This window comes from Oncorhynchus tshawytscha, unplaced genomic scaffold (assembly GCF_018296145.1).
Source record: "Oncorhynchus tshawytscha isolate Ot180627B unplaced genomic scaffold, Otsh_v2.0 Un_contig_3338_pilon_pilon, whole genome shotgun sequence".
Taxonomy (NCBI): Eukaryota; Metazoa; Chordata; class Actinopteri; order Salmoniformes; family Salmonidae; genus Oncorhynchus; species Oncorhynchus tshawytscha.
Window position 1 is genome coordinate 1418 of NW_024609575.1, and position 72089 is coordinate 73506.

General features: G+C 45.3%; 2 protein-coding genes and 1 pseudogene across 2 annotated transcripts; all 3 read right to left on the minus strand.

Moving 5' to 3' along the window:
- Positions 1 to 2715: 2715 nt before the first annotated feature.
- LOC112216908 lies at positions 2716 to 35708 on the minus strand (annotated as a pseudogene).
- An 8980-nt stretch (positions 35709 to 44688) lies between these two features.
- On the minus strand, positions 44689 to 47260 carry LOC121845188 (zinc finger protein 239-like). The gene is made up of 2 exons (XM_042316000.1): positions 47100 to 47260; positions 44689 to 46194 (listed from the first exon to the last, which is right to left on the minus strand). Exon 2 carries the CDS (start codon positions 46091 to 46093, stop codon positions 45113 to 45115), a length of 981 nt encoding a protein of 326 aa, XP_042171934.1. The 5' UTR covers positions 46094 to 46194; positions 47100 to 47260; the 3' UTR covers positions 44689 to 45112.
- An 8006-nt stretch (positions 47261 to 55266) lies between these two features.
- LOC112217283 (zinc finger protein 239-like) lies at positions 55267 to 57778 on the minus strand. The gene is made up of 2 exons (XM_042315999.1): positions 57564 to 57778; positions 55267 to 56658 (listed from the first exon to the last, which is right to left on the minus strand). The coding sequence occupies exon 2, from the start codon at positions 56552 to 56554 to the stop codon at positions 55457 to 55459; it is 1098 nt and encodes a 365-aa protein (XP_042171933.1). The 5' UTR covers positions 56555 to 56658; positions 57564 to 57778; the 3' UTR covers positions 55267 to 55456.
- Positions 57779 to 72089: the final 14311 nt, after the last annotated feature.

Genomic DNA, 72089 nt, shown 5'->3' on the forward strand with positions numbered 1-72089 from the left:
ATGTATGTATGTATGTATGTATGTATGTATGTATGTATGCATGTATACACACACACACACACACACACACACACATACATTAGTCATCTCAGGGATCTGTCTTAAAAACGTCACACAGTGGAAATGTCAAGAGGTTCTCTCATCATTAAACAGTCTAAACTAAATAGACACAAAATGTCTAAATACTTCCGAATAATATCCCAGGTGTTCATGCAGGTGGAGTTGACCTTTAAGAGCACACAACTGGCCCCCTTTAACACGTGTGTACAAGCCTCTCATTTCCAAGTCAATTAAACAGAGACCTGGGGAGGTAACTCTCCTTAAAAATCACTCTCTGGAACGTGTGAGGCTGTGACGGTCATGGTAGGGCTGTGAAGGTGATAGTAGGGCTGTGAAGGTCAAGGTAGGGCTGTGAAGGTGATAGTAGGGCTGTGAATGTGATAGTAGGGCTGTGAAGGTGATAGTAGGGCTGTGAAGGTGATAGTAGGGCTGTGAAGGTGATAGTAGGGCTGTGAAGGTGATAGTAGGGCTGTGAAGGTCATGGTTGGGCTGTGACGGTGATAGTAGAGCTGTGAAGGTCATGGTTGGGCTGTGAAGGTGATGGTAGGGCTGTGAAGGCTGTGACGGTCATGGTAGGGCTGTGACGGTCATGGTTGGGCTGTGAATGTGATAGTTGGGCTGTGAAGGTGATAGTAGGGCTGTGAAGGTGATAGTAGGGCTGTGAAGGTGATAGTAGGGCTGTGAAGGTGATAGTAGGGCTGTGAAGGTGATAGTAGGGCTGTGAAGGTCATGGTTGGGCTGTGACGGTGATAGTAGAGCTGTGAAGGTCATGGTTGGGCTGTGAAGGTGATGGTTGGGCTGTGAAGGTGATAGTAGGGCTGTGAAGGTGATAGTAGAGCTGTGAAGGTCATGGTTGGGCTGTGAAGGTCATGGTTGGGCTGTGAAGGTGATGGTTGGGCTGTGAAGGTGATGGTTGGGCTGTGAAGGTGATGGTAGGGCTGTGGAGGTCGTGGTAGGGCTGTGGAGGTCGTGGTAGGGCTGTGGCGTTCATGGCATTTTGGATGACGGTAATTGGCCAGCCAAATGACCGCGGTCACCGTAACAACCGTTGGAAGATGGGACAGTCGGGGATTCGTGCGGTTGAATCCGTTTCCGCGGTAACAGATTCTTAACGACTCCTTGCTGAGATGTAGAATGTTCATCCTGTGTTGTTAACGGCTGTGGATCATGTGATGAGGGCGTGTCAAATCAGTCGGCCACAACGTCGATCATAACAACGAAGGACAGACGCAGAGAACGAGGGAAGAAGAGAAAGAGAGAGAATAACCAAATTGGTGTGAAATGACCCTTTAATTCAGACTGACGGAACTTTGGTTGTTTTCTCGCCAGTCATTTGTCACGGAACAAACAACTGAGACCAATCACACGCCCATCAACACACACACACCCATCAACACACACGCTATCACACACACACACACACACACACACACACACACACACACACACACACACACACACACACATCAACACCCACCCATCAACACACACACACCCACCCATCATCACACACCCACCCATCATCACACACACCCACATCATCACACCCACCCATCATCACACACACACCCACCCATCATCACACACACACCCACCCATCATCACACACACCCACCCATCATCACACACACACCCACCCATCATCACACACACACCCATCATCTCACACACACACCCATCATCACACACACACACCCATCATCACACACACACACCCATCATCACACACACACACACCCATCATCACACACACACCCATCATCACACATGGTTGTGTGTTGCCCAAACTAAACTAAGTCTCTGCCCCGCTGGCTACTGACTGTCTATTAAGACTTAATGAAATGTACTGTCTATCTATATATCTCTATCTATCTATCTTAATAACAAATCCCTCAGGTCAACTGATAACACACACACACACACACAGATAACAGTCCCATTGAGCATTTTATTCTTTTCATACATGTTTTATTTATTTATATAAACAAAATGGGTTTTGGTCAATTTATCGGTTGTGATAATAGGATTCTACCACGTCTCTCACACACACACACACACACACACACACACACACACACACACACGTCTACCCGGATTAAAGAACGTGCTGGCTAATATGAAAGAGACTATGATGAGAAACATTAAGCAGCCTAAAGCAGGTTGTCTCTCTTATCCAAGACCTCCACCAACAGTCGCTGTATCACAGAGCCATCAGTTCCATGTAGGCTGTCTGAGCTTCCTTAAAGGGGGACATCAGGATACTGGTAGGGGCCCTTAATCTACTTCCCCAGAGTCACATGAACTCCTGGATACCATGTAGATGGTCTGAGCTTCCTTAAAGGGGGACATCAGGATACTGGTAGGGGCCCTTAATCTACTTCCCCAGAGTCACATGAACTCCTGGATACCATGTAGATGGTCTGAGCCTCCTTAAAGGGGATGTCAGGATACTGGTAGGGGCCCTTAATCTACTTCCCCAGAGTCACATGAACTCCTGGATACCATGTAGATGGTCTGAGCCTCCTTAAAGGGGATGTCAGGATACTGGTAGGGGCCCTTAATCTACTTCCCCAGAGTCACATGAACTCCTGGATACCATGTAGATGGTCTCCACGGGCAGTTTGAAGGCAGTTGCTATCTAGCAAAAATGCTAACTAGCGTTAGCGCAATGATAAAGTCTACTGTAGTTAGCGTCAGCTCGCTAAACTACCTCTTGACTTCCTTCAGAACGGCCACAGAGACAGTAGTTTCCACCAGTTCATCTGACACACAAACACACACTACCTTGGTGAGCAGCAACACTCTCTTCTGTAGTCGTCTGACCAGTGATTCCTGGGTCTCCCTCTTCTTCTGTTCTTCCAGAGCTTTAGAACGTAGCGACAACAGCTCCCCTGGAGGTCAGCCTTAGAACGCTCCACTGACCTACAGCTGGGGGAGAGAGAGCTTTAGAATGTAGACAACAGCTCCGCCTGGAGGCCAGCCTGGGGGAGAAGGACAAGGGGGACTCTAAACCCCCCTCTTTCTCTTCAGTCCCTCTTAATGGGTGCGTTCCATTAATTATACATTGTCCCTAAGTGTGCACCTGTTCACTGCTTCCCACTAATCTTAAAGCATTGGATTGGGAGGAATGAACAAGAGGAAGCTTCCACCAGGCTTCACTAAACCTCATTTCCTTTCAAATCAGTGAAGGGAAGTGAACACAGAGGAAGGAGAGATATCCTCCCTGTTCTCTCTACTTTCCTCAGTCCTTCTCGTTCCGGCTTCCTCCTCCTCCCTCTCCACCCTCCCCCTGCACTCCATCTCTCCTCGTTATCTAGTGCTTCTAAACAGTGTTATATTTCATAATTAGCTCCGTATGGATCAAGAGAGGGTAGCTCGTTAGCTAACGACGAGCACAAACACACACAGAAACACACACCTCTATGCTGGGGATTAGTGTAGCGGTACTAACGAAGTCAAGATGAGTCTAATTAGCTGTCTGACTATTTAGATCAAACCCACACTACTGGGGGAGAGAAAGAAGGAGAGCTGGGGAAGGAGGGGAGAGAAAGAAGGAGAGCTGGGGAGAGAAAGAAGGAGAGCTGGGGAAGGAGGGGGAGAGAAAGAAGGAGAGCTGGGGAAGGAGGGGGAGAGAAAGAAGGAGAGCTGGGGAAGGAGGGGGGGAGAGAAAGAAGGAGAGCTGGGGAAGGAGGGGGAGAGAAAGAAGGAGAGCTGGGGAAGGAGGGGGAGAGAAAGAAGGAGAGCTGGGGAAGGAGGGGGAGAGAAAGAAGGAGAGCTGGGGAAAGGGTGGGAGGGGGAGAGAGAAGGAGAGCTGGGGAAGGGGTAGGAGGGGGAGAGAAAGAAGGAGAGGGGGAAAGGGGGAGAGAAAGAAGGACAGCTGGGGAGGGGGAAGGAGGGGGAGAGAAAGAAGGAGAGCTGGGGGGCACGCTAACTAAACAGAGCATCTGATACCTACAGTTCTATAGCACGCTAACAGAGCATCATACCTATAGTCCTATAGCACGCTAACTAAACAGAGCATCTGATATCTACAGTTCTATAGCACGCTAACAGAGCATCTGATACCTATAGTCCTATAGCACGCTAACAGAGCATCTGATACCTGTAGTTCTATAGCACGCTAACTAAACAGAGCATCTGATACCTACAGTTCTATAGCAAGCTAACAGAGCATCTGATACCTATAGTCCTATAGCACGCTAACTAAACAGAGCATCTGATACCTATAGTCCTATAGCACGCTAACAGAGCATCTGATACCTATAGTCCTATAGCACGCTAACAGAGCATCTGATACCTATAGTCCTATAGCACGCTAACAGAGCATCTGATACCTATAGTTCTATAGCACGCTAACAGAGCATCTGATACCTATAGTTCTATAGCACGCTAACTAAACAGAGCATCTGATACCTATAGTTCTATAGCACGCTAACTAAACAGAGCATCTGATACCTATAGTTCTATAGCACGCTAACAGAGCATCTGATACCTAGAGTTCTATAGCACGCTAACAGAGCATCTGATACCTACAGTTCTATAGCACACTAACTAAACAGAGCATCTGATACCTACAGTTCTATAGCACGCTAACTAAACAGAGCATCTGATACCTATAGTTCTATAGCATGCTAACTAAACAGAGCATCTGATACCTATAGTTCTATAGCACGCTAACTAAACAGAGCATCTGATACCTATAGTTCTATAGCACGCTAACAGAGCATCTGATACCTATAGTTCTATAGCACGCTAACAGAGCATCATACCTATAGTCCTATAGCACGCTAACTAAACAGAGCATCTGATACCTACAGTTCTATAGCACGCTAACAGAGCATCTGATACCTATAGTTCTATAGCATGCTAACTAAACAGAGCATCTGATACCGCACGCTAACTAAACAGAGCATCTGATACCTATAGTTCTATAGCATGCTAACTAAACAGAGCATCTGATACCTACAGTTCTATAGCACGCTAACTAAACAGAGCATCTGATACCTATAGTTCTATAGCACGCTAACTAAACAGAGCATCTGATACCTATAGTTCTATAGCACGCTAACAGAGCATCTGATACCTATAGTTCTATAGCACGCTAACAGAGCATCTGATACCTATAGCTCTATAGCACGCTAACAGAGCATCTGATACCTATAGCTCTATAGCACGCTAACAGAGCATCTGATACCTATAGTTCTATAGCACGCTAACAGAGCATCTGATACCTACAGTTCTATAGCACGCTAACTAAACAGAGCATCTGATACCTATAGTTCTATAGCACCCTAACAGAGCATCTGATACCTACAGTTCTATAGCATGCTAACTAAACAGAGCATCTGATACCTATAGTTCTATAGCACGCTAACAGAGCATCTGATACCTATAGTTCTATAGCACGCTAACAGAGCATCTGATACCTATAGTTCTATAGCACGCTAACAGAGCATCTGATACCTATAGTTCTATAGCACGCTAACAGAGCATCTGATACCTATAGTTCTATAGCACGCTAACAGAGCATCTGATACCTACAGTTCTATAGCACGCTAACTAAACAGAGCATCTGATACCTACAGTTCTATAGCACGCTAACAGAGCATCTGATACCTATAGTTCTATAGCATGCTAACTAAACAGAGCATCTGATACCTATAGTTCTATAGCACGCTAACAGAGCATCTGATACCTACAGTTCTATAGCACGCTAACTAAACAGAGCATCTGATACCTATAGTTCTATAGCACGCTAACTAAACAGAGCATCTGATACCTACAGTTCTATAGCACGCTAACTAAACAGAGCATCTGATACCTATAGTTCTATAGCACGCTAACAGAGCATCTGATACCTATAGTTCTATGGCACGCTAACTAAACAGAGCATCTGATACCTATAGTTCTATAGCACGCTAACAGAGCATCTGATACCTATAGCTCTATAGCACGCTAACAGAGCACCTGATACCTATAGCTCTATAGCACGCTAACAGAGCATCTGATACCTATAGTTCTATAGCACGCTAACAGAGCATCTGATACCTATAGTTCTATAGCACGCTAACAGAGCATCTGATACCTATAGTTCTATAGCACGCTAACAGAGCATCTGATACCTATAGTTCTATAGCACGCTAACAGAGCATCTGATACCTATAGTTCTATAGCACGCTAACAGAGCATCTGATACCTATAGTTCTATAGCACGCTAACAGAGCATCTGATACCTATAGTTCTATAGCACGCTAATAGAGCATCTGATACCTATAGTTCTATAGCACGCTAACAGAGCATCTGATACCTATAGTTCTATAGCACGCTAACAGAGCATCTGATACCTATAGTCCTATAGCACGCTAACAGAGCATCTGATACCTATAGTTCTATAGCACGCTAACTAAACAGAGCATCTGATACCTATAGTTCTATAGCACGCTAACTAAACAGAGCATCTGATACCTATAGTTCTATAGCACGCTAACAGAGCATCTGATACCTATAGTTCTATAGCACGCTAACTAAACAGAGCATCTGATACCTATAGTTCTATAGCACGCTAACTAAACAGAGCATCTGATACCTATAGTTCTATAGCACGCTAACAGAGCATCTGATACCTATAGTTCTATAGCACGCTAACTAAACAGAGCATCTGATACCTATAGTTCTATAGCACGCTAACTAAACAGAGCATTTGATACCTACAGTTCTATAGCACGCTAACAGAGCATCTGATACCTACAGTTCTATAGCACGCTAACAGAGCATCTGATACCTACAGTTCTATAGCACGCTAACAGAGCATCTGATACCTATAGTTCTATAGCACGCTAACAGAGCATCTGATACCTACAGTTCTATAGCACGCTAACAGAGCATCTGATACCTACAGTTCTATAGCACGCTAACAGAGCATCTGATACCTACAGTTCTATAGCACGCTAACAGAGCATCTGATACCTACAGTTCTATAGCACGCTAACAGAGCATCTGATACCTATAGTTCTATAGCACGCTAACAGAGCATCTGATACCTATAGTCCTATAGCACGCTAACTAAACAGAGCATCTGATACCTATAGTTCTATAGCACGCTAACAGAGCATCTGATACCTATAGTCCTATAGCACGCTAACTAAACAGAGCATCTGATACCTATAGTTCTATAGCACGCTAACAGAGCATCTGATACCTATAGTTCTATAGCACGCTAACTAAACAGAACAAATATATAACTTAAAACGTTAAAGTGACATCCCTATTAGTGAGCATTTGTCCTTTGCCAAGATAATCAATCCAGGTGTGGCATATGAAGAAGCTGATGCAGCATCATGATGTGTGTGTTACCTGCTGGTGAGAGTGTAGTTGTGTTGTTTGACAGCGATCTCTCGTTGTTGGATCTGAATCACCTCTCTGGACAGATCCTCTGGTGTCCTGCAGGGGACACAACACGCAGTTAACACACTGTACAGAGGAGAGAGGAGGACAGAGAGGAGGACAGAGAGGAGGACAGAGGACAGAGAGGAGGACAGATCCTCTGGTGTGCTGTAGGGGACACAACACACAGTTAACACACTGCATGTTTATCCATAGAGCTCAGAGAGACAGACGTCATGGATTAGACATTCTGATAAACCACGTCAACCTCCTACCCTGCTGAGAGAGAGCAACCTCCTACCCTGCTGAGACAGAGAGCAGGAAAGAGAGGAGGACAGGGGGAACAGAGCAGGAGTGGAGGAGAGAGGACAGGGGGAAGAGAGATCAGAGGAGGAGGAGAGAGGGAAGAGAGAGGAGGAGAGAGGGGAGAGAGGAGGACAGAGAGAAGAGAGGAGGAGAGATGAGGACAGAGAAGAGAGGAGGAGAGATGAGGACAGAGGGAAGAGAGAGCAGGAGAGGAGGAGAGAGTGAAGAGAGGAGGAGAGAGTGAAGAGAGGAGGAGAGAGTGAAGAGAGGAGGAGAGAGGGAAGAGAGGAGGACAGAGGGAAGAGAGATGAGGAATAATTAGTGTGAGAGAACAGACAGATGGGTAGGTTCTAAAGAGATCACACAGCTTGTCAAAGTGCTCCAGTCTCCAGTCCTAAAGCTTAACTGATGGAGCTCGAATACAGCAGCTCAATTAACCAACACCGTCGGTTACTAAAGAAGCACCCTATTCCCTATATAGAACACTACTGTTGACCAGAGCCCTATTCCCTATATAGAACACTACTATAGACCAGAGCCCTATATAGAACACTACTATAGACCAGAGCCCTATTCCCTATATAGAACACTACTATAGACCAGAGCCCTATATAGAACACTACTATAGACCAGAGCCCTATTCCTTATATAGAACACTACTATAGACCAGAGCCCTATTCCCTATATAGAACACTACTATAGACCAGAGCCCTATTCCCTATATAGAACACTACTATAGACCAGAGCCCTATATAGAACACTACTATAGACCAGAGCCCTATTCCCTATATAGAACACTACTATAGACCAGAGCCCTATTCCCTATATAGAACACTACTATAGACCAGAGCCCTATTCCTTATATAGAACACTACTATAGACCAGAGCCCTATTCCTTATATAGAACACTACTATAGACCAGAGCCCTATTCCCTATATAGAACACTACTTTTGACCAGAGCCCTATTCCCTATATAGAACACTACTATAGACCAGAGCCCTATTCCCTATATAGAATACTACTATAGACCAGAGCCCTATTCCCTATATAGAATACTACTATAGACCAGAGCCCTATTCCCTATATAGAACACTACTATAGACCAGAGCCCTATTCCTTATATAGAACACTACTATAGACCAGAGCCCTATTCCCTATATAGAACACTACTTTTGACCAGAGCCCTATTCCCTATATAGAACACTACTTTTGACCAGGGTCCATAGGGAATCAGGTGCCATTTGCGAAAATTGCTGAATCTAAACTCTCCGGAAGATTCTATTCTTTCAAGTCCTTAAAGACAAACTATTAAAATGATTTCCACCAGCTTCCCTTCTCAAATTACACAGTCTGGAGCAGTGATTACTACCCTGTTAATCACCGTGACAGTTTATTAAATGGTTACTACCCTGTTAAACACTGTGACAGTTTATTACTGGTTACTACCCTGTGTATTACTGGTTACTACCCTGTGTATTAATGGTTACTACCCTGTGTATTAATGGTTACTACCCTGTGTATTAATGGTTACTACCCTGTGTATTAATGGTTACTACCCTGTGTATTAATGGTTACTACCCTGTTAAACACTGACAGTTTATTAATGGTTACTACCCTGTTAAACACTGTGACAGTTTATTAATGGTTACTACCCTGTTAAACACTGTGACAGTTTATTACTGGTTACTACCCTGTGTATTAGTGGTTACTACCCTGTGTATTAGTGGTTACTACCCTGTGTATTAGTGGTTACTACCCTGTTAAACACTGTGACAGTTTATTACTGGTTACTACCCTGTTAAACACTGTGACAGTTTATTACTGGTTACTACCCTGTGTATTACTGGTTACTACCCTGTGTATTAGTGGTTACTACCCTGTTAAACACTGTGACAGTTTATTACTGGTTACTACCCTGTTAAACACTGTGACAGTTTATTAATGGTTACTACCCTGTTAAACACTGTGACAGTTTATTACTGGTTACTACCCTGTGTATTAGTGGTTACTACCCTGTGTATTAGTGGTTACTACCCTGTGTATTAGTGGTTACTACCCTGTTAAACACTGACAGTTTATTAATGGTTACTACCCTGTTAAACACTGACAGTTTATTACTGGTTACTACCCTGTGTATTAGTGGTTACTACCCTGTGTATTAGTGGTTACTACCCTGTGTATTAGTGGTTACTACCCTGTTAAACACTGTGACAGTTTATTACTGGTTACTACCCTGTGTATTAGTGATTACTACCCTGTGTATTAATGGTTACTACCCTGTGTATTAATGGTTACTACCCTGTGTATTAATGGTTACTACCCTGTTATACACCGTGACAGTTTATTAATGGTTACTACCCTGTGTATTAATGGTTACTACCCTGTGTATTAATGGTTACTACCCTGTGTATTAATGGTTACTACCCTGTGTATTAATGGTTACTACCCTGTGTATTAATGGTTACTACCCTGTGTATTAATGGTTACTACCCTGTGTATTAATGGTTACTACCCTGTGTATTAATGGTTACTACCCTGTGTATTACTGGTTACTACCCTGTGTATTACTGGTTACTACCCTGTGTATTAATGGTTACTACCCTGTGTATTAATGGTTACTACCCTGTTAAACACTGACAGTTTATTAGTGGTTACTACCCTGTGTATTACTGGTTACTACCCTGTTAAACACTGTGACAGTTTATTAATGGTTACTACCCTGTTAAACACTGTGACAGTTTATTAATGGTTACTACCCTGTGTATTAGTGGTTACTACCCTGTGTATTAATGGTTACTACCCTGTGTATTACTGGTTACTACCCTGTTAAACACTGACAGTTTATTAATGGTTACTACCCTGTTAAACACTGTGACAGTTTATTAATGGTTACTACCCTGTGTATTAGTGGTTACTACCCTGTTAAACACTGTGACAGTTTATTAATGGTTACTACCCTGTGTATTACTGGTTACTACCCTGTGTATTACTGGTTACTACCCTGTTAAACACTGTGACAGTTTATTACTGGTTACTACCCTGTGTATTACTGGTTACTACCCTGTGTATTACTGGTTACTACCCTGTTAAACACTGACAGTTTATTACTGGTTACTACCCTGTGTATTACTGGTTACTACCCTGTGTATTACTGGTTACTACCCTGTTAAACACTGACAGTTTATTACTGGTTACTACCCTGTGTATTAATGGTTACTACCCTGTGTATTAGTGGTTACTACCCTGTTAAACACTGTGACAGTTTATTAATGGTTACTACCCTGTGTATTACTGGTTACTACCCTGTGTATTAGTGGTTACTACCCTGTTAAACACTGACAGTTTATTAATGGTTACTACCCTGTTAAACACTGTGACAGTTTATTAATGGTTACTACCCTGTTAAACACTGTGACAGTTTATTAATGGTTACTACCCTGTGTATTAATGGTTACTACCCTGTGTATTAATGGTTACTACCCTGTGTATTAATGGTTACTACCCTGTGTATTAATGGTTACTACCCTGTTAAACACTGACAGTTTATTAATGGTTACTACCCTGTGTATTACTGGTTACTACCCTGTTAAACACTGTGACAGTTTATTAATGGTTACTACCCTGTTAAACACTGTGACAGTTTATTACTGGTTACTACCCTGTGTATTAGTGGTTACTACCCTGTTAAACACTGTGACAGTTTATTACTGGTTACTACCCTGTGTATTACTGGTTACTACCCTGTGTATTAGTGGTTACTACCCTGTTAAACACTGTGACAGTTTATTACTGGTTACTACCCTGTGTATTAGTGGTTACTACCCTGTTATACACCGTGACAGTTTATTACTGGTTACTACCCTGTGTATTAGTGGTTACTACCCTGTTATACACCGTGACAGTTTATTACTGGTTACTACCCTGTGTATTAATGGTTACTACCCTGTGTATTAGTGGTTACTACCCTGTTAAACACCGTGACAGTTTATTAATGGTTGCTATGCTATGGTTGCTATGCTAATGCTATGCTAATGCTATGTGAGAGTATCGTATGGGGGGGGGGTAATGCTATGTGGGGGGGTAATGCTATGTGAGATTATCGTATGGGAGAGAGAGGGGGGTAATGCTATGTGAGAGTATCGTATGGGAGAGAGAGGGGGTAATGCTATGTGAGAGAGAGAGGGGGGGTAATGCTATGTGAGAGTATCGTATGGGAGAGAGGGGGTAATGCTATGTATCAGTATCGTATGGGAGAGAGGGGGTAATGCTATGTGAGGGGGGTAAATGCTATGTGAGATTATCGTATGGGGAGAGGGGGGTAATGCTATGTGAGAGAGAGGGGGTAATGCTATGTGAGATTATTGTATGGGAGAGAGGGGGGTAATGCTATGTGAGAGTATCGTATGGGAGAGAGAGGGGGTAATGCTATGTGAGAGTATCGTATGGGAGAGAGAGGGGGTAATGCTATGTGAGAGAGAGAGGGGGGTAATGCTATGTGAGAGTATCGTATGGGAGAGAGGGGGTAATGCTATGTACCAGTATCGTATGGGAGAGAGGGGGGTAATGCTATGTGGGGGGGGTAAATGCTATGTGAGATTATCGTATGGGAGAGAGGGGGTAATGCTATGTGAGAGTATCGTATGGGAGAGAGGGGGTAATGCTATGTGAGATTATCGTATGGGAGAGAGGGGGTAATGCTATGTGAGATTATCGTATGGGAGAGAGGGGGTAATGCTATGTGAGGGGGTAATGCTATGTGAGATTATCGTATGGGAGAGAGGGGGTAATGCTATGTGAGAGTATCGTATGGGAGAGGGGGGGTAATGCTATGTGAGGGGGTAATGCTATGTGAGATTATCGTATGGGAGAGGGGGTAATGCTATGTGAGATTATCGTATGGGAGAGTGGGGGTAATGCTATGTGAGATTATCGTATGGGAGAGAGGGGGTAATGCTATGTGAGGGGGTAATGTTATGTGAGATTATCGTATGGGAGAGAGGGGGGTAATGCTATGTGAGAGTATCGTATGGGAGAGAGGGGGGTAATGCTATGTGAGAGTATCGTATGGGAGAGAGGGGGGTAATGCTATGTGAGGGGGAGTAATGCTATGTGAGATTATCGTATGGGAGAGAGGGGGTAATGCTATGTGAGATTATCGTATGGGAGAGAGGGGGTAATGCTATGTGAGATTATCGTATGGGAGAGAGGGGGGTAATGCTATGTGAGATTATCGTATGGGAGAGAGGGGGTAATGCTATGTGAGATTATCGTATGGGAGAGAGGGGGGTAATGCTATGTATCAGTATCGTATGGGAGAGAGGGGGTAATGCTATGTGAGAGTATCGTATGGGAGAGGGGGTAATGCTATGTGAGAGTATCGTATGGGAGGGGGGTAATGCTATGTGAGATTATCGTATGGGGAGAGAGGGGTAATGCTATGTGAGAGTATCGTATGGGGAGAGAGGGGGGTAATGCTATGTGAGAGTATCGTATGGGAGAGAGGGGGTAATGCTATGTGAGATTATCGTATGGGAGAGAGGGGGTAATGCTATGTGAGGGGGGTAAATGCTATGTGAGATTATCGTATGGGAGAGAGGGGGGTAATGCTATGTGAGAGTATCGTATGGGAGAGAGTGGGGGTAATGCTATGTGAGAGTATCGTATGGGAGAGGGGGGTAATGCTATGTATCAGTATCGTATGGGAGAGAGGGGGGTAATGCTATGTGAGAGTATCGTATGGGAGAGAGGGGGGGGGTAATGTAGCAAGTTTTAAGTTCCTCGGCATACACATCACAGACAAACTGAATTGGTCCACTCACACAGACAGCATCGTGAAGAAGGCGCAGCAGCGCCTCTTCAACCTCAGGAGGCTGAAGAAATTCGGCTTGTCACCAAAAGCACTCACAAACTTCTACAGATGCACAATCGAGAGCATCCTGGCGGGCTGTATCACCGCCTGGTATGGCAACTGCACCGCCCTCAACCGTAAGGCTCTCCAGAGGGTAGTGAGGTCTGCACAACGCATCACCGGGGGCAAACTACCTGCCCTCCAGGACACCTACACCACCCGATGCTACAGGAAGGCCATAAAGATCATCAAGGACATCAACCACCCGAGCCACTGCCTGTTCACCCCGCTGCCATCCAGAAGGCGAGGTCAGTACAGGTGCATCAAAGCTGGGACCGAGAGACTGAAAAACAGCTTCTATCTCAAGGCCATCAGACTGTTAAACAGCCACCACTAACATTGAGTGGCTACTGCCAACACACTGTCAATGACACTGACTCTACTCCAGCCACTTTAATCATGGGAATTGATGGGAAATGATGTAAATATATCACTAGCCACTTTAAACAATGCTACTTTATATAATGTTACTTACCCTACATTGTTCATCTCATATGCATACGTTGATACTGTACTCTATATCATCGACTGCATCCTTATGTAATACATGTATCACTAGCCACTTTAACTATGCCACTTGGTTTACATACTTATCTCATATGTATATACTGTACTCGATATCATCTACTGTATCTTGCCTATGCTGCTCTGTACCATCACTCATTCATATATCCTTATGTACATATTCTTTATCCCCTTACACTGTGTATGACAGTAGTTTTTTTTTGAATTGTTAGTTAGATTACTTGCTCGTTATTACTGCATTGTTGGAACTAGAAGCACAAGCATTTCGCTACACTCGCATTAACATCTGCTAACCATGTGTATGTGACCAATAAAATTTGATTTGATTTGATTTGAGAGTATCGTATGGGAGAGAGGGGGGTAATGCTATGTATCAGTATCGTATGGGAGAGAGGGGGGTAATGCTATGTGAGAGTATCGTATGGGAGAGAGAACGAGAAAACTTGCACCATTTAACATTCAATTCACACAGTTTATTAGGTACAGCCATGTTTCTGAAACACTGGATCCGGTGCAGCAGGCACTGAGGACCATACCACGCTCAACGTCTCTCAGGTCACTCGTTTTCCCATCCTAACGTTCAATCAAACAGTAACTGAATGCCTCGATGCCTGTCTGCCTGCTTTATATAGACTCCCTGTCTGTAGGAACCATCTATTTTGGTGAACAAGGTGATGTATCTAATAATCTGGCCACTCAGTGTACATCAAACACTGGGGTAGTCATGAGAGAAAAATATAGTGTGTGTGTCTGTGTGTGTGTGTTAGATGCAGTGCAGTGTTTGTAATGTGTCTGATGTGCTTCGCTGCTCATGTGGAAACATGCAATCATTCTGTCATTACAGGCTTTCAGCACAGAACACACACACACACACACACACACAAAGCAAACAAATAAAACGTCACTCTTCACAGAGAGAATGAGGCACCAGTATTTTTCATGACTCAAGAGCTCCACCCAGTGGTGAAATATTATACTACAGACATTCCACCCAGTGGTGAAATATTATACTACAGACATTCCACCCAGTGGTGAAATATTATACTACAGACATTCCACCCAGTGGTGAAATATTATACTAGAGACATTCCACCCAGTGGTGAAATATTATACTACAGACATTCCACCCAGTGGTGAAATATTATACTACAGACATTCCACCCAGTGGTGAAACATTCCACCCAGTGGTGAAATATTATACTACAGACAGAGACATTCCACCCAGTGGTGAAATATTATACTACAGACATTCCACCCAGTGGTGAAATATTATACTACAGACATTCCACCCAGTGGTGAAATATTATACTACAGACATTCCACCCAGTGGTGAAATATTATACTAGAGACATTCCACCCAGTGGTGAAATATTATACTAGAGACATTCCACCCAGTGGTGAAATATTATACTAGAGACATTCCACCCAGTGGTGAAATATTATATACAGACAGAGACATTCCACCCAGTGGTGAAATATTATACTAGACATTCCACCCAGTGGTGAAATATTATACTAGAGACATTCCACCCAGTGGTGAAATATTATACTAGAGACATTCCACCCAGTGGTGAAATATTATACTACAGACATTCCACCCAGTGGTGAAATATTATACTACAGACAGAGACATTCCACCCACCAGAGACATTCCACCCAGTGGAAATATTATACTGGTGAAATATTATACTACAGAGACATTCCACCCAGTGGTGAAATATTATACTACAGACAGAGACATTCCACCCAGTGGTGAAATATTATACTAGAGACATTCCACCCAGTGGTGAAATATTATACTACAGACAGAGACATTCCACCCAGTGGTGAAATATTATACTAGACAGAGACATTCCACCAGTGGTGACCCAGTGGTGAAATATTATACATTCCACCCAGTGGTGACAGAGACATTCCACCCAGTGGTGAAATATTATACTACAGACAGAGACATTCCACCCAGTGGTGAAATATTATACTACAGAGACATTCCACCCAGTGGTGAAATATTATACTACAGACATTCCACCCAGTGGTGAAATATTATTCCAGACATTCCACCCAGTGGTGAAATATTATACTACAGACAGAGACATTCCACCCAGTGGTGAAATATTATACTACAGACAGAGACATTCCACCCAGTGGTGAAATATTATACTACAGACAGAGACATTCCACCCAGTGGTGAAATATTATACTACAGACAGAGACATTCCACCCAGTGGTGAAATATTATACTCAGACATTCCACCCAGTGGTGAAATATTATACTACAGACAGAGACATTCCACCCAGACAGAGACATTCCACCCAGTGGTGAAATATTATACTACAGACAGAGACATTCCACCCAGTGGTGAAATATTATACTACAGACAGAGACATTCCACCCAGTGGTGAAATATTATACTACAGACAGAGACATTCCACCCAGTGGTGAAATATTATACTACAGACAGAGACATTCCACCCAGTGGTGAAATATTATACTACAGACATTCCACCCAGTGGTGAAATATTATACTACAGACATTCCACCCAGTGGTGAAATATTATACTACAGACATTCCACCCAGTGGTGACAGACATTCCACCCAGTGGTGAAATATTATACTAGAGACATTCCACCCAGTGGTGAAATATTATACTAGAGACATTCCACCCAGTGGTGAAATATTATACTAGAGACATTCCACCCAGTGGTGAAATATTATACTACAGACAGAGACATTCCACCCAGTGGTGAAATATTATACTACAGACAGAGACATTCCACCCAGTGGTGAAATATTATACTAGAGACATTCCACCCAGTGGTGAAATATTATACTACAGACATTCCACCCAGTGGTGAAATATTATACTACAGACATTCCACCCAGTGGTGAAATATTATACTACAGACATTCCACCCAGTGGTGAAATATTATACTACAGACATTCCACCCAGTGGTGAAATATTATACTACAGACAGAGACATTCCACCCAGTGGTGAAATATTATACTACAGACATTCCACCCAGTGGTGAAATATTATACTACAGACATTCCACCCAGTGGTGAAATATTATACTAGAGACATTCCACCCAGTGGTGAAATATTATACTAGAGACATTCCACCCAGTGGTGAAATATTATACTACAGACAGAGACATTCCACCCAGTGGTGAAATATTATACTACAGACAGAGACATTCCACCCAGTGGTGAAATATTATACTACAGACAGAGACATTCCACCCAGTGGTGAAATATTATACTACAGACATTCCACCCAGTGGTGAAATATTATACTACAGACATTCCACCCAGTGGTGAAATATTATACTACAGACATTCCACCCAGTGGTGAAATATTATACTACAGACATTCCACCCAGTGGTGAAATATTATACTAGAGACATTCCACCCAGTGGTGAAATATTATACTAGAGACATTCCACCCAGTGGTGAAATATTATACTACAGACAGAGACATTCCACCCAGTGGTGAAATATTATACTACAGACAGAGACATTCCACCCAGTGGTGAAATATTATACTAGAGACATTCCACCCAGTGGTGAAATATTATACTACAGACATTCCACCCAGTGGTGAAATATTATACTACAGACATTCCACCCAGTGGTGAAATATTATACTAGAGACAGAGACATTCCACCCAGTGGTGAAATATTATACTAGAGACATTCCACCCAGTGGTGAAATATTATACTACAGACAGAGACATTCCACCCAGTGGTGAAATATTATACTACAGACAGAGACATTCCACCCAGTGGTGAAATATTATACTAGAGACAGAGACATTCCACCCAGTGGTGAAATATTATACTACAGAGACATTCCACCCAGTGGTGAAATATTATACTACAGACAGAGACATTCCACCCAGTGGTGAAATATTATACTAGAGACATTCCACCCAGTGGTGAAAATTATTACAGACATACCCTACAAGAGACATTCCACCCAGTGGTGAAATATTATACTACAGACATTCCACCCAGTGGTGAAATATTATACTACAGACATTCTACCCAGTGGTGAAATATTATACTACAGACAGAGACATTCCACCCAGTGGTGAAATATTATACTACAGACAGAGACATTCCACCCAGTGGTGAAATATTATACTAGAGACATTCCACCCAGTGGTGAAATATTATACTACAGACATTCTACCCAGTGGTGAAATATTATACTAGAGACATTCCACCCAGTGGTGAAATATTATACTACAGACATTCCACCCAGTGGTGAAATATTATACTACAGACAGAGACATTCCACCCAGTGGTGAAATATTATACTAGAGACATTCCACCCAGTGGTGAAATATTATACTACAGACATTCCACCCAGTGGTGAAATATTATACTACAGACATTCCACCCAGTGGTGAAATATTATACTACAGACATTCCACCCAGTGGTGAAATATTATACTACAGACATTCCACCCAGTGGTGAAATATTATACTACAGACATTCCACCCAGTGGTGAAATATTATACTACAGACATTCCACCCAGTGGTGAAATATTATACTAGAGACATTCCACCCAGTGGTGAAATATTATACTAGAGACATTCCACCCAGTGGTGAAATATTATACTAGAGACATTCCACCCAGTGGTGAAATATTATACTACAGACATTCTACCCAGTGGTGAAATATTATACAAGAGACATTCCACCCAGTGGTGAAATATTATACTACAGACATTCCACCCAGTGGTGAAATATTATACTACAGACATTCTACCCAGTGGTGAAATATTATACTACAGACAGAGACATTCCACCCAGTGGTGAAATATTATACTACAGACATTCTACCCAGTGGTGAAATATTATACTAGAGACATTCCACCCAGTGGTGAAATATTATACTACAGACAGAGACATTCCACCCAGTGGTGAAATATTATACTAGAGACATTCCACCCAGTGGTGAAATATTATACTACAGACATTCCACCCAGTGGTGAAATATTATACTACAGACATTCCACCCAGTGGTGAAATATTATACTACAGACATTCCACCCAGTGGTGAAATATTATACTACAGACATTCCACCCAGTGGTGAAATATTATACTACAGACATTCCACCCAGTGGTGAAATATTATACTACAGACATTCCACCCAGTGGTGAAATATTATACTACAGACATTCCACCCAGTGGTGAAATATTATACTACAGACATTCCACCCAGTGGTGAAATATTATACTACAGACATTCCACCCAGTGGTGAAATATTATACTACAGACATTCCACCCAGTGGTGAAATATTATACTACAGACATTCCACCCAGTGGTGAAATATTATACTACAGACATTCCACCCAGTGGTGAAATATTATACTACAGACATTCCACCCAGTGGTGAAATATTATACTACAGACATTCCACCCAGTGGTGAAATATTATACTACAGACATTCCACCCAGTGGTGAAATATTATACTACAGACAGAGACATTCCACCCAGTGGTGAAATATTATACTACAGACAGAGACATTCCACCCAGTGGTGAAATATTATACTACAGACATTCCAACTGACCGTATGTTGAGTCCAGTAGACTGTCCCAGGTTCTCCCAGGCCTGCAGTTTCTGAGACAGTTTCTGAAGGAGGAGAGGAAGGAACCAGATGACACACCAGGGTGTAGGGATTCAAGGTTTCACATTTACAAATTCAACTACTATGCAGATTGTTTCCAACCCTGAGATTTGTTTGTCGCTAACCAGGGTAGCCTGGTGGTTAGAGGCAGGGTAGCCTGGTGGTTAGAGGCAGGGTAGCCTGGTGGTTAGAGGCAGGGTAGCCTGGTGGTTAGAGGCAGGGTTAGCCTAGTGGTTAGAGGCAGGGTAGCCTAGTGGTTAGAGGCAGGGTAGCCTGGTGCTTAGAGGCAGGGTAGCCTGGTGGTTAGAGGCAGGGTAGCCTGGTGCTTAGAGGCAGGGTAGCCTGGTGCTTAGAGGCAGGGTAGCCTGGTGCTTAGAGGCAGGGTAGCCTGGTGCTTAGAGGCAGGGTAGCCTGGTGGTTAGAGGCAGGGTAGCCTGGTGGTTAGAGGCAGGGTAGCCTGGTGGTTAGAGGCAGGGTAGCCTGGTGGTTAGAGGCAGGGTAGCCTGGTGGTTAGAGGCAGGGTAGCCTGGTGGTTAGAGGCAGGGTAGCCTGGTGGTTAGAGGCAGGGTAGCCTGGTGCTTAGAGGCAGGGTAGCCTGGTGGTTAGAGGCAGGGTAGCCTGGTGGTTAGAGGCAGGGTAGCCTGGTGGTTAGAGCATTGGACTAGTAACCGGAAGGTTGCGAGTTCAAATCCCCGAGCTGACAAGGTACAAATCTGTCGTTCTGCCCCTGAACAGGCAGTTAACCCACTGTTCCTAGGCCAGTTAACCCACTGTTCCTAGGCAGTAATTGAAAATAAGAATTTGTTCTTAACTGACTTGCCTAGTTAAATAAAAAAGGTACAAAAAATATATATTATTATTTATTTTTAAAGTTACGTTTCCATTTCAGTTGTGTATCAGAACAACCATTAGTTAGAACAGACGGCACACTGCAGCCCAGTTTAACATTTAGAAAACACAAACAGGTCACACACCTCCTTCTCCAGCTCCACGTTCACCATCTCCTCTTTCATCTTCTCCATCCGTTCTACCTTACGTCTCAAACCCTCCGTTTCCTCCTTCAGCAGGATCACGTTCTCCCTCGTCTCCCTGGGATACAGAATGAGTGGAGACAGTGAGAGAGAGAGAGAGAGGTTTAAGTGACATTAATGATAGTTGTCTTCTTTTACAACCTACAAATAATCTCTTAGCTGTCCTGCTCCATGTGTTCTAGTAGTGTTACCTGAGGTAAACATTCTCCTCCCTTAGCTGTCGGAGCTCCTTGTCCATATCCGGGACCCTAGCGACCTCTGACCTCATGTTCTTCACTATGACAACATCCTGTTCCTGCAGAGCCAACTTCCTCTCCAACTCCTGGGAGGGGTGGGGGGGGGGGAGAGACACACACAGACACACACCTTTGAGTTGTATTCTCCGCTCATGAAAGAGAGATTTAATGACCATCTGAAAGGTGAACATGGTGGAGTTTGAGGTTGTGTGTTAGACTGAAGGGTTAATAGCATCTCTTCATTTGATGGCAGGTCATTTAAACCCAGAAACAATAAATGGTGATTACATTGAGAGTTTATAAAGCCTACAGAGGACAGAGTTTAAACCCAGAAACAATAAATGGTGATTCCATTGAGAGTTTATAAAGCCTACAGAGGACAGAGTTTAAACCCAGAAACAATAAATGGTGATTACATTGCATAACAAATTACCACTTAACTTCCCAGATGACACTTTGGAGAGAACACACACGGATGCCAAGATAAGCAGAAGCAAAAGAAATGGACCTGCACCTGTTCAACAGCTCAAAACCTCTACAGGCATATAAAGCACCACAGAATAAACAAGATTGATACTTCAGTCCTTCTCCTAGTACCAACTCTAGTCCCAATCTCAACCCCAGTCCTTATCCTAACCTAGCTCCCCAACTCTAGTCCCAATCTCAACCCCAGTCCTAATCCTAATCTAGCTCCAACTCTAGTCCCAATCTCAACCCCAGTCCTAATCCTAATCTAGCTCCAACTCTAGTCCCAATCTCAACCCCAGTCCTAATCCTGACCTAACTCCACCTCTAGTCCCAATCTCAATCCCAGTCCTAATCCAGCTCCAACTCTAGTCCCAATCTCAACCCCAGTCCTAACGCTAACCTAGCTCGAACTCTAGTCCCAATCTCAACCCCAGTCTTAATCCTAACCTAGCTCCAACTCCAGTCCCAATCCCAGTCCTAATCTAGCTCCGCAACTCTAGTCCCAATCTCAACCCCAGTCCTAACCTAGCTCCAACTCTAGTCCCAATCTCAACCCCAGTCCTAACCTAGCTCCAACTCTAGTCCCAATCTCAATCCCTGTCCTAATCCTAACCTAGCTCCCCAACTCTAGTCCCAATATCAACCCCAGTCTTAATCCTAACCTAGCTCCAACTCCAGTCCCAATCCCAGTCCTAATCTAGCTCCCCAACTCTAGTCCCAATCTCAACCCTAGTCCTAAATTGAATTCAGGTACAATCAGTTTCAATCTTCATACATCAGTCCCAACCTCCTAGTTTTCTAAACCTAGTCCCAATCTGAACTGTATTAATACCAATCTTAATCTAGACATCATTAATTTTAGTCCTACTTTGAACAACAATAATCCTAGCCTCACCTTAATCTTGAGTTCGTGGTCGGAGCAGGTGGATGATGCTAACTGGAGGGCCTGGCACCGCTGAGACACTTCCTGGTACTTCCTGTAAAGAGGACCAGTCAGGGGGGGAGGAAATCCAGGCAGGACCAATCAGAAGAAAGGAAATCCAGGAAGTAGTGTGTGTTACCTGTGTTGTAGCTCCACTTGTTCCTGTAGTCCCTGGTTCTCCAGTGTCTGGTTAGAGATGGTGTTGTCCCGCGTCTGGACCTGCTGCTTCAGGTCCCGGATCTCATCCTTTAAACCGCTCACCGTCTAGAGGGACAAATAACACATAGTGTAGTCATCAACCTCATCCTCAATCTCATCCTTTAAACCGCTCGCCGTCTACAGAGACAAATAACACATAGTGAAGTCATCAACCTCATCCTCAACCTCATCCTCAACCTCATCCTCAACCTCATCCTCATCCTCATCCTCAACCTCATCCTCAACCTCATCCTCATCCTCAACCTCATCCTCAACCTCAACCTCATCCTCAACCTCATCCTCATCCTCAACCTCATCCTCATCCTCAACCTCATCCTCAACCTCATCCTCAACCTCAACCTCAACCTCATCCTCAACCTCATCCTCAACCTCATCCTCAACCTCAACCTCATCCTCAACCTCATCCTCAACCTCATCCTCAACCTCATCCTCAACCTCATCCTTTAAACCGCTCGCCGTCTAACACATAGTGAAGTCATCAACCTCATCCACAATCTCATCCTTTAAACCGCTCATCCTCTACAGGGACAAATAACACATAGTGTAGTCATCAACCTCATCCTTTAAACCGCTCATCCTCTACAGGGACAAATAACACGTAGTGTAGTCATCAACCTCATCCTTTAAACAGCTCATCCTCTACAGGGACAAATGACACATAGTAAAGTCATCAACTTCATCCTTTAAACCTCTCATCCTCTACAGGGACAAATAACACATAGTGTAGTCATCAACCTCATCCTCAATCTCATCCTTTAAACCGCCTACAGGGACAAATAACACATAGTGTAGTCATCAACCTCATCCTTTAAACCGCTCATCCTCTACAGGGACAAATAACACAGTGTAGTCATCAACCTCATCCTTTAAACAGCTCATCCTCTACAGGGACAAATAACACATAGTGTAGTCATCAACCTCATCCTCAATCTCATCCTTTAAACCTCTCATCCTCTACAGGGACAAATGACACAGTGTAGTCATCAGCTGTGTGTGGTACTACCACTGCCTCCTGCGGGGACGCGGGCTGAGATTTAAAATATATTATACATAGAACAAATAATGAGTTACTCCACAGAAAAATAGTAATTTGACGATGTGAGACTTGAGACTTGAGGTCGACTGGTTAATTAGAGCGATTTCTAGTTTTCATAACAATCGGGAATTTCTGGACGCCGATTATGGCGCATTGCATTGCATTGCACGAGGAAACTGAGTAGCAGGCTGACCACCTGGTACGCGAGTGCAGTAGGAGCCAAGGTAAGTTGCCAGCTAGCGTTAAACTTATCTTGTAAAAAAAAAAAAATCAATCTTCACATAATCACTAGTTAACTACACATGGTTGATGATATTACTAGGTTAACTAGCTTGTCCTGCGTTGCCTGTTAATTTAGCATCGAGTCACAGCCTGCCAAACGGGGGATAATTTAACAAAAACACAATCATTGCACGAATGTACCCAACCATAAACATAAACGCCTCTAATAAAATCAATACACAGAAGTATATATTTTTTAAACCTGCATATTTAGCTAAAAGATATTCATTTTAGCAGGCAATATTAACAAGGGAAATTGTGTCACTTCTCTTGCGTTCATTGCACACAGAGTCAGGGTATATGCAACAGAGTGGGCCGCCTGGCTCGTTGCCAACTAATTTGCCAGAATTTTACATAACATTGAAGGTTGTGCAATGTAACAGGAATATTTAGACTAATGGATGCCACCCGTTAGATAAAATACAGAACGGTTCCGTATTTCACTGAAAGAATAAACGTCTTGTTTTCGAGATGATAGTTTCAGGATTTGACAATATTGATGACAAAAGGCTCGTATTTCTGTGTTTATTATATAATAATTAAATCTATGATTTGATATTTGATAGAGCAGTCTGAGTGGTGGCAGGCACTAAAGTGCCTATTAGAACATACAATAGTCAAAGGTATATGAAATACAAATGGTATAGAGAGAAATAGTCAACATGTCATAATTCCTATAATAACTACAACCTAAAACTTTCATATGTTCTCATGTTCTGAGCAAGGAACTTAAACTTTTAGCTTTTTTACATGGCACATATTGCACTTTTACTTTCTTCTCCAACACTGTGTTTTTGCATTATTTAAACCAAATTGAACATGTTTCATTATTTATTTGAGACAAAAGAGTTGATTCATGTATTATATAAAGTTAAAATAAAAGTGTTCATTCAGTATTGTTGTAATTGTCATTATTACAAATATATATATATAAAAATCGGCATTGGCTTTTTTGGTCCTCCAATAAATCTTTATCAGCATTGAAAAATCATCATCAGTCGACAACTAGTGGAGACATATAATCTGATCTCTGTTACAGGTGTACCTGGTTAGAGGAGTGATTTTATGCTATAATCTGATCTCTGTTACAGGTGTACCTGGTTAGAGGAGTGATTTTATGGTATAATCTGATCTCTGTTACAGGTGTACCTGGTTAGAGGAGTGATTTTATGCTATAATCTGATCTCTGTTACAGGTGTACCTGGTTAATGGAGTGATCTGATGGTATAATCTGATCTCTGTTACAGGTGTACCTGGTTAAAGGAGTGATCTGATGGTATAATCTGATCTCTGTTACAGGTGTACCTGGTTAAAGGAGTGATCTGATGGTATAATCTGATCTCTGTTACAGGTGTACCTGGTTAAAGGAGTGATCTGATGTTATAATCTGATCTCTGTAACAGGTGTACCTGGTTAAAGGAGTGATCTGATGGTATAATCTGATCTCTGTTACAGGTGTACCTGGTTAAAGGAGTGATCTGATGGTATAATCTGATCTCTGTTACAGGTGTACCTGGTTAAAGGAGTGATCTGATGGTATAATCTGATCTCTGTTACAGGTGTACCTGGTTAAAGGAGTGATCTGATGGTATAATCTGATCTCTGTAACAGGTGTACCTGGTTAAAGGAGTGATCTGATGGTATAATCTGATCTCTGTTACAGGTGTACCTGGTTAAAGGAGTGATCTGATGGTATAATCTGATCTCTGTAACAGGTGTACCTGGTTAAAGGAGTGATCTGATGGTATAATCTGATCTCTGTTACAGGTGTACCTGGTTAGAGGAGTGATTTTATGGTATAATCTGATCTCTGTTACAGGTGTACCTGGTTAAAGGAGTGATCTGATGGTATAATCTGATCTCTGTTACAGGTGTACCTGGTTAAAGGAGTGATCTGATGGTATAATCTGATCTCTGTAACAGGTGTACCTGGTTAGAGGTGTTGAGCCATCCATCCCTCTCCTCCACCCTTCTGTTGAGAGACTCCAGGGTCCGATGTAGAGCACGGTTTGCCTCTGCCTTTTCCGATAGGCTCTGGCTAGACTCCGCCTCCCTCTCTTCCAGGCGTCTGATACGTCCCAGCAGGTCCTGGTTACGGTCCACCTCACGCTGGAACAATTAGAACGTGGGCCACAGAAGTCAGAACACAGAAGTCAGAACACAGAATTTAGAACACAGAATTTAGAACACAGAACACTCCAGGTGTGCGTGTGTGTGTGTGTGTTTGTTACCTCCAGCTGTGTTTGTGTGTGTGTATGGGTGTGTGTGTTACCTCCAGGTGTATGTGTGTGTTACCTCCAGGTGTGTGTGTGTGTGTTACCTCCAGGTGTATGTGTGCGTGTGTTACTTCCAGGTGTATGTGTGCGTGTGTTACCTCCAGGTGTATGTGTGCGTGTGTTACCTCCAGGTGTGTGTGTGCGTGTGTTACCTCCAGGTGTGTGTGTGCGTGTGTTACCTCCAGGTGTGTGTGTGCGTGTGTTACCTCCAGGTGTGTGTGTGCGTGTGTTACCTCCAGGTGTGTGTGTGCGTGTGTTACCTCCAGGTGTGTGTGTGCGTGTGTTACTTCCAGGTGTGTGTGTGTGTGTTACTTCCAGGTGTGTGTGTGTGTGTTACCTCCAGGTGTATGTGTGTGTGTGTTACCTCCAGGTGTATGTGTGTGTGTGTTACCTCCAGGTGTATGTGTGTGTTACCTCCATGTGTATGTGTGTGTTACCTCCATGTGTATGTGTGTGTTACCTCCATGTGTATGTTACCTCCATGTGTATGTGTGTGTTACCTCCATGTGTATGTGTGTGTTACCTCCATGTGTATGTGTGTGTTACCTCCATGTGTATGTGTGTGTTACCTCCATGTGTATGTGTGTGTTACCTCCATGTGTATGTGTGTGTTACCTCCATGTGTATGTGTGTGTTACCTCCATGTGTATGTGTGTGTTACCTCCATGTGTATGTGTGTGTTACCTCCATGTGTATGTGTGTGTTACCTCCATGTGTATGTGTGTGTTACCTCCATGTGTATGTGTGTGTTACCTCCATGTGTATGTGTGTGTTACCTCCATGTGTATGTGTGTGTTACCTCCATGTGTATGTGTGTGTTACCTCCATGTGTATGTGTGTGTTACCTCCATGTGTATGTGTGTGTTACCTCCATGTGTATGTGTGTGTTACCTCCAGGTGTGTGTGTGTGTTACCTCCAGGTGTGTGTGTGTGTTACCTCCAGGTGTGTGTGTGCGTGTGTTACCTCCAGGTGTGTGTGTGCGTGTGTTACCTCCAGGTGTATGTGTGTGCGTGTGTTACCTTCAGGTGGTGTGTGTGCGTGTGTGTGTGTGTGTTCCAGGTGTGTGTGTGTGTGTTACTTCCAGGTGTGTGTGTGCGTGTGTTACTTCCAGGTGTGTGTGTGCGTGTGTTACTTCCAGGTGTGTGTGTGCGTGTGTTACTTCCAGGTGTGTGTGTGCGTGTGTTACTTCCAGGTGTGTGTGTGCGTGTGTTACTTCCAGGTGTGTGTGTGCGTGTGTTACTTCCAGGTGTGTGTGTGCGTGTGTTACTTCCAGGTGTGTGTGTGCGTGTGTTACTTCCAGGTGTGTGTGTGCGTGTGTTACTTCCAGGTGTGTGTGTGCGTGTGCTCCAGGTGTGTGTGTGCGTGTGTTACCTCCAGGTGTGTGTGTGCGTGTGTTACCTCCAGGTGTGTGTGTGCGTGTGTTACCTCCAGGTGTGTGTGTGCGTGTGTTACCTCCAGGTGTGTGTGTGCGTGTGTTACCTCCAGGTGTATGTGTGCGTGTGTTACCTCCAGGTGTATGTGTGCGTGTGTTACCTCCAGGTGTATGTGTGCGTGTGTTACCTCCAGGTGTATGTGTGCGTGTGTTACCTCCAGGTGTATGTGTGCGTGTGTTACCTCCAGGTGTATGTGTGCGTGTGTTACCTCCAGGTGTATGTGTGCGTGTGTTACCTCCAGGTGTATGTGTGCGTGTGTTACCTCCAGGTGTATGTGTGCGTGTGTTACCTCCAGGTGTACCTCCAGGTGTGTGCGTGTGTTACCTCCAGGTGTATGTGTGCGTGTGTTACCTCCAGGTGTATGTGTGCAGGTGTGTGTTACCTCCAGGTGTATGTGTGCGTGTGTTACCTCCAGGTGTATGTGTGCGTGTGTTACCTCCAGGTGTATGTGTGCGTGTGTTACCTCCAGGTGTATGTGTGCGTGTGTGTTACCTCCAGGTGTATGTGTGCGTGTGTTACCTCCAGGTGTATGTGTGCGTGTGTTACCTCCAGGTGTATGTGTGCGTGTGTTACCTCCAGGTGTATGTGTGCGTGTGTTACCTCCAGGTGTATGTGTGCGTGTGTTACCTCCAGGTGTATGTGTGCGTGTGTTACCTCCAGGTGTATGTGTGCGTGTGTTACCTCCAGGTGTATGTGTGCGTGTGTTACCTCCAGGTGTATGTGTGCGTGTGTTACCTCCAGGTGTATGTGTGCGTGTGTTACCTCCAGGTGTATGTGTGCGTGTGTTACCTCCAGGTGTATGTGTGCGTGTGTTACCTCCAGGTGTATGTGTGCGTGTGTTACCTCCAGGTGTATGTGTGTTACCTCCGTGTGTTACCTCCATGTGTATGTGTGCGTTACCTCCAGGTGTATGTGTGCGTTACCTCCAGGTGTATGTGTGCGTGTGTACCTCCAGGTGTACGTGTGTTACCTCCAGGTGTATGTGTGCGTGTGTTACCTCCAGGTGTATGTGTGCGTGTGTTACCTCCAGGTGTATGTGTGCGTGTGTTACCTCCAGGTGTATGTGTGCGTGTGTTACCTCCAGGTGTATGTGTGCGTGTGTTACCTCCAGGTGTATGTGTGCGTGTGTTACCTCCAGGTGTATGTGTGCGTGTGTTACCTCCATGTGTATGTGTGCGTGTGTTACCTCCATGTGTATGTGTGCGTTACCTCCATGTGTATGTGTGCGTTACCTCCATGTGTATGTGTGCGTTACCTCCATGTGTATGTGTGCGTTACCTCCATGTGTATGTGTGCGTTACCTCCATGTGTATGTGTGTGTTACCTCCATGTGTATGTGTGTGTTACCTCCATGTGTATGTGTGTGTTACCTCCATGTGTATGTGTGTGTTACCTCCATGTGTATGTGTGTGTTACCTCCATGTGTATGTGTGTGTTACCTCCATGTGTATGTGTGTGTTACCTCCATGTGTATGTGTGTGTTACCTCCATGTGTATGTGTGTGTTACCTCCATGTGTATGTGTGTGTTACCTCCATGTGTATGTGTGTGTTACCTCCATGTGTATGTGTGTGTTACCTCCATGTGTATGTGTGTGTTACCTCCATGTGTATGTGTGTGTTACCTCCAGGTGTGTGTGTGTGTGTGTGTTACCTCCAGGTGTGTGTGTGCGTGTGTTACCTCCAGGTGTGTGTGTGCGTGTGTTACCTCCAGGTGTGTGTGTGCGTGTGTTACCTCCAGGTGTGTGTGTGCGTGTGTTACCTCCAGGTGTGTGTGTGCGTGTGTTACCTCCAGGTGTGTGTGTGTGTGTGTTACCTCCATGTGTGTGTGTGTGTTACCTCCATGTGTGTGTGTGTGTGTGTTACCTCCATGTGTGTGTGTGTGTTACCTCCAGGTGTATGTGTGTGTTACCTCCAGGTGTATGTGTGTGTTACCTCCATGTGTATGTGTGTGTGTGTTACCTCCATGTGTGTGTGTGTGTTACCTCCATGTGTATGTGTGTGTTACCTCCATGTGTATGTGTGTGTTACCTCCATGTGTATGTGTGTGTTACCTCCATGTGTATGTGTGTGTTACCTCCATGTGTATGTGTGTGTTACCTCCATGTGTATGTGTGTGTTACCTCCATGTGTATGTGTGTGTTACCTCCATGTGTATGTGTGTGTTACCTCCATGTGTATGTGTGTGTTACCTCCATGTGTATGTGTGTGTTACCTCCATGTGTATGTGTGTGTTACCTCCATGTGTATGTGTGTGTTACCTCCATGTGTATGTGTGTGTTACCTCCATGTGTATGTGTGTGTTACCTCCAGGTGTATGTGTGTGTTACCTCCAGGTGTATGTGTGTGTTACCTCCAGGTGTATGTGTGTGTTACCTCCATGTGTATGTGTGTGTTACCTCCATGTGTATGTGTGTGTTACCTCCAGGTGTGTGTGTGTGTGTGTGTTACCTCCAGGTGTGTGTGTGTGTGTGTTACCTCCAGGTGTGTGTGTTACCTCCAGGTGTGTGTGTGTGTGTGTGTGTGTTACCTCCAGGTGTGTGTGTGTGTGTGTGTGTTACCTCCAGGTGTGTGTGTGTGTGTTACCTCCAGGTGTATGTGTGTGTGTGTTACCTCCAGGTGTGTGTGTGTGTGTGTGTGTTACCTCCAGGTGTGTGTGCGTGTGTTACTTCCAGGTGTCCATGTGTGCGTGTGTTACTTCCAGGTGTGTGTGCGTGTGTTACTTCCAGGTGTATGTGTGCGTGTGTTACTTCCAGGTGTATGTGTGCGTGTGTTACTTCCAGGTGTATGTGTTACTTCCAGGTGTATGTGTGCGTGTGTTACCTCCAGGTGTATGTGTGTTACCTCCGTGTGTTACCTCCAGGTGTATGTGTGCGTGTGTTACCTCCATGTGTATGTGTGTGTTACCTCCATGTGTATGTGTGTGTTACCTCCAGGTGTATGTGTGTGTGTTACCTCCATGTGTATGTGTGTGTTACCTCCAGGTGTGTGTGTGTGTGTGTTACCTCCAGGTGTGTGTGTGTACCTCCAGGTGTGTGTGTGTGTGTGTGTTACCTCCAGGTGTGTGTGTGTGTGTTACCTCCAGGTGTGTGTGTGTGTGTGTTACCTCCAGGTGTGTGTGTGCGTGTGTTACCTCCAGGTGTATGTGTGCGTGTGTTACCTCCAGGTGTATGTGTGCGTGTGTTACCTCCAGGTGTATGTGTGCGTGTGTTACCTCCAGGTGTATGTGTGCGTGTGTTACCTCCAGGTGTGTGTGTGTGTGTGTTACTTCCAGGTGTGTGTGTGCGTGTGTTACTTCCAGGTGTGTGTGTGCGTGTGTTACTTCCAGGTGTGTGTGTGTGTGTTACTTCCAGGTGTGTGTGTGTGTGTTACCTCCAGGTGTATGTGTGTGTGTGTGTTACCTCCATGTGTGTGTGTGTGTTACCTCCATGTGTGTGCGTGTGTTACTTCCAGGTGTATGTGTGCGTGTGTTACTTCCAGGTGTATGTGTGCGTGTGTTACTTCCAGGTGTATGTGTGCGTGTGTTTACTTCCAGGTGTATGTGTGCGTGTGTTACTTCCAGGTGTATGTGTGCGTGTGTTACTTCCAGGTGTATGTGTGCGTGTGTTACTTCCAGGTGTATGTGTGCGTGTGTTACTTCCAGGTGTATGTGTGCGTGTGTTACTTCCAGGTGTATGTGTGCGTGTGTTACTTCCAGGTGTATGTGTGCGTGTGTTACTTCCAGGTGTATGTGTGCGTGTGTTACTTCCAGGTGTATGTGTGCGTGTGTTACTTCCAGGTGTATGTGTGCGTGTGTTACTTCCAGGTGTATGTGTGCGTGTGTTACCTCCAGGTGTATGTGTGCGTGTGTTACCTCCAGGTGTATGTGTGCGTGTGTTACCTCCATGTGTATGTGTGTGTTACCTCCAGGTGTATGTGTGTGTTACCTCCAGGTGTGTGTGTGTGTTACCTCCAGGTGTGTGTGTGTGTGTTACCTCCAGGTGTGTGTGTGTGTGTTACCTCCAGGTGTGTGTGTGTGTGTGTGTGTACCTCCAGGTGTGTGTGTGTGTGTGTGTGTTACCTCCAGGTGTGTGTGTGTGTTACCTCCAGGTGTGTGTGTGTGTGTTACCTCCAGGTGTGTGTGTGTGTGTTACCTCCAGGTGTGTGTGTGTGTGTGTGTTACCTCCAGGTGTGTGTGTGTGTGTGTGTGTTACCTCCAGGTGTGTGTGTGTGTTACCTCCAGGTGTGTGTGTGTGTGTTACCTCCAGGTGTGTGTGTGTGTGTTACCTCCAGGTGTATGTGTGTGTGTGTTACCTCCAGGTGTATGTGTGTGTGTGTTACCTCCAGGTGTATGTGTGTGTGTGTTACCTCCAGGTGTATGTGTGTGTGTGTTACCTCCAGGTGTATGTGTGTGTGTGTTACCTCCAGGTGTATGTGTGTGTGTGTTACCTCCAGGTGTATGTGTGTGTGTGTTACCTCCAGGTGTATGTGTGTGTGTGTTACCTCCAGGTGTATGTGCGTGTGTGTTACCTCCAGGTGTATGTGCGTGTGTGTTACCTCCAGGTGTATGTGCGTGTGTGTTACCTCCAGGTGTATGTGCGTGTGTGTTACCTCCAGGTGTATGTGCGTGTGTGTTACCTCCAGGTGTATGTGCGTGTGTGTTACCTCCAGGTGTATGTGCGTGTGTGTTACCTCCAGGTGTATGTGCGTGTGTGTTACCTCCAGGTGTATGTGCGTGTGTGTTACCTCCAGGTGTATGTGCGTGTGTGTTACCTCCAGGTGTATGTGCGTGTGTGTTACCTCCAGGTGTATGTGCGTGTGTGTTACCTCCAGGTGTATGTGCGTGTGTGTTACCTCCAGGTGTATGTGCGTGTGTGTTACCTCCAGGTGTATGTGCGTGTGTGTTACCTCCAGGTGTATGTGCGTGTGTGTTACCTCCAGGTGTATGTGCGTGTGTGTTACCTCCAGGTGTATGTGCGTGTGTGTTACCTCCAGGTGTATGTGCGTGTGTGTTACCTCCAGGTGTATGTGCGTGTGTGTTACCTCCAGGTGTATGTGCGTGTGTGTTACCTCCAGGTGTATGTGCGTGTGTGTTACCTCCAGGTGTATGTGCGTGTGTGTTACCTCCAGGTGTATGTGCGTGTGTGTTACCTCCAGGTGTATGTGCGTGTGTGTTACCTCCAGGTGTATGTGCGTGTGTGTTACCTCCAGGTGTATGTGCGTGTGTGTTACCTCCAGGTGTATGTGTGTGTGTGTTACCTCCAGGTGTATGTGTGTGTGTGTTACCTCCAGGTGTATGTGTGTGTGTGTTACCTCCAGGTGTATGTGTGTGTGTGTTACCTCCAGGTGTATGTGTGTGTGTGTTACCTCCAGGTGTATGTGTGTGTGTGTTACCTCCAGGTGTATGTGTGTGTGTGTTACCTCCAGGTGTATGTGTGTGTGTGTTACCTCCAGGTGTATGTGTGTGTGTGTTACCTCCAGGTGTATGTGTGTGTGTGTTACCTCCAGGTGTATGTGTGTGTGTGTTACCTCCAGGTGTATGTGTGTGTTACCTCCAGGTGTATGTGTGTGTTACCTCCAGGTGTATGTGTGTGTTACCTCCAGGTGTATGTGTGTGTTACCTCCAGGTGTATGTGTGTGTTACCTCCAGGTGTATGTGTGTGTTACCTCCAGGTGTGTGTGTTACATACCTCAAAGTCCCTAGCGCTCAGCGTAGCGTTCTTCTCCAGTTCGATGCGTGCTCTCTTGTGACTGATCTCCATCTGTCTCTTCTCCTGATCCAACTGGATCAGCTGGGTCTTAGACTGAACCTTCTCTGCTGCCTCCAGCAACTACACAGAGACACACGGGTCACTTCCTGTATCTTACATACACAGGTTTCAGACTGTACCTTCTCTCTGCAGTCTCTGGTCATTCACAACAACACAATGTGTCAGTCCCACCACCTCTGTCCTCTAAATACTGTTGGTGTAGGACGTGGTGCTGCACCGTGTCTGTCCTACTCCACCCACCTGTAATCTCTGTAGGTACTGGTTCTGTAGGTACTGGTTCTGTAGGTACTGGTTCTGTAGGTACTGGTTCTGTAGGATGTGGTGCTACACCGGGGAAGGTGTGTCTCTCTCTGTGTCTCTCCTTACATGACTGTCCTACTCCACCCACCTGTAATCTCTGTAGGTACTTGGTTCTGTAGGTACTGGTTCTGTAGGATGTGGTTCTGTGTGTGTCTGTCCTACTGCACCCACCTGTAATCTCTGCAGGTACTGGGTCTGCAGGTACTGGTTCTGTAGGTACTGGTTCTGTAGGACGTGGCTCTGTGTGTGTCTGTCCTACTCCACCCACCTGTAATCTCTGTAGGTACTGGGTCTGTGTGTGTGTCTGTCCTACTCCACCCACCTGTAATCTCTGTAGGTACTGGTTCTGCAGGTACTGGTTCTGTAGGACGTGGCTCTGTGTGTGTCTGTCCTACTCCACCCACCTGTAACCTCTGCAGGTACTGGTTCTGCAGGTACTGGTTCTGCAGGTACTGGTTCTGTAGGACATGGCTCTGTGTGTCTGTCCTACTCCACCCACCTGTAATCTCTGTAGGTACTGGTTCTGTAGGACGTGGCTCTGTGTGTGTCAGGCCTACTCCACCCACCTGTAACCTCTGCAGGTACTGGTTCTGCAGGTACTGGTTCTGCAGGTACTGGTTCTGTAGGACATGGCTCTGTGTGTGTCTGTCCTACTCCACCCACCTGTAATCTCTGCAGGTACTGGTTCTGTAGGACGTGGCTCTGCACCGGGGCGGGTTCTCCCTGGTTCCGAGACGTGTCCGGAAGAGAGATGAAACTCTTAAAGGACTTCAGAGTGGAGAACACCGTCGTGTCATCCTCAATGTCCATGGTCCACTGTTTACACTGTTGCTGTAGCTTCTATAAGAGAGAGAGACCAATATTTATAGGAGCTACATACAATGTCCATGGTCAAGAGTTTATTTTTTACAAGCTTACTGCACTCGAACAGAGCGAAGGTACAGTCATATTCCTATGTGACATAGGAGACTACGTCCATGGTCAACGAGCATTTTGGGGCGACTCTCTCTGGTGGGCAAGAAGACGCATGTTAGCTAGCTCCAGAGTGGCGCAGCAGTTTAAGGCACTGCATCTCAGTGCTACAGGTGTCACTACAGACCCCTGGTTCGATTCCAGGCTGTATCACAACCCAGCCGTGATTAGGAGTCCCATAGGGCAGTGCATAATTTGCCCAACGTCTTCCGGGTTAGGGTTTAGTTAAATAAAGGTTAAAGAAATAAAAAGCTACCTTATACGCTGGTCCATTCGGATGCACAACTCTATTTCAGTATTGCTGATCCGACGCATGCGCCTGGAGCAAAGCTAGTCTGGGGTTAAATAAAAAGGTGTCCGAAAGTCGCGACATGATGTTTGAAATGAGCTTACAAAGAAAAGTTGGTCAGTACATTAGCAAAGTCACTAACATTGCACAATAAAAGTAATGATGAAGGGTCAAGCCACGTGTAACGCCATGGACCAGAGCTACTAACGTGAACGAGTTTCCCAACTAGCCATGCTAACCTGCTACCAGGGTTGCCTAATAACTATGGATTACTCGGTCATTTATAGGATGGACGAGTCGCAGTTGATAAACATAAATGATGTGATCACAACAACTTGTCTAAGATAGTTAACGTTGGTTACCAAGACGTCTCGAATCCCCTAGTTAGCTAACGTTAGCTAGCAAGCTCAATCAACAAATTATAAATTATGTTGATCGGATAGACGTCGGCAAATAATCCGACTTTTAAATCATATGGACACGTTATAGAATTTATTATACAGCTTGATCAGATCTTACCTTGGCACTTGACGTTTAAAAAAGTTGACTAGTTAGGTAGTTATAGATAGTAACAACAGCTAGCTAGCATTACTTCGAACTCCCTCCTTTCCGAGAACAAGATCTGTGCTGTTATCGCGAGATTACCTGCTGCGTTCTGAAGAGAGTCAAGGCTGCGCTCGATGCGCATATTGAGCAATTCACTAAATACTTCCGAGTAAAATCATCATATATCTTTATACCATTTGGTTTGGAAGTGATTTGTATGTAAACTAACCCGTGAAGCGGCTTGAATATATATATATATATTTTTTTGCCGTTTAGCAGGGTTCCACTGAAACTTATTCTATAGTATTCTTATCTTCTTTGGAATTGGGTTGGCGGATCTTGTAGTGATGGGCATTCCGGCTCTTTTCAGTGAGCTGGCTATGTTGGATCCTAAACGGCTCTTTTAAAAAAAAAGTTTGGTATTTTTTCAAGTCAAACAGTTTGCGATAGTTTGACTATAATTGGTGTTTAAACAATTCTAATAAAATATTAAATTAAATCATACTCTAGCTTAATTAATTTTTAAAAAATGCATTAGTTTGTTATGAAAAAGGATGCTATTAAACAATTGCATTTCAAGTATAACTTTTTAATTTATATAAATAAAGTACATATAAATTATATTCCATTCTATGGAACTTTCTGTCCGTTGATGAACATAAGAGTGTCCATCAACTCTGTCACATGTCCTGTGGTTACATTTGCTTCTCTCAGGCGTCTGGCTGTGATTGGCTGCAGACCCTTACACAGGAGTATCATTTGTGAGGCTGTCACATAGCTGAATAGAGAGAACAGTAACTTATTAGTTCAGGTTCATGTTTTGTCTACTGATACTACAGTCTCATCTACTGCTCATCTACATATACAATACTGGATTAAATAATGATGTAGTAATAACTGCTTACTGTACCTCTCTCCCCTGATCTCCACAGTGATCTGCTCAAAGGGTTCCAGGACTCCGCCCACCTCCTCCACCACCTCCCATTCCTCTTGGGTCAGAGCATCAACAGGTACATGGACAATGGCCAGGGTAGAGATGATGTCATCCTTTGACTCAAGAAACCACTTCAACATGGGGCGGCAGGGTAGCCTAGTGGTAAGAGCGTGGGACTAGCAACCGAAAGGTTGCAAGTTCGAATCCCCGAGCTGACAAGGTACAAATCTGTCGTTCTGCCCCCACTGTTCCGAGGCCGTCATTGAAAATAAGAATTTCTTCTTAACTGACTTGCCTAGTAAAAAAAAATAGTAAAATGTTGAATTCCACCTTGTAGTGCAGTCTTGTTTAGGCCTCAGCTCAGGCATCCCCATCTGGCGTTGTGTAGACGTTTAGTTTATCAGCACCTACTGTGCTCCTGTGGAAGTATTCCACAGCTGATTTCACTTTGTCCACAGTGGCCTTCATCACCTTCAGAGCATCTCTTACAATCAGGTTGCTTGTGTGGGCAAGACATGGATGATGGGTCCATTTTAAAATGTTTGTGGCTTTGGTTATGTTAGCTGCATTGTCACTAACATAACAGACCACTTTTCCATCTACTTGCCATTCTCTGGCCAATCACAACAGTTCCTCTGCCAAGTTCTCTGAGGTGTGTCTGTCGCTGAACTCAAAGCAGTCTAGAAGACAGCGAGACAGCGAAAAATCTTCAATGAAGTGACATGTAACCGACCTGTAAGAAGTGGTTACCCTTGATGTCCAGCAGTCAGTGGTAAGGCAAACTGCAGTCGTTGCCTCTTGCTTCTAAGATGCAGTGCCTTAGACCGCTGCGCCACTCGGGAGCCCTAACAATGTCACCTGATGAACTCTGTAAAGCATTTATTTGGGCTGCAATTTCTGAGGCTGGTCACTCTAATGAACTGATCCACTGCTGTAGAAGTGTCTCTGGGCCTTTCCTGTGGTGGTCCTCATAAAAGCCAGTTTCATCATAGCTCTTGATGGTTTTAGCGACTGCACTTTAAATGTTCCGTATTGACGGACCTTCATGTCTTAAAGTAATGATGGACTGTTGTTTCTCTTTGCTTATTTGAGCTGTTCTTGCCATAATATGGAGTTGGTCTTTTACTAAATAGGGCTATCTTCAGTATACCACCCCTACCTTGTCACAACACAACTGATTGGCTCAAACACATTAAGAAGGAAATAATTTCCACAAATTAACTTTTAACAAGGCACACCTGTTAATTGAAATGCATTCCAGGTGAAATGCATTCCACCTCATGAAGCTGGTTGAGAGAATGCCAAGAGTGTGTAAAAGCTGTCCTCAAGGCAAAGCGTAGCTTCCGTTGAAAAATCTCAAATATATTTTGATTTGTTTAACACTTTTTTTTGGTTACTATATGTGTTATTTCATAGTGTTGATGTTTTCACTGTTATTCTACAATGTAGAAAATAGTACAAATAAAGAAAAACCCTGGAGCGAGTAGGTGTGTCCAATCTTTTGACTGGTACTGTCTGTGTATACATACATACATACATTATATAATGTGTCATATGTCCAAACTTTTGACTGAACTGTATGTAGACACTGGTTTGAGAGGCTGGTCATGGCTCACATCAACACCATATCCCAGACATCCTGGACCCACTCCAATTTGCTTACCTCCCCAACAGATCCACAGACGACCCCATCTCTATTACCCTCCACTCTGCCCTTTCCCACCTGGACAACAGGAACCTGTGAGAATGCTGTTCGTTGACTACAGCTCAGTGTTCAACACCCTACTGCCCTCCAAGTTCATCACTTAGCTAAGGACCCTGGGACTGAACACCTCCCTCTACAACTGGATCTTGGACTTCCGGACGGGCCGCACCCAGGTGGTGAGGATAGGGAACAACGCATACTGACCCTCAACACGGGGGCCCCTCACTGGTGCAAGCTTAGTCCCTCCTATACTAGCTTCACCCACAACTGCGTGGCCTCGCACGACTCCAACACCATCATGTTTGGTGATGACACAACAGTGGAAGGCCTGATCACAGACAACGATGAGACACCTAATAGGTAGGAGGTCAGAGACCTTCCGTTGATATGATGTTTCGTATTGCGTCAGACAACAACATTGACGAATACGCTGATTCGGTGTGCGAGTTCATTAGAACGTGCGTTGAAGATGTCGTTCCCATAGCAACGATTAAAACATTCCCTAACCAGAAACCGTGGATTGATGGCAGCATTCGTGTGGAACTGAAGGCGCGAACCACTGCTTTTAATCAGGGCAAGGTGTCTGGTGACATGACTGAATACAAACAGTGCAGCTATTCCCTCCGCAAGGCTATCAAACCAGCTAAGCGCCAGTACAGAGACAAAGTAGAATCTCAATTCAACGGCTCAGACACAAGAGGCATGTGGCAGGGTCTACAGTCAATCACGGACTACAGGAAGAAACCCAGCCCAGTCACGGACCAGGATGTCTTGCTCCCAGGCAGACTAAATAACTTTTTGCCCGCTTTGAGGACAATACAGTGCCACTGACACGGCCTGCAACGAAAACATGCGGTCTCTCCTTCACTGCAGCCGAAGTGAGTAAGACATTTAGACGTGTTAACCCTCGCAAGGCTGCAGGCCCAGACGGCATCCCCAGCCGCGCCCTCAGAGCATGCGCAGACCAGCTGGCCGGTGTGTTTACGGACATATTCAATCAATCCCTATACCAGTCTGCTGTTCCCACATGCTTCAAGAGGGCCACCATTGTTCCTGTTCCCAAGAAAGCTAAGGTAACTGAGCTAAACGACTACCGCCCGTAGCACTCACATCCGTCATCATGAAGTGCTTTGAGAGACTAGTCAAGGACCATATCACCTCCACCCTACCTGACACCCTTGACCCACTCCAATTTGCTTACCGCCCAAATAGGTCCACAGACGATGCAATCTCAACCACACTGCACACTGCCCTAACCCATCTGGACAAGAGGAATACCTATGTGAGAATGCTGTTCATCGACTACAGCTCGGCATTCAACACCATAGTACCCTCCAAGCTCGTCATCAAGCTTGAGACCCTGGGTCTCGACCCCGCCCTGTGCAACTGGGTACTGGACTTCCTGACGGGCCGCCCCCAGGTGGTGAGGGTAGGCAACAACATCTCCTCCCTGCTGATCCTCAACACTGGGGCCCCACAAGGGTGCGTTCTGGGCCCTCTCCTGTACTCCCTGTTCACCCACGACTGCGTGGCCATGCACGCCTCCAACTCAATCATCAAGTTTGCGGACGACACAACAGTGGTAGGCTTGATGATGGAGGCTCATTGTAACCAGAGGGCACACAGTCTTGCACTTCATTGTGACCAGAGGGCACACAGTCTTGCACTTCATTGTAACCAGAGGGCACACAGTCTTGCACTTCATTGTAACCAGAGGGCACACAGTCTTGCACTTCATTGTAACCAGAGGGCACACAGTCTTGCACTTCATTGTAACCAGAGGGCACACAGTCTCTCCTGGCTGAGAGTTGAGGAAGGACACTAATTGTTTTAATAACAAAGTGTTGGAAATTCCAAATAGTTTCCATAGTCACGGTACACACAGCTCTGACACACACACTTACCCCACCAGACACGCCACCAGGGGTCTTTTCACAGTCCCCAGGTCCAGAACACAGTCAAGGAAACATACGGTATTACACAGCCGTGAGTGCCTGGTGCTCCCTTCTATCTTATACAGCACTAGTGAACCTCAGACCTGGTTTGGAAACAACCGATGAAGCAATAGCTCACGACACACCGCCCCTCCCCATGTGTGACCATGTGACCTCCATGTGACTTGTTGTGTGTCTGTACTGACAGGTATGTGTAACTGATAGACACACTACATATGCATGTTTTTAAATATATGTAAACTGTGAAGTATTTTTTTCTGCATTGTATTCTTTGTTATGTGTCGGATCCCAGTGGAGACGAGCTGTCTCCGTTGCCGTCGGCTACTGGGGATCCTAATACATCACACGTTAGGACCTCTGATCCCCGTTCCCTGTGTGTGACTGGGATTCTGTAGCCATTCACATCAGTACAGCATTTTGCCATCATAAATCTCCATTCATTCAGCCTGTACATCCATTGCTTTAGCCTGGTTATTTCTAAGCATTTCTTATTTGTTTTTGTATTTTATTTAACTAGGAAAATCAGCTAAGAACAAATTCTTATTTACAATGACTGCCTACCACGGCCAAACCTTTACGACACTGGGCCAATTGTGCGCCGCCCTATGGGACTCCCATGGCTGGTTGTGATACAGCCTGGACTCGAACCTATAGGCATATCGGTCCTGGATGGCAGGAAGCTCGGCCCCCGTGATTTACTGGGCCCTACGCACTACCCTCTGTAGCGCCTTGCGGTCGGAGGCCGGGCAGTTTCCGTACCAAGCGGTGTTGCAGCCAGTCAAGATGCTCTCAGTGGTGCAGCTGTCGAACTTTTGGAGGATCTGAGGACCCAGATCCTTTCAGCCTGCTGAGGGGGAAGAGGTGTTGTTGTGCCCTCTTGAGGACTGTCTTAGTTTGTGTGGACCATGATATATCCTTGGTGATGTGAACACAGAGGAACTTGAACCCCACACCACTACAGAAGTGATGAAGTGATGGATCCTTGGTGATGTGAACACAGAGGAACTTGAACCCCACACCACTACAGAAGTGATGAAGGGATGTATCCTTGGTGATGTGAACACAGAGGAACTTGAACCCCACACCACTACAGAAGTGATGAAGTGATGGATCCTTGGTGATGTGAACACAGAGGAACTTGAACCCCACACCACTACAGAAGTGATGAAGGGATGTATCCTTGGTGATGTGAACACAGAGGAACTTGAACCCTACACCACTACAGCCCCGTTGAAGTGATGGGGGCGTGCTTGGCCCTCTGTTTCCTGTGTTTTCCACGGTCAACTCTTTTGTCTTGCTGATGTTGAGGCAGAGGTTGTTGTCCTGGCACCGTACTGCCAGGTCAAATCAAATCAAATTTTATTTGTCACATACACATGGTTAGCAGATGTTAATGCGAGTGTAGCGAAATGCTTGTGCTTCTAGTTCCGACAATGCAGTAATAACGAACAAGTAATCTAACTAACAATTCCAAAAAAACTACTGTCTTATACGGGGAAGGGGATAAAGAATATGTACATAAGGATATATGAATGAGTGATGGTACAGAGCAGCATAGGCAAGATACAGTAGATGATATCGAGTACAGTATATACATATGAGATGAGTATGTAAACCAAGTGGCGTAGTTAAAGTGGCTAGTGATACATGTATTACATAAGGATGCAGTCGATGATATAGAGTACAGTATCTACGTATGCATATGAGATGAATAATGTAGGGTAAGTAACATTATATAAGGTAGCATTGTTTAAAGTGGCTAGTGATATATTTACATCATTTCCCATCAATTCCCATGATTAAAGTGGCTGGAGTAGAGTCAGTGTCATTGACAGTGTGTTGGCAGTAGCCACTCAATGTTAGTGGTGGCTGTTTAACAGTCTGATGGCCTTGAGATAGAAGCTGTTTTTCAGTCTCTCGGTCCCAGCTTTGATGCACCTGTACTGACCTCGCCTTCTGGATGACAGCGGGGTGAACAGGCAGTGGCTCGGGTGGTTGATGTCCTTGATGATCTTTATGGCCTTCCTGTAGCATCGGGTGGTGTAGGTGTCCTGGAGGGCAGGTAGTTTGCCCCCGGTGATGCGTTGTGCAGACCTCACTACCCTCTGGAGAGCCTTACGGTTGAGGGCGGTGCAGTTGCCATACCAGGCGGTGATACAGCCCGCCAGGATGCTCTCGATTGTGCATCTGTAGAAGTTTGTGAGTGCTTTTGGTGACAAGCCGAATTTCTTCAGCCTCCTGAGGTTGAAGAGGCGCTGCTGCGCCTTCCTCACGATGCTGTCTGTGTGAGTGGACCAATTCAGTTTGTCTGTGATGTGTATGCCGAGGAACTTAAAACTTGCTACCCTCTCCACTACTGTTCCATCGATGTGGATGGGGGGGTGTTCCCTCTGCTGTTTCCTGAAGTCCACAATCATCTCCTTAGTTTTGTTGACGTTGAGTGTGAGGTTATTTTCCTGACACCACACTCCGAGGGCCCTCACCTCCTCCCTGTAGGCCGTCTCGTCGTTATTGGTAATCAAGCCTACCACTGTTGTGTCGTCCGCAAACTTGATGATTGAGTTGGAGGCGTGCATGGCCACGCAGTCGTGGGTGAACAGGGAGTACAGGAGAGGGCTCAGAACGCACCCTTGTGGGGCCCCAGTGTTGAGGATCAGCGGGGAGGAGATGTTGCCTACCCTCACCACCTGGGGGCGGCCCGTCAGGAAGTCCAGTACCCAGTTGCACAGGGCGGGGTCGAGACCCAGGGTCTCGAGCTTGATGACGAGCTTGGAGGGTACTATGGTGTTGAATGCCGAGCTGTAGTCGATGAACAGCATTCTCACATAGGTATTCCTCTTGTCCAGATGGGTTAGGGCAGTGTGCAGTGTGGTTGATATTGCATCGTTAGTCCTACCAGCCTGCGAGCGTTAGCCCTACCAGCCTGCTAGCATTAGCCCTACCAGCCTGCTAGTGTTAGTTCTACCAGCCTGCTAGCGTTAGCCCTACCAGCCTGCTAGCGTTAGTCCTACCAGCCTGCTAGCGTTAGCCCTACCAGCCTGCTAGCATTAGCCCTACCAGCCTGCTAGCGTTACGTTAGCACTGAATGAGTCAGCCAGTTGCTATCAACACCCAGCTTACAGCTACATTAAAGTAACCCAAAGTGTCGCTAATACATAACACCATCTAATAGGGCTGGGCAATATGGCCCAAATATATAATATCACATAGGATGGTATTTGACGGGATTTTAGGTTTTTGAATAATACAAAATTCTTTCTCCATTCTTATTGTTTTATATTGTACAATTAAACTTTAACCAAATACAACTTCCTACATTTCCATCAATTTCTTCATTTCCTGCACTCATTTGTGATTATTTTCACACTGCCACGCAGGGCTGCACATTATTGTCCCTCCCAAAAAATCAAGGATTTATTTTTACCAAATGTAATTGCGATTTGACTTCTAATTTAGATCAAAACACTTTGGAGAACCGTTGAAATCATGGAAATAAGAATAATTATTTTAATTCTATAGTCAGAATATAAATAAGTGGGAATTTTGAAAACAGTGTTGGTTGGCATGACAACAAATGAAAATGCCAGGGAGGAGCTACTTCATGTAGATAATATATTCATGCTTCTCCTGATCTTATTGGTTTAGAAGATACTGTTTCACAAACATGCTGATTTAGGCCTCCACCATCACTGGTATCAGGCTGTATAACTAGCTATCTTTGCTCTGACTCGGTACATCTATTATCTAGCTAGCGGCTAACACGATATAGAACAACTCGCTAAGAAAAGACAAACTAGCTGTTTGCAGATGTAAGAAACAAAAGGAAGGGTACATTCTAGAAGTGTATTGATATTGTTGCGTTGACCATGCAGACTGAGCGCACGTGTTTGGTGGGCCAGAACCAACACGTGAGCTCCCTGAATGACAGGGGCGGGGCTAGGTCTGTGTGGCAACGAGGGAGAGCAGAGAGAGATGACTCAAGTAGCAGAGTAAACGATCAAAATGGACGTTACACACGACATATCACATTTAACAAACCAAACATTCAAATACCGTTATATTTATAATAAAAATAAAAAATCTTTAACTAGGCAAGTCCAATAAAAACAAATTCTTAATTACATTGACGGCCGACATAGAATGTAAAGTAAAAACCCAAATCGGTCCGTGCATCAATATCCAGCCCTTCCATCTAACCAATTATCCAAAATGTTTGCTATATGCAATTATCTTAGCCAGCAAGCGAGTCAGCCAGCAAGCGAGTCAGCCAGCTAACGTTAGCTATTAGCCTAGCCAACGTTAGCTATTAGCCTAGCCAACGTTAGCTATTAGCCTAGCCAACGTTAGCTATTAGCCTAGCCAACGTTAGCTATTAGCCTAGCCAACGTTAGCTATTAGCCTAGCCAACGTTAGCTATTAGCCTAGCCAACGTTAGCTATTAGCCTAGCCAACGTTAGCTATTAGCCTAGCCAACGTTAGCTATTAGCCTAGCCAACGTTAGCTATTAGCCTAGCCAACGTTAGCTATTAGCCTAGCCAACGTTAGCTATTAGCCTAGCCAACGTTAGCTATTAGCCTAGCCAACGTTAGCTTTGGCTGACGGTGGGACGTGCCTCATAAGTGCTCTGAGCACTGCTCGCACTCAGCAATAATGGCTGATTTGAGGCCCAATATATTCAACATGTTAAATTATTGTGACGTCGTAAGAGCCTGTAGAGCGGAATCAGGTACATATTTACACTTTACGGGCTGCCGCGTTAGGTTTTACTCTTATTATTTTTTAAATTTTACCTTTATTTAACCAGGCAAGTCAGTTAAGAACAAATTCTTATTTTCAATGACGGCCTAGGAACAGTCAATGGGCCGGGATCTGATCTGGAGCCTGTAGATCGGGATAAAAACGTGTCAACGTTTAGCTGGTGTCTCTTTAAGTCTGCTGTCTGCCTGAAGATCTTCCCACACTGAGAGAAGCGGTACAGGGCTTCTCTCCTGTGTGAGTTAACTTGTGTGCCCTCAGATGTGATGACTGACGGAAACTCTTCCCACACTGTGGGCAGTGGTAAGGCTTCTCTCCTGTGTGCGTTTGACAATGTTTCTTCAGGTATCTTGCCAGACTGAAGCTCTTCCCACACTGAGTGCAGTGGTAATTCTTCTCTCCTGTGTGAGTTAACTGGTGGGCCGTCACATTTGATGAATGACTGAAACTCTTTCCACATTGAAGGCAGTGGTAAGGCTTCTCTACTGTGTGAGTTAACTGGTGTGCCCTAAGGCTTTCTGTTTGACTGAAGCTCTTCCCACACTGGGAGCAGTGATAAGGCATCTTTCTTGTGTGAGTAAGCTGGTGTCTATTTAAGGTCTGTAAAAGAGGAAAACTCATCTCACAAACAGAGCAGTGGTATGGCTTCTCTCCCGAGTGAATTCGATGGTGTGTCTTCAGGTGTCCTGCCTGACTGAAGCTCTTCCCACACTGAGAGCAGTGGTACGGCTTCTCTCCTGTGTGAATTAGCTGGTGTGCCTTTAGAGCTCCTGCCCGACCAAAGCTCTTCCCACACTGAAAGCAGTGGTACGGCTTTTCTCCTGTGTGTATTCTCTTGTGTTCGTTTAGCTGTCCTTCCATACGGAAGCTCTTCCCACATTGGAAGCAGTGGAAAGGCTTCTCTCCTGTATGTATTCTCTGATGCCTCTTCAAATTGAACGAACAACTGAAAGTCTTCCTACACTGGGAGCAGTGGTACGACTTCTTTCCTGTGTGAGTAAGCTGGTGCGTCTTCAAGCTGCTTGGTGTCTGAAATCTCTTCCCACATTGACCACACGGGTACATCTTCTTTATTTTGAGGGTCTTTTTGCGTGGTATGAGGTGAGTTGGACACACAAAACTGCCTCTAGAATCTGAGCAGGGTCGGTCCATGCAGTGGTGATGTTTCTGTCTTGAGTTCCTCTGTCTGTGTTTATGGTTTCCTGATGCTGTGGAACTGGGCTCACTGTCTGAACCTGGGTTGGAGATCTCTCCTGTGGGAATAGGAACAGATAAAGGGTTAGAATCAGGATCAGAAGGCATTGGCTTTAGACTTGTCTAAAAAATGATTAAGATTCATTTATTTGTCCAATTAGAACACAAGGTCCAACGGAATTGTGACTTCCTGTTTAAAACATAAGCCTACGGGTTGGAGCAGAGGGCTGCCGTACTATGGGGGCATGTGGACCAGTTGCTGTGGGCGGTTAAGAGTCTTGGTCAAGGGCACAACGGCAGGTGACGGCACGAGCCCAAGCTTACAACTCTTTATTCATTGTTTCATTAATTAACAGCAGATTATTTACTGGGCGATGAAAACAACGACTTTCTAATCACAACCATCTACCATCCACAGATATACATACATACATCGACTTGGGGAAAGAGTCGTCAAACAGTCAGAGACACAGGTTGGTATACTGCTACACGGAGTATAGCATCTCTGTCTAAAAGCTAGGCTAACTTTAACAATAGTACATCATCTCTGTCTAAAAGCTGGGCTTAACTTTAACAATAGTATATCAGCCCAGCTTTTAGACAGAGATGATATACTATTGTTAAAGTTAGCCCAGCTTTTAGACAGAGATAACTTTAACAACAGTATATCATCTCTGTCTAAAAGCTGGGTTAACTTTAACAATAATAAATAATCTCTGTCTAAAAGCTGGGCTAACTTTAACAATAGTATATCATCTCTGTCTAAAAGCTGGGCTAACTTTAACAATATAATATCATCTCTGTCTAAAAGCTGGGCTAACTTTAACAATATAATATCATCTCTGTCTAAAAGCTGGGCTAACTTTAACAATAGTTGTGGGAAGTGAGCTGTCAATAATAGCAATAATAATTTTAGAATCCCCTGAGGCACCAACTTCTCTCCGTACTCCACACCTGAACGTACCTGGGTCAGTGATACTATCTACTTCTTCCTCCAGATCTGGATCAGACACTTCTCTGCTCTCCTCCACCTCCTCTTTGACTGCTCTCTCCTCCTCCTCCTCCTCTTTGACAGCTCTCTCCTCCTCCTCTTTGACAGCTCTCTCCTCCTCTTTGACTCCTCTCTCCTCCTCCACCTCCTCTTTGACTGTCCTCTCCTCTGCCTCCTCCTCTTTGACTGCTCTGTCCTCCTCTTCCTCTTTGACTGCTCTCTCCTCCTCTTCCTCTTTGATTGCTCTCTCCTCCACCTCCTCTCTGACTGCTCTCTCCTCCTCTTCCTCTTTGACTGCTCTCTCCTCCTCTCTGACTGCTCTCTCCTCCTCTCCGACTGCTCTCTCCTCCTCTCCGACTGCTCTCTCCTCCTCTCCGACTGCTCTCTCCTCCTCCTCTTTGACAACCATCTCTTCCTCTAGGACTTCTGGCTCTTCTTTGACAATCACATTGAGTTCCAGTGTTTGACTGCAGTCCTCCAGCTTCACTGAGACCATCTCTGGACCCTGCTGTGAACTTCTCTGGTCTGGAACACCACAGCCAGAACCCGGGGACTCTGTGGACTTGGGTTCAGACATGGAAGACTACAGATGGATTCAAAAGAGGCACAAAAAATTGAAAAGTGAGTTTCACAAACAGGATGAGTTTCACTAGAACAGTTTTGCTAACAAAAAGGGATAGATGGAAAATGTTGCATGCATGGTCTATCTACTAGGATTCTGCAAAGAAAATATAGCTAGCTAGCTAACATTGCTGTGGTGATGGCAACGATCGCTAACGTTAGCCATTTGAGCTAATTGGGTTAACTTTAGCTTACTGAGACATTTTACCGTCACCTTTCTCAATAGGGTGGGATGATATCTAGCTGGATTGCTAGATACAATTACAAGCAAGAAGTTTGCTAGTTTAAAGCCGAACCAAAATGACATTTGATATCACGCTGGCTGAATGATTAAGTAAATGATTAATAAAATTAAAGTTAGCTAACTACGGTTAACTAGCTAGCTAACAAACATGGAGGTCAAGTGAGCCAACACTCAAACTCGGTAAAGCCATCCGCTCTTCAGTTTCCTCGTGAATTTGCAAATACACAACACTATACGGTGTGATGTGTTTTCTGGGAGGGGAAACTGAGTTGGACGCTGTCATGCTCAGATAGAGACGATGGCTTCAAATCAACTCCAAGAAAACAGCTTGAACCACACTTATTCAATCTTCCATATTCAAAACGATACCAAATGGTTGATTTCATTTTGGCACCTTATCAAGGCTGCAGTAGACGGTGCGGTTTATCAAATGTTACATTGTTAAAGATCGTGTTTACAGTCATGACATTACACACACACACACACACACACACACACACACACACACACACACACAGCAAGACGTGAGTGAGCGTGATATATTTCTACTAGATCAATAATCCAGTGTGATGACCATTACATACCATACGATGCCCATTATGACATCATAAAGAGGTGTTGTGACACGCGCGCCACTTGTCGATGGGTATTCCACTGTTATTAACATTGTAGACACATAACGTGCCACACATTACACCAGCTACAACCTTGTAGACGCATAACGTGCCACACATTACACCAGCTACAACCTTGTAGACGCATAACGTGCCCACATTACACCAGCTACAACCTTGTAGACGCATAACGTGCCCACATTACACCAGCTACAACATTGTAGACACATAACGTGCCCACATTACACCAGCTACAACCTTGTAGACACATAACATGCCACACATTACACCAGCTACAACCTTGTAGACGCATAACATGCCACACATTACACCAGCTACAACCTTGTAGACGCATAACATGCCCACATTACACCAGCTACAACCTTGTAGACGCATAACATGCCCACATTACACCAGCTACAACCTTGTAGACGCATAACATGCCCACATTACACCAGCTACAACCTTGTAGACGCATAACATGCCCACATTACACCAGCTACAACCTTGTAGACGCATAACGTGCCCACATTACACCAGCTACAACCTTGTAAACGCATAACGTGCCCCACATTACACCAGCTACAACCTTGTAGACGCATAACGTGCCCACATTACACCAGCTACAACCTTGTAGACGCATAACGTGCCCACATTACACCAGCTACAACCTTGTAGACGCATAACGTGCTCCACATTACACCAGCTACAACCTTGTAGACGCATAACGTGCCACACATTACACATTACATTCTGGGTGTCTGTGTGCCCGGGAGACCCATGGGGCAGCGCATCACACTGCTAGCTGTGCCACTAGGGATTCTGGGTGTCTGTGTGCCTGGGAGACCCATGGGGCAGCGCATCACACTGCTAGCTGTGCCACTAGGGATTCTGGGTGTCTGTGTGCCTGGGAGACCCATGGGGCAGCGCATCACACTGCTAGCTGTGCCACTAGGGATTCTGGGTGTCTATGTGCCCGGGAGACCCATGGGGCAGCGCATCACACTGCTAGCTGTGCCACTAGGGATTCTGGGTGTCTGTGTGACCGGGAGACCCATGGGGCAGCGCATCACACTGCTAGCTGTGCCACTAGGGATTCTGGGTGTCTGTGTGACCGGGAGACCCATGGGGCAGCGCATCACACTGCTAGCTGTGCCACTAGGGATTCTGGGTGTCTATGTGCCTGGGAGACCCATGGGGCAGCGCATCACACTGCTAGCTGTGCCACTAGGGATTCTGGGTGTCTATGTGCCTGGGAGACCCATGGGGCAGCGCATCACACTGCTAGCTGTGCCACTAGGGATTCTGGGTGTCTATGAGCCTGGGAGACCCATGGGGCAGCGCATCACACTGCTAGCTGTGCCACTAGGGATTCTGGGTGTCTGTGTGACCGGGAGACCCATGGGGCACCGCATCACACTGCTAGCTGTGCCACTAGGGATTCTGGGTGTCTGTGTGCCTGGGAGACCCATGGGGCAGCGCATCACACTGCTAGCTGTGCCACTAGGGATTCTGGGTGTCTGTGTGCCTGGGAGACCCATGGGGCAGCGCATCACACTGCTAGCTGTGCCACTAGGGATTCTGGGTGTCTGTGTGCCTGGGAGACCCATGGGGCAGCGCATCACACTGCTAGCTGTGCCACTAGGGATTCTGGGTGTCTATGTGCCTGGGAGACCCATGGGGCAGCGCATCACACTGCTAGCTGTGCCACTAGGGATTTTGGGTGTCTATGTGCCTGGGAGACCCATGGGGCAGCGCATCACACTGCTAGCTGTGCCACTAGGGATTCTGGGTGTCTGTGTGACCGGGAGACCCATGGGGCACCGCATCACACTGCTAGCTGTGCCACTAGGGATTCTGGGTGTCTGTGTGACCGGGAGACCCATGGGGCACCGCATCACACTGCTAGCTGTGCCACTAGGGATTCTGGGTTAGAGGAGGTGTCTGTGTGCCCGGGAGACCCATGGGGCAGCGCATCACACTGCTAGCTGTGCCACTAGGGATTCTGGGTGTTTGTGTGACCGGGAGACCCATGGGGCACCGCATCACACTGCTAGCTGTGCCACTAGAGATTCTGGGTGTCTGTGTGCCTGGGAGACCCATGGGGCAGCACACAATAGACCCAGCGTCGTCTGGGTTAGGAGAGGGTTTGGCCGACGGGGATGTCCTTGTCCCATCGTGCACCAGCGACCCCTGTGGCGGGCCGGGCACACTGCACGGTGATACGGTGGCCAGGTGTACGGCGTTTCCTCCGACACATTGGTGCGGCTGGCTTCCGGGTTAAGTGGGCATTGCGTCAAGAAGTAGTGCGGTTTGGTTGGGTTTCGGAGGACACATGGCTCTCCACCTTCACCTCTCCCGAGTCCGTACAGGAGTTGCAGCGATGAGACAAGACTGTAACTACCAACTGTAACTACCACGAATTTGGGGAGAGAGGGGGGGGAAACTAGGGCTTATTTTTAACCAAATGTTGCAATTGCGATTTAGATCAGAACACTTGGGTGAACTGTTGGAATCATGGAAATAGAATGTTTATTACAATTCTATAGACAGAATATAAATAGTAGTGGGCGCTTTGAATACAGTATTGGTTGACATGACAACGAATGAAAATGCCAGGGAGGAGTTATTGTGACATGTTAGGAACCATGCCGTAACCTAAACCTATGGATGTTACACTGAGCTGGGTGAATGGAGTCATGTTAGGAACCATGTCATAACCTAAACCTATGGATGTTACACTGAGCTGGGTGAATGGAGTCATGTTAGGAACCATGCCGTAACCTAAACCTATGGATGTTACACTGAGCTGGGTGAATGGAGTCATCCAATAAGCTGGAATAGACACAAGGCCTTGCTCATACAATACATTATGATCCTCCAAGTGGGGACCAGTCACTGATTCGCTGCCAGACAAGATTCTGCTGATAGCCAAGAGTAGCAGTGGTAAGATGTTGGGACAGCTTTATGTAGGTCCTAACAGTTTGTGGGCACCGTTTGTCACCGTTATAATGCAATGAATGTATTGTGTGGTGTTGTGGCTTTGCTGGCATGCCACATTTGTTTTTTGTTTTTTTCACATGCTAACATCGCCAATGGTCCTCCCTCATCTTAAACGGCACCGACAGCCACAATAGGTAATCAAATGCCTGTCCAACTGATTAGTTCTGGCGCCGTCCCTGCCCACTTACTATCTAGTGACCAGGCTGCCTGGTTGAAATGAACGATTCACTCATCACATATTTGACATTGATGACGAATAATGTGATCAGTCACAAAACACAACGTCTTGAAGATAGCTAGCTAAACAAACGTGCTTGCTAACAACGATAAGATAGCTAGCTAGCCTAGGATGAAGATGAAAACCTAGGCAACTTCAACCCACTAACGTTAGCTAGATAACATGGCTAGACCGTCTCTAATGTCCTGAAGACTCGCTTTTTGTGTAGACAAATAATGTGTTATGTACATAGAATCGTTATAGAATGTTTTAAAAGCTTGATCTTACTTTGGACCTGGACTTTGAAATGTTGACTACCGACGATACTAGCAACAACAACAACAACAACAACAGCTAACTAGCGTAACTCCGAACCACCTCCTTTCCCAGAACGACGTCACAGATAGAACAATGAGCCAGATATTTCACCGGAAATGTATTAGTGTGAAGCATCCGGTTGGCGTTTCCACTCACTACCAAATATGGTGATGAGAGGATGCCCAGTAGCCGGCAGTGGGGGAATATCGATTTTGTACGAATTCATGCAAACTTTCACATCGGTGAAACGTTTGATTTCAAAACAGTTTTTTGTTCCCAAAACTAGAATCTGTTAAGACACATTTTTGTAGATTTTAACCTTTGCCAAAGTAAAAAAAAACACAAAAAAAAACGAATTTGTTCCCACTTTAAAAAGGACAGGCTGTGGTCCATCTTGAGTTAGTTATAAAAAATTTAAAAAACTTTGACGAGATCATCTTCTATGGTAGTCTGCCGGAATAACATCACAGACCTCGTTCTGGTTGAGTGTGGAAGAGGTTGGGGACTGTTGAGTCATTGAAAGCAACTCAAAGTGGACTGTTGGTGATTTGTTGCGTTTCTTCCATCCAGAGGGATCAAGCGCTCCACGTTTCTCGGGACAAGAGCTGTGCATTTCTTTGCTCTCAGGAGCAGGGCGCCAATAGAAAAGTCGGTGTCAAAGCTCAAGACAGACAGGGTATTCTCAGACTCGCCATTGCCACCGGGTCTGTGTCTTACCAAACGGTGGGTTTAACAATCACCAGGAATATGTTTACAACACTGATCACCTCTGAGTGGCGCCCTACTCCGTAGAGCAAATCACAACAAATCAAATCAAATCAAATTTTATTTGTCACATACACATGGTTAGCAGATGTTAATGCGAGTGTAGCGAAATGCTTGTGCTTCTAGTTCTGACAATGCAGTAATAACCAACAAGTAATCTAACTAACAATTCCAAAACTACTGTCTTATACACAGTGTAAGGGGATAAAGAATATGTACATAAGGATATATGAATGAGTAATGGTACAGAGCAGCATAGGCAAGATACAGTAGATGGTATCGAGTACAGTATATACATATGAGATGAGTATGTAAACAAAGTGGCATAGTTAAAGTGGCTAGTGATACATGTATTACATAAGGATGCAGTCGATGATATAGAGTACAGTATATACGTATGCATATGAGATGAATAATGTAGGCTAAGTAACATTATATAAGGTAGCATTGTTTAAAGTGGCTAGTGATATATTTAAATCATTTTCCCATCAATTCCCATTATTAAAGTGGCTGGAGTTGAGTCAGTGTCAGTGTCAGTGTGTTGGCAGCAGCCACTCAATGTTAGTGGTGGCTGTTTAACAGTCTGATGGCCTTAAGATAGAAGCTGTTTTTCAGTCTCTCGGTCCCAGCTTTGATGCACCTGTACTGACCTCGCCTTCTGGATGATAGCGGGGTGAATAGGCAGTGGCTCGGGTGGTTGATGTCCTTGATGATCTTTATGGCCTTCCTGTAACATCGGGTGGTGTAGGTGTCCTGGAGGGCAGGTAGTTTGCCCCCGGTGATGCGTTGTGCAGACCTCACTACCCTCTGGAGAGCCACCAGGTTCTCTGCCTCTCCTGGCAGGTGAGTAAAGGCTTCATGTATTTACCTGTAAACCAGGTTCTCTGCCTCTCCTGGCAGGTGAGTGAGGCTTCTCATGTATTTACCTGTAAACCAGGTTCTCTGCCTCTCCTGGCAGGTGAGTGAGGCTTCATGTATTTACCTGTAAACCAGGTGACTCTCCTGGCAGGTGAGTAAGGCTTCATGTATTTACCTGTAAACCAGGTGCCTCTCCTGGCAGGTGAGTAAGGCTTCATGTATTTACCTGTAAACCAGGTGCCTCTCCTGGCAGGTGAGTAAGGCTTCATGTATTTACCTGTAAACCAGGTGACTCTCCTGGCAGGTGAGTGAGGCTTCATGTATTTACCTGTAAACCAGGTGACTCTCCTGGCAGGTGAGTGAGGCTTCATGTATTTACCTGTAAACCAGGTGCCTCTCCTGGCAGGTGAGTGAGGCTTCATGTATTTACCTGTAAACCAGGTGCCTCTCCTGGCAGGTGAGTGAGGCTTCATGTATTTACCTGTAAACCAGGTGACTCTCCTGGCAGGTGAGTAAGGCTTCATGTATTTACCTGTAAACCAGGTGACTCTCCTGGCAGGTGAGTGAGGCTTCATGTATTTACCTGTAAACCAGGTGACTCTCCTGGCAGGTGAGTAAGGCTTCATGTATTTACCTGTAAACCAGGTGACTCTCCTGGCAGGTGAGTGAGGCTTCATGTATTTACCTGTAAACCAGGTGCCTCTCCTGGCAGGTGAGTGAGGCTTCATGTATTTACCTGTAAACCAGGAGACTCTCCTGGCAGGTGAGTGAGGCTTCATGTATTTACCTGTAAACCAGGTGACTCTCCTGGCAGGTGAGTGAGGCTTCATGTATTTACCTGTAAACCAGGTGCCTCTCCTGGCAGGTGAGTGAGGCTTCATGTATTTACCTGTAAACCAGGTGCCTCTCCTGGCAGGTGAAATGCCACACGGCTTGACACTGCAACTCTATTAGGAAAGTAACACGTTGCTAACTAGTTACTATTTAAATACACATTTCAACTTTGTTGTTGTTACCTTGTTACTGAGTAATGTAATGCTATTACTGTAACCCCCTGTGTTACTGTAACCCCCTGTGTTACTGTAACCCCTTGTTACTGAGTAATGTAATGCTATTACTGTAACCCCCTGTGTTACTGTAACCCCCTTGTTACTGAGTAATGTAATGCTATTACTGTAACCCCCTGTGTTACTGTAACCCCCTGTGTTACTGTAACCCCCTGTGTTACTGTAAAACCCCGTGTTACTGTAAAACCCAGTGTTACTGTAAAACCCAGTGTTACTGTAAAACCCGGTGTTACTGTAAAACCCTGTGTTACTGTAAAACCCCCCGTGTTACTGTAGCCCCCCCGTGTTACTGTAACCCCCTGTGTTACTAATGTGTTTCCCCAACACTGGTGCAATAACATCAATGTGCAAATCAAACATTCCCAAGAGGAGAGCACTTTCGATAATAGAAGTGTGGTGAAGAAAGTATTGATTTATGGAGATAGAAACTGAATAGATTTCTGGAGGAATAGACACTTTAATTTAAAATGTGACCCTCATGTCATATTTCATTTGGTACATTTTTATATGACAATGTACATCAGGTTGGAGAAGAAAAAACAACTCAGTCAATATTGGTTAGATGCCCAGCTTGGCAACACCATTATAAAGGTCAGTGTTGGGCAACATCTTCTGATGTTATTTTATGCATTTAAAACTCTTCCCACACTAACAGCAGTGGAAAAGCTTCTCATCTGGTGCATCTTCAGAGTTGTTAAATGCCTGAAACTCTTCCCACACCGAGAGCAGTGGTAAGGCTTCTCTCCAATGTGCGTTAGCTGGTGCCTCTTTAGGTCTGCTGTCTGACTGCAGCTCTTCCCACATTGAGAGCAGTGGTAAGGCTTCTCTCCGGTGTGAGTTCGCTGGTGTCTCGTTAGGTGTGCTGGCCGACTGAAACCCTTCCCACATTGAGAACAGTTGTAAGGCTTCTCTCCTGTGTGAGTTAGCTGGTGTTTCTTCAGGTGTGCCGTCTGACTGAAGCTCCTCCCACACTGAGAGCAGTGATAAGGCTTCTCCTCTGTGTGAGTTAGCTGGTGTGTCTTTAGAGCTCGTGCCCAACCAAACCGCTTCCCACACTGAGAGCAGTGGTATGGCTTCTCTCCTGTGTGAGTTCGCTGGTGTTGCTTCAGGTCTCCTGCCTGACTGAAGCTCCTTCCACACTGAGAGCAGTGGTACGGATGCTCTCCTGTGTGAGTTATCTGGTGTTTCTTTAGGAAATATAAACTGGTGAAGTTATCCCCACATTGAGAGCAGTGATAAGGCTTCTCTTCTGTGTGAGTAATCTGGTGTGTCTTCAGAGATCCTGCCCGACCAAAGCTCTTCCCACACTGAGAGCAGTGGTAAGGCTTCTCTCCTGTGTGAGTTCGCTGGTGTGTCTTCAGGTGACCTGCCTGACTGAAGCGCTTATCACACTGAGAGCAGTGGTAAGGCTTCTCTCCCAGGTGTATTATCCTCTGGTGTCGCTTTAGATGTGCTAAATTACTGACACTCGTCCCACATTGGGAGCAGTGGTAAGGCCTCTCTCCTGTGTGCGTTTTCTGGTGCGTCATTAGTTTGCTTGGTGTCGGAAAGCTCTTCCCACATTGATCACACGGGTAAATCTTCTTTATTCTGTGAGTCTGTTGGTGTGATTTGAGGTGAGTTGGACAAATAACACTGCCTCTGCAATCTGAGCAGGGGTGGGCCCTACAAGTGTGTCTTCTCAACTCCTCTGGCTCATAGAAACTAGTGAAGCAGTCCATGCAGTGGTGATGTTTCTGTCTCGAGTTCCTCCGTCTGTGTCGTTTATGGTTTCCTGATGCTGTGGAACTGGGCTCACTGTCTGAACCTGGGTTGGAGATCTCTCCTGTGGGAATATGGACATACAGTAGCTAGTTAAAAGTCTACACACCTCTTGCATAGGCGACACATTTTGCTTAAAACTAAATATCAAAAAAGGGAATACGTTAGATTTTTCCACAACCAATCTACACAACCCACCAAAATATTTATAACGTTAAAGACAAATTATAGAACATTTCATAGATGTCTTTATTGCGTCACATGTCCTCAAAACCCAGTTAATACTTCCTTGATTACTTCCTGGAACCACCTTTTGGCAGCCATGACAGGTCTCAATTATATTGAAGCAGACTAACTTCGCACATCTCTTAGGGCAACATGTATCCATTGTCGGTTTTCCTCTAACTTTAACCTGAGCCTCGCTCCTTTAATATTTATTTTGATCCTGACAAACTATCCTGTCTCTGCCAGTGACAAGCATACCCATAACAGGATCCTGACGCCACAATATTTAAAGATACATACACAGGTGGGTAAATAAGTTGCACAGTGGGTTAATGGTATACTGCTACTGTAACCGATGTGAAATGGCTAGCTAGTTAGCAGTGGTGCACGCTAATAGCGTTTCAAATCGGGTGATGTCACTCGCTCTGAGACTTGAAGTAGTTGTTCACCTTGCTCTGCAAGGGCCGTGGCTTTTGTGGAGCGATGGGTAATGATGCTTCGTGGGTGACTGTTGTCTATGTGTGCAGAGGGTCCCTGGTTCGAGCCCAGGTCGGGGCGAGGGGACGGACGAAAGCTAAACTGTTACACGACCACAATCTCTGTCTAGAAGCGGAGCTCACTTTAACAATTATAGTTGTGGGAAGTGAGCTGTCAATAACAGTTGTGGAATCTCCTGCTGGAATCTGGAATCCCCTGTGGCTGCCAAGGCAACAACCTCTCTCTGTACTCCACACCTGAACTTACCTGGATCAGTGATACTATCTACTTCCTCTTCCTCTAGATCTGGAGAAGACCCTCCCTGTTCTCTTCTTTGACTGGATTCTCCTCGTCGTTGACTCCGCTCTCCTTCACCTCCTCTTTGAGTGGTCTTTCCTCCGTCGCCTCTGTGATGGCTCTCTCCTCATCCTCTTCCTCTCTGACTGCTCTCCTCCACCTCCTCTTCCTCTCTGACTGCCCTCTCCTCCACCTCCTCTTTGACTGCCCTCTCCTCCACCTCCTCTTTGACTGCCCTCTCCTCCACCTCCTCTTTGACTGCCCTCTCCTCCACCTCCTCTTTGACTGCCCTCTCCTCCACCTCCTCTCTGACTGCCCTCTCCTCCACCTCCTCTCCGACCGCTCTCTCCTCCACCTCCTCTCCGACCGCTCTCTCCTCCACCTCCTCCTCTTTGACTGCCCTCCTCCTCCACCTCCTCCTTGACTGCCCTCCTCCTCCACCTCCTCTCCGACCTCCTCTCCTCCTCCTCCTCCTCCTCCTCCTCTCTGACTGCTCTCTCCTCCTCCTCCTCCTCCTCTTTGACAGCTCTCTCCTCCTCCTCCTCCTCCTCCTCTTTGACAGTCATCTCTTCCTCTAGGACTTCTGGCTCTTCTTTGACAATCACATTGAGTTCCAGTGTTTGACTGCAGTCCTCCAGTTTCACTGAGACCATCTCTGGATCCTGCTGTGAGGTTCTCTGTGCTGGAACACCACAGCCAGAACCCAGGGACTCTGTGGACTTGGGTTCAGACATCGAAGGCTACAGATGGATTCAAAAGAGGCACAAAAAAAGTGAAAGGTGAGTTTCACAAAACAGGGTGAGTTTCACTAGAACAGCTTTGCTAACAAAAAAGGGATGCATGCATGCAAAATATTTCGGCTTCTAGGATTCTGCTAAGAAAATGTAGCTAGCTAGCTAACATTGCTGTGGCGATGGCAACGATCGCTAACGTTAGCCATTTGAGCTAATTGGGTTAACTTTAGCTTACTGAGACATATTACCGTCAACTTTAGCTTACTGGTAACGATATTTTTTTGCTTTATTGGGTTAACTGCAGTTTACTGGTTCACCTTTCTCACTGCGGTGGGATGTGATCTAGCTAGATGGCTCAATTACAAGCACAAAGTTAGTTTAAAGCCGAACCAAAATGTGAATTTGTTTTGAAATCACACTGGACAAATGGCTAACTAAGTAAATGATTTGCTAAAATTGAACTAAGGTTACCTAACGCTAGCTAGGTAACTAAAGCTAGCTAACACACGGCCTGGCTAACTAGCCATGCTAACTTACTAACGTTAGCTAGTGATCAGTGTTGCCTGATTGAGATGAACAATTCACACATCACATATCGGACATTGATAAAAAAATAATGTGATCATTCACAATTAGCGTTAGCGTAGAGGTTGAAGATGACAACCTAGCAGTAACCTAGTTAGCACCTAGTAGCTAGCTAGCTAACTGTGTTAAACATGTGGCTTTTTGTCGAGACATGTTGATTGGGGGTAGGTCGACAAATAATCAGACTACTAAAAACAGTTCTAAGTACATAGAATGTTATAAATGATGAAGTTAAATAATCTACATAATGACTTGAGCATGTAGAATAGATGTGTAGTTGTAAACACAATTTGCAAAGTGTGTAACTGATGAGTTGTGAACATGAAAGAATCTATAATTGCATTTGTAAACTTGTAACTTAATATTTGCATCTGTAAACCTGCGCATGTTAATTTCGCATTCTCAGTCTTTTGGCAGCGGTTTAGCGCCCAACCGTGACAAAAAAAAGATTTATAGATGTGCAAACAGCGTTTTGCAAGCAAGGAGAGCGAGAGAAGGAGCTCTGGGAGGTGGGACAGGTTTCTTTTAACCGATCGGATGAAGTTTCATAGACCAGCCATACTCTACAATGGTTGGTTGGTGACAGCTCACATGGGCCATGTTGTCTGGCGCAACCACCTGTCAATCACGACGTGCGTTACCAGGTTACCACTAAGACTGATTGCACAATGTGCACCTGTTAGCTGTGATGGCGGGTAAGTTCATAGGTCTTTCTTTTATGTTACGTTTCCCAGCAAGAAACCAAACATTAACGCTCAAACAGAAGTGGAAACTAACAGAGTCGCTGACAACAACAACAACAACAACCACCTAAACGAAACAGGTGGGGTTCTAGGAGGGCTTCTGAAAGACACTCATGGAGGTGTCCACTGAAAGTTGACTAGCAACAACAACTGGGACCAAAAAGACACACACTAAATCTGCCCAAGAGGTAAACAAAATAAAACCCTGAAAGAGCACAGGTGAAACACCTTCTGACTAATGAGATGACAAACCAGCACAGGTGAAACACCTTCTGACTAATGAGATGACAAACCAGCACAGGTGAAACACCTTCTGACTAATGAGATGACAAACCAGCACAGGTGAAACACCTTCTGACTAATGAGATGACAAACCAGCACAGGTGAAACACCTTCAGACTAATGAGATGACAAACCAGCACAGGTGACTAATGAGATGACAAACCAGCACAGGTGAAACACCTTCTGACTAATGAGATGACAAACCAGCACAGGTGAAACACCTTCTGACTAATGAGATGACAAACCAGCACAGGTGAAACAGCCAGCACAGGTGAAACACCTTCTGACTAATGAGATGACAAAGCCAGCACAGGTGCACAGGTGAAACACCTTCTGACTAATGAGATGACAAACCAGCACAGGTGAAACACCTTCTGACTAATGAGATGACAAACCAGCACAGGTGAAACACCTTCTGACTAATGAGATGACAAACCAGCACAGGTGAAACACCTTCTGACTAATGAGATGACAAACCAGCACAGGTGAAACACCTTCTGACTAATGAGATGACAAACCAGCACAGGTGAAACACCTTCTGACTAACGAGGTGAAACCAATTGGTGCGCCTAATAGTGCAATCACTGGAAAACAGACTGGATGATCTACGACTATCTATGACTATCCTACCAACTGTAATATCTGGTGTGTTACCGATTCGCGGCTGAACGATCCAGACTATCCTACCAACGGGACACCAACTGTAATATCTGGTGTGGTACAGAGTCACGGCTGAACGATCCAGACTATCCTACCAACGGGACATCAACTGTAATATCTGGTGTGTTACCGAGTCAAGGCTGAACGATCCAGACTATCCTACCAACTGTAATATCTGGTGTGTTACCAAGTCAAGGCTGAACGATCCAGACTATCCTACCAACTGTAATATCTGGTGTGTTACCGAGTCGCGGCTGAACGACGCCACGGATAAAATAAAGCTGCTGGCTTCTTTGTGTTTCGGCAGGACAGAGCAGCTACGTCTGGTAAGACGAGGGGCGCAGGGGTGTGTCTATTTGTCAATAACTGCTAGTGCGCAATGTCTAATATTAACGTCTTGAGGTATTGCTCGCCTGTGGTAGAGTACCTCATGATAAGTTGTAGACCACACTATCTACCGAGAGAGTTCTCATCTGTACTTTCCGTAGCCGTCTATTTACTACCACAGACCGATGCACTAAGAGACGCACTCAACCAGCTGTATAAGGACATATTCAAACAGGAAAACGCTCATCCTGAAGTGGCGCTCCTAGTGGTCGGGGACTTTAATGCAGGCAAACTAAAATCCATTGTACCTCGTTTCTGCCAGGATGTCACTTGTGCAACCAGAGGGGGAAAACAATTAAATAATAATAATAAACTCTGGACCACCTTTACTCCACACACAGAGATGCAAATCTGACCATAATTCCATCCTTCTGATTCCTGCTTACAAGCAAAAACTACAGCAGGAAGTACCAGTGACTTGCTCAATAACCGATGTGGTCTGATGAGGCAGATGGAACGCTGCAGGACTGTAATTTAGCAGCACAGACTGGAATATGTTCCGCGATTCATCCAATGGCATTGAGGATTATACCACTTTATACTACCAAGCCAGTGACTAACTGCATTGACGATGTCGTCCCCACAGGGACAGTACGTACATATCGCAACAAGAAGCGAAGCTTCTCTTCGCTTTACAGTTGGCTTGGCAACGGACTCTGACACGCTGGCGCGAGAACCACTAGAGCGAGCGGCTTCCTCTGTGGGCGGAAACAACCCCTTGACTATAACTACTGTACATGATAAACACGATTATCTCACATGTCAGGTTGGCAACACAGGACACATCAGCAAGAATATACGGTTCTATGAATACATAAAGTAGTGCCTCTTTTTCACAGCAACTAGGTGCCTTTTTCTTCGATGTTACAAACAATGGGAGCCTGTCTCCTACTTTATCAGAAACTTTTCCATACAGGTATAAATTCATCAATATAATACCAACCTCTTGACCTGAGGGGGGGTTTATTTATTTAATGTGTTATACTGTCTTTGTACTATGGTAACACGCAATTCATAAAGATGGTACTAATTTGATCAGTTTTATCACAATCATTTATCATAATTGTGCAATACCATGGTTGAACATATAATGTAGTTTAAAAAACCATGGTATTACCATGATCCACATGGTATGAATGATGCAATACCATGGCATTATTTAGATGCATGGCAGTACCATCATACTTCAAGGCTAAAACCATGGTGCATATCCATGGTTCAGAATATACCATGGTATAAGTCAAAGTACCATAGAAGTACCATGGTATGAATGAAAGTACCATTGTAGTGCCACGGTACATTTTTTGTCACCGGGGAGATGGCCGATGTTCTCCGCTAGTGCCAATAACATACTGTTCGCTCAATTAAGTTAAGAATTTTGATAACTAAAAGACCGATTGGAGTCTTTTCATTGTCATCCCTTTAGAGCAATAGGCATTTGCTTTTCAAACAGTTTTTCCGCGATTGTATTTTTTAAATATTGCGATATGCCCGGCTGGGTGTCTGTTTTTCACTGACAGTCGCAACTTATTAACAATGATCTATTTTGGTATTTGAAGCGCGCGCTGCCCAAATCGCGGGTCCTTCAGATGTCGACAGGGTTTTATTTTATTTTATTTTAAATAAGCTAATGATCCTCTGTGCCCATATTATGATTTCTAGTGTAGTAGCCTATTTTGAATTATGTCTGTATAAATAGGAATACGCTAATTAGGATATCATTTTCAATTTCCTAGCCTTATTCCGTTTTAATGTGCCATAAAACGCAAGCAGTTATCATTTTGATTGTCAAAACAAAGCATTTAACGGCGCACCTATAGGCTACCCGCGGACATTCGTTCAGTCACAATAATTTCAGCATCCAAACCCCAATTTAATGACTGGAAAGAGATTCAAAACTACGTGTGGTGTATTGCTAATTCTGCGATTGTCACAAGGCCTACACTTGTAGCCTGAATTGCAGGATCTACTGTTGTCCACGCGCGCCTCGTACGCCCACTATATATTTTACCGGGACACCGTACCGGACCGTCCCGCCTTACTTTCACCCCTGATTCAACTTCCTAATAAAGCTTAATCTTACCTTGGAACTTGACTTTGAGAAGTTGCTACCGACACTAGCCACTCTTCGAGGCTTAACGGCGTTTGGTATCCAATAAATGTTGCATTACCGCCACCTACTAGACTGGAGTAGAACTCCCTTATACTTCGCTTAAAAAATTATAATAATCTACAAATGCCCTACACTCAAAATTGAACTGCAGTTATGCGCCACTATAACTGCAGTTACAATTCAAAAATACTGCAGTAAAAAAAATATTTTGTACGCAGTATTTGCAGCATACTGTAGTTATACTGCACTTGTTTCCATAAGGGGTCCTACCTCAGGGCAACAGCCTGAAAGGATGGGACACTTGTCCAGCGGCAATCCAATCCGCTGGTCTGGGGAGGTCTGCCCTGTTCTTCAGACTGAAGCTATTTGATAGCCGGTCTGGGGAGGTCTGCCCTGTTCTTCAGACTGAAGCTATTTGATAGCCGGTCTGGGGAGGTCTGCCCTGTTCTTCAGACTGAAGCTATTTGATATTTAATGTCTTTCAGGGGCCTATTTGAACAGCCGGGGGGTCTTGGGAGGTCTGCCCTGTTCTTCAGGCTATTTGATAGCCGGTCTGGGGAGGTCTGCCCTGTTTTCAGGACTGAACCTAGCCTGGTCTGCACCAGGTCAGCCCTGTTCAGACTGGGCTACGGTCCTTCAGACTGAACAGGTCTGCCCTGTTCTTCAGACCAGGCTAGTCTGGGGAGGCTCTGCCCTAACCACCAGGCTAGCCCTAGCCTCTAAGCAGACCAGGCTACCCTGCCTCTAAGCACTGGGGAGGCTACCCTGTTCTAACCACCAGGCTAGACTCAAGGTATTTGATATTTAACCACCAGGCTGACCCTGCCTCTAACCACCAGGCTACCCTGACAGATTTCTAACCACCATTTGAACTTGCAACCTGCCTCTAACCAGTCCAACGCTCTAACCACCAGGCTACCCTGCCTCTAACCACCAGGCTACCCTGCCTCTAACCACCAGGCTACCCTGCCTCTAACCACCAGGCTACCCTGCCGCCCTCATAGACAGAACAGATTGTTATTTTAGCCACTGGAGATGAAAGGTTGTCGTTTTGAGGAGTGGGAGAGCAGGCAGCGGAAGGCAATGGATTCACCAAGGTCATATCATCTGTGTAATATGTAAAGGGATAAACACAGACGTTCTGTACATTACCTTGGAGATAATGGATGTGTAATATGTAAAGGGATAAACACAGACGTTCTGTACATTACCTTGGAGATAATGGATGTGTATTATGTAAAGGGATAAATGCCTCTGTTCTGTACGTTACCTTGGAGATAATGGATGTGTATTATGTAAAGGGTAAACACAGACGTTCTGTACATTACCTTGGAGATAATGGATGTGTATTATGTAAAGGGATAAACACAGACGTTCTGTACATTACCTTGGAGATAATGGATGTGTATTATGTAAAGGGATAAACACAGACGTTCTGTACATTACCTTGGAGATAATGGATGTGTATTATGTAAAGGGGTAAACACAGACGTTCTGTACATTACCTTGGAGATAATGGATGTGTATTATGTAAAGGGGTAAACGCCTCTGTTCTGTACATTACCTTGGAGATAATGCATAGGTATTATGTAAAGGGGTAAACACAGACGTTCTGAACGTTACCTTGGAGATAATGGATGTGTATTATGTAAAGGGATAAACACAGACGTTCTGTACATTACCTTGGAGATAATGGATGTGTATTATGTAAAGGGATAAACACAGACGTTCTGTACATTACCTTGGAGATAATGGATGTGTATTATGTAAAAGGATAAACACAGACGTTCTGTACATTACCTTGGAGATAATGGATGTGTATTATGTAAAGGATAAACACAGACGTTCTGTACATTACCTTGGAGATAATGGATGTGTATTATGTAAAGGGGTAAACGCAGACGTTCTGTACATTACCTTGGAGATAATGGATGTGTATTATGTAAAGGGGTAAACGCAGACGTTCTGTACATTACCTTGGAGATAATGCATAGGTATTATGTAAAGGGGTAAACACAGATGTACTGTACATTACCTTGGAGATAATGGTTGTGTATTATGTAAAGGGGTAAACGCCTCTGTTCTGTACATTACCTTGGAGATAATGGATGTGTATTATGTAAAGGGATAAAGGCCTCTGTTCTGTACGTTACCTTGGAGATAATGGATGTGTATTATGTAAAGGGGTAAACACAGACGTTCTGTACATTACCTTGGAGATAATGGATACCCTGTATTATGTAAAAGGATAAACACAGACGTTCTGTACATTACCTTGGAGATAATGGATGTGTATTATGTAAAGCCTGGGTAAACTCCTGCAGCTACGTTCTGTACATTACCTTGGAGATAATGGATGTGTATTATGTCCCACCAAAGCCTGGGTAAACTCCTGCTGCTACTGTGTTCTGTCCCACCACCACCCCAGCCATTACCTTGGAGATAATGCATAGGTATGGCTGCTATGTAAAGGGGTAAGCTCCCACCACCACCCCAGCCTGTTAGCAGTAGAACTACCTGAGATAATGGATGTGTATTATGTAAAGGGCTCCCACCAACCCAGCCTGTTAGCAGTCTGGAGACTCCTGCTGCTACTGTGCTCTGGGATCCCACCACCACCCCAGCCTGTTAGCAGTAGAACTCCTGGACTGTGCTCTATTATGCTCCCACCAACCCCAGCCTGTTAGCAGTAGAACTCCTGCTGCTACTGTGCTCTGGCTTGTAGCTCCCACCACCACCCCAGCCTGTTAGCAGTAGAACTCCTGCTGCTACTGTGATAATGGATGACCACCACCAGCCTGTTAGCAGTAGAACTCCTTGCTACTGTTCCTTTAGCTCCCACCACCAGGTAGCCTGTAGCAGACTCCTGCTGCTACTGTGCTCTGGCTTGTTACCACCACCCCAGCCTGTTACATAGAACTCCTGCTGCTACTGTGCTCCAAGGCTAAGCCTGTTACAGAACAGCCTTTCCCACCACCACCCCAGCCTTTAGCATAGAACTCCTCCATTATCTGGCCAAGCTCCCACCAACCCCAGCCTGTTAGCAGAAACTCCTGCTGCTACTGTGCCCTTTAGCTCCCACCACCACCCCATAATAGAACATCCATTATCTGCCTGGTTGTAGCTCCCACCAGAAGCCAGAGTAGAACTCCTGCTGCTACTGTGCCCTGCTTGAGCTCCCACCACACCCCAGCCAAAGGAAACCATATGAAAACACACCCCAGCCTTTAGCAGTAGAACTCCTGCTGCTACTGTGCTCTGGCTTGTAGCTCCCACCACCACCCCAGCCTGTTAGCAGTAGAACTCCTGCTGCTACTGTGCTCTGGCTTGTAGCTCCCACCACCACCCCAGCCTGTTAGCAGTAGAACTCCTGCTGCTACTGTGCTCTGGCTTGTAGCTCCCACCACCACCCCAGCCTGTTAGCAGTAGAACTCCTGCTGCTACTGTGCTCTGGCTTGTAGCTCCCACCACCACCCCAGCCTGTTAGCAGTAGAACTCCTGCTGCTACTGTGCTCTGGCTTGTAGCTCCCACCACCACCCCAGCCTGTTAGCAGTAGAACTCCTGCTGCTACTGTGCTCTGGCTTGTAGCTCCCACCACCACCCCAGCCTGTTAGCAGTAGAACTCCTGCTGCTACTGTGCTCTGGCTTGTAGCTCCCACCACCACCCCAGCCTGTTAGCAGTAGAACTCCTGCTGCTACTGTGCTCTGGCTTGTAGCTCCCACCACCACCCCAGCCTGTTAGCAGTAGAACTCCTGCTGCTACTGTGCTCTGGCTTGTAGCTCCCACCACCACCCCAGCCTGTTAGCAGTAGAACTCCACCACCACTGTGCCTGGCTTGTAGCTCCCACCACCACCCCAGCCTGTTAGCAGTAGAACTCCTGCTGCTACTGTGCTCTGGCTTGTAGCTCCCACCACCACCCCAGCCTGTTAGCAGTAGAACTCCTGCTGCTACTGTGCTCTGGCTTGTAGCTCCCACCACCACCCCAGCCTGTTAGCAGTAGAACTCCTGCTGCTACTGTGCTCTGGCTTGTAGCTCCCACCACCACCCCAGCCTGTTAGCAGTAGAACTCCTGCTGCTCCCACCACCACCCCAGCCTGTTAGCTAGAACTCCTGCTGCTAGCTAGCTCCCACCACCACCCCAGCCTGTTAGCAGTAGAACTCCTGCTGCTACTGTGCTCTGGCTTGTAGCTCCCACCACCACCCCAGCCTGTTAGCAGTAGAACTCCTGCTGCTACTGTGCTCTGGCTTGTAGCTCCCACCACCACTGTTAGCAGTAGAACTCCTGCTGCCCCAGCCTGTTAGCAGTAGAACTCCTGCTGCTACTGTGCTCTGGCTTGTAGCTCCCACCACCACCCCAGCCTGTTAGCAGTAGAACTCCTGCTGCTACTGTGCTCTGGCTTGTAGCTCCCACCACCACCCCAGCCTGTTAGCAGTAGAACTCCTGCTGCTACTGTGCTCTGGCTTGTAGCTCCCACCACCACCCCAGCCTGTTAGCAGTAGAACTCCTGCTGCTACTGTGCTCTGGCTTGTAGCTCCCACCACCACCCCAGCCTGTTAGCAGTAGAACTCCTGCTGCTACTGTGCTCTGGCTTGTAGCTCCCACCACCACCCCAGCCTGTTAGCAGTAGAACTCCTGCTGCTACTGTGCTCTGGCTTGTAGCTCCCACCACCACCCCAGCCTGTTAGCAGTAGAACTCCTGCTGCTACTGTGCTCTGGCTTGTAGCTCCCACCACCACCCCAGCCTGTTAGCAGTAGAACTCCTGCTGCTACTGTGCTCTGGCTTGTAGCTCCCACCACCACCACCACCCCAGCCTGTTAGCAGTAGAACTCCTGCTGCTACTGTGCTCTGGCTTGTAGCTCCCACCACCACCCCAGCCTGTTAGCAGTAGAACTCCTGCTGCTACTGTGCTCTGGCTTGTAGCTCCCACCACCACCCCAGCCTGTTAGCAGTAGAACTCCTGCTGCTACTGTGCTCTGGCTTGTAGCTCCCACCACCACCCCAGCCTATTAGCAGTGGTGGAAAGAACTTCAGGAGAAAAGACTTTCAAGTACTACTTAAGTTGTTTTTTTTGGGGGGGGGTATCTATACTTTACTTTTTATATTTTTAAAAACATTTACTTCACTACAGTCCTAAAGAAAATGTACTGTTTACTCTATGCATTTTCCCTGACACCCAAAAGTACTCTTTACATGTTGAGTGCTTAGCAGGACCCGAAAATAGTCAATTTACCCAGTTATCAAGAGAACATGTGTTCATCCCTACTGCCTCTGATCTGACAGACTCACTAAACACAAATGCATCGTTTGTAAAGGATGTCTGAGTGTTGGAGTGTGCCCCTGGCTATGCATACATTTTAACAACAAGAAAATGGTGCCATCTGTTTTACTTAATATAATGAATTTGAAATTATTTATATTTTTACTACTTAAGTATATTTCACCAATAACATTTACTTTTGATACTTAATAATAATTATATTTTGAACCGAATACTTAGACTTTTACTGGGTGACTTTCATTTTAGTAACTTTCTTTAAAAAGGTATCTATATTTTAACTCTAGTATTTTGTACAATTGGGTACTTTTTCCACCACTGCCTGTTAGGTTCTGTGTTCCTGCCGGGGAGATTGGTATAGCTTACCACGTTCACTGCCTGTTAGGTTCACTGCTTACCGCGTTCACTGTCTGTTAGGTTCTGTGTTCCTGCCGGGGAGATTGGTATAGTTTACCACGTTCACTGTCTGTTAGGTTCTGTGTTCCTGCCGGGGAGATTGGTATAGTTTACCACGTTCACTGCCTGTTTGGTTCTGTGTTCCTGCTGGGGAGATTGGTATAGCTTGTTCACTGCCTGTTAGGTTCTGTGGGGAGATTGGTATAGCTTACCACGTTCACTGTCTGTTAGGTTCTGTGTTCCTGCTGGGGAGATTGGTATAGCTTACCACGTTCACTGTCTGTTAGGTTCTGTGTTCCTGCTGGGGAGATTGGTATAGCTTACCACGTTCACTGTCTGTTAGGTTCTGTGTTCCTGCTGGGGAGATTGGTATAGCTTACCACGTTCACTGTCTGTTAGGTTCTGTGTTCCTGCTGGGGAGATTGGTATAGCTTACCGTTCACGCCTGTCACTGTCTGTTAGGTTCTGTGTTCCTGCTGGGGAGATTGGTATAGCTTACCGCGTTCACTGTCTGTTAGGTTCTGTGTTCCTGCCGGGGAGATTGGTATAGTTTACCACGTTCACTGTCTGTTAGGTTCTGTGTTCCTGCTGGGGAGATTGGTATAGCTTACCTCGTTCACTGCCTGTTTGGTTCTGTGTTCCTGCCGGGGAGATTGGTATAGCTTACCTCGTTCACTGTCTGTTTGGCCGGGCGGCCAGCTCTAGGAAGAGTCTTGGTGGTTCCAAACTTCTTCCATTTTAGAATGATGGAGGCCACTGTGTTCTTGGGGACCTTCAATGCTGCAGCAATTCTTTGGTACCCTTCCCCAGATCTGTGCCTCAACACAATCCTGTCTCGGAGCTCTACAGATAATTCCTTCGACCTCATGTCTTGGTTTTTGCTATGACATGCACTGTCAACTGTGGGACCTTATATAGACAGCCCTGCCTTTCCAAATCCTGTCCAATCAATTGAAATTACCACAGGTGGACTCCAATCAAGTTGTAGAAACATCTCAAGGATGATCAATGGAAACAGGATGCACCTGAGCTCAATTTCGAGTCTCATAGCAAAGGGTCTGAATACTTATGTAAATTAGGTGCTTTACGCCACTGACCTCGTTCTCTTTCAGTCACCCACGTGGGTATAACCAATGAGATGGGAGAGGCAGAACTTGCAGCGCGATCCGCGTCACTCGTTGGCGCGCGGTTTGGGTTCCGTGTAAAGCATTTCACTGTTGATCTACACCTGTTGTATTCAGCGCACGTGACAAATACAATTTGATTTGATCAGCTGAAAATTACGAAATACAAAAAGAACACTAAAATACACATTAATCAGGAATGTGATCAAATCTAGATAGGATGTAGAGATCACCTTCTCATGTAACAATTGCTTTATTCAATTACAATAACTTACCTCGTGCGCAGCTTGAACACGGAGTGCGACACATTGGGAACATCTGTCATTTGTCTTATGGTCATATGACAAACTATGAGGAACTCAAGCTGCTCCTTGGTGATCGGACATCGCCTTCCCGCCAAAGGGGCTACGAAAATAAAATAAACAATACATTAGCTACAACATACACTGCTAAAAACTGTTTAAGGTTAAAAGACTAAGAGCACTATACATAATTTAGGAACAGCATTAGAGAGATAAGCCAACCAAATGTTTTGTTTTCATTGCCTTCGCTCGATATTTTGCGAAATGCGCCTCTTTCAGATTTGACACAGGAGATTTAACACAGGACAAGTAAATGATACAAAATCTCAGGCTTTTACCACGCATGCCATTCAAAAAAATAATAATAATAAGATACACATGTAACAACTTGCAGCCTTGGTTCCCGTTGCTGGATGTCCTTTGCCTCTTGCAGGAACTCCTCAGCAACAACAATTAGATTACTGACCATCTCTTTATCAATCAAATGACCGCCGAAGGCTCCGCAACATGGTCTCTAGCCCGACAAATAGACAGCAGACCCGATGGGTCCAGTGACACTGTATTTGTATGTAACGTTAGCTAACAACCCCAAATGTGTTCGCTTGTCTAATATGCGACAACTCTCAGATACTTAGACCTATGACAATCGTGCATTGACAGGCGAGGCAGTTTTAATAACTACTAGCTAAAAAATAAATGGTTCTTCATACAGACATCTAGCTATAGTAACTTTAGCTGGTTAACGTTTTATAGATTCCATAACTAGATTACCACTCCCTATCAACACCTAGCTATTACACCACTCCCTATCAACACCTAGCTATTACACCACTCCCTATCAACACCTAGCTATTACACCACTCCCTATCAACACCTAGCTATTACACCACTCCCTATCAACACCTATCTGTTACACCACTCCCTATCAACACCTAGCTATTACACCACTCCCTATCAACACCTAGCTATTACACCACTCCCTATCAACACCTATCTGTTCAACACCTACCACTCCCTATCAACACCTAGCTATTACACCACTCCCTATAGCTCCCGGTTACACCTAGCTCCCTATCAACACCTAGCTATTACACCACTCCCTATCAACACCTAGCTATTACACCACTCCCTATCAACACCCTATTACACCACTCCCTATCAACACCTAGCTATTACACCACTCCCTATCAACACCTATCGTTACACCACTCCCTATCAACACCTAGTTACACCACCCCTATCAACACCTATCTGTTACACCACTCCCTATCAACACCTATCTAGTTACACCACTCCCTATCAACACCTAGCTATTACACCACTCCTATCAACATCACACACCTATCTAGCTATTACACCACTCCCTATATCAACACTATCAACACCTAGCTATTACACCACTCCCTATCAACACCTATCTATTACACCACTCCCTATCAACACCTATCTCCCTATTACACCACTCCCTATCAACACCCTATCAACACCTATCTATTACACCAGCTATTACACCACTCCCTATCAACACCTAGCTATTACACCACTCCCTATCAACACCTCAACACCTAGCTATTACACCACTCCCTATCAACACCTAGCTATTACACCACTCCCTATCAACACCTAGCTATTACTCCACTCCCTATCAACACCTAGCTATTACACCACTCCCTATCAACACCTAGCTATTACACCACTCCCTATCATTACACTCCCTATCAACACCTAGCTATTACTCCCTATCAACACCTACTATTCACTCCCTATCAACACCTAGCTATTACACACTCCCTATCAACACCCTATTCACTCCATATCAACACCTAGCTATTACACCACTCCCTATCAACACCTAGCTATTACACCACTCCCTATCAACACCTATCTATT

Excerpts from the sequence above, each read along its gene's own strand:
- LOC112217283 (XM_042315999.1), bottom strand. The coding sequence starts at position 56,554 with ATGGACTGCTTCACTAGTTTCTATGAGCCAGAGGAGTTGAGAAGACAC.
- LOC121845188 (XM_042316000.1), bottom strand. The coding sequence starts at position 46,093 with ATGGACCGACCCTGCTCAGATTCTAGAGGCAGTTTTGTGTGTCCAACT.